This window comes from Lactuca sativa, chromosome 3 (genome assembly GCF_002870075.4).
Source record: "Lactuca sativa cultivar Salinas chromosome 3, Lsat_Salinas_v11, whole genome shotgun sequence".
Classification (NCBI taxonomy): Eukaryota; Viridiplantae; Streptophyta; class Magnoliopsida; order Asterales; family Asteraceae; genus Lactuca; species Lactuca sativa.
Window position 1 is genome coordinate 236,910,483 of NC_056625.2, and position 72,089 is coordinate 236,982,571.

General features: G+C 31.8%; 2 protein-coding genes and 1 long non-coding RNA gene across 4 annotated transcripts; 2 read left to right on the forward strand and 1 right to left on the reverse strand.

Annotated features, from left to right (window-relative positions):
• Positions 1–21,961: 21,961 nt before the first annotated feature.
• LOC128132675 (putative receptor-like protein kinase At5g39000) lies at positions 21,962–41,989 on the forward strand. 2 transcript variants are annotated; one of them, XM_052769526.1, is made up of 4 exons: positions 21,962–22,448; positions 39,778–39,940; positions 40,538–41,482; positions 41,601–41,989. In XM_052769526.1, exons 1-4 carry the CDS (start codon positions 22,432–22,434, stop codon positions 41,610–41,612), a joined length of 1,137 nt encoding a protein of 378 aa, XP_052625486.1. In that variant the 5' UTR covers positions 21,962–22,431; the 3' UTR covers positions 41,613–41,989. The 2 variants fall into 2 exon arrangements, with proteins under 2 accessions (XP_052625486.1, XP_052625485.1); XM_052769525.1 differs by having other exon boundaries at positions 40,538–41,989.
• Positions 22,717–23,756, forward strand: LOC128132676 (uncharacterized). The gene is made up of 2 exons (XR_008231036.1): positions 22,717–23,434; positions 23,524–23,756. It is a non-coding gene; the product is annotated as an uncharacterized LOC128132676 (long non-coding RNA).
• A 12,616-nt stretch (positions 41,990–54,605) lies between the features above and the next one.
• On the reverse strand, positions 54,606–58,167 carry LOC122197192 (protein FAR1-RELATED SEQUENCE 6-like). The gene is made up of 10 exons (XM_052769924.1): positions 58,011–58,167; positions 57,828–57,902; positions 57,663–57,716; positions 57,440–57,550; positions 57,316–57,383; positions 56,761–57,013; positions 56,411–56,670; positions 55,310–55,966; positions 54,954–55,210; positions 54,606–54,846 (listed from the first exon to the last, which is right to left on the reverse strand). The coding sequence occupies exons 1-10, from the start codon at positions 58,165–58,167 to the stop codon at positions 54,606–54,608; spliced, it is 2,133 nt and encodes a 710-aa protein (XP_052625884.1).
• Between the last annotated feature and the right edge of the window lie 13,922 nt (positions 58,168–72,089).

Sequence of the window (72,089 nt, forward strand, 5' to 3'; positions counted from 1 at the left end):
AAATCAAAATGAAAGGTAAGTCTTGAATAAGCTCTATCTTCCTTTCTCCTTGCATCGGTACCTGTCTATGATGACCTGAGGATACAAGTAATTTTGAAAGCGAGTATCAGCTATAAAGCTGGTGAGATCATAAGTATTAATGTGTCTTAATTTGTAAAACTTATAATTTTTAAGACTTGACATTGTTTTGAAAGAAAGCTCATAAAAGTATGAAAAATGTTTGTAGATCAGCTGTAAATGTTTGAAAAACCCTAGAATCCCTATGATTCCTATTAGTAACAAAAGGAGTCTTCTACCAAGACTTAACTGTGCTCTTTGTAGTCTTTTACCAAGACCTAATTGTGTTACTATTATTATCATTATAAAAAGTTTTATCCTTTGGTACTAGGATACCTAAATATAATTTTACCTCATTGGTTATGTGAATGAGTCACAATTATGGGTAATAATATAACTAACCTGAATCATACCCTTTGGTACTGTAAACGTTAACTTTAAGCCATCCGTAGACGTACTCTTACCTCTGTTGCTAACAGCTGAGTATAGGAATAGTTAATCCCTTAATTGTGCACCTGTAAAGGTACCAACCGTTTGACATCCGTAGATGTACTTTTACCTCTGTAGCTAACAGAGATTCTAGGAATGGTCAATCCCCCAACTCGTATCCTCTGGTACTAGGATAATAATCCATTCTATCTCGTCGATTATGTGATCTTATCACAAGGAAAAGGTAAGAACACGGATTTAATAACGGAGTCGATACATATAAAATGTAATAGGACTCCTACTGATATATCTATGCATAAGTACTCCTATAAGTATAACAATGTAAATATTATAGTAGAGTACGGTAAGGTTCTACATGTGCTAGCTGTAATGTGTGTTCTCTCTATCTGGCAAGTATAGTAATGTAAACGTTCTAGTATAGATGTATATGTTCTCGTCCTAGTATAGTTGTACATGTATAGTAATGTTTTAGAAAGTATTAACTCATGAATGAACTGACTCATTGTATGATATCACATTCTAGTAATGGTTCTAGTATCTTCATGAACTACCCACATGGTAGGTTACTAGTAATCTAAGTGGTATGTATGGACGTGGATGTATACCCTTGCTACCCAAGGGCATAGGATGAACTGGAAGGACCTTTTATGACTTTATATGTACACATGATATATAACTAATATTTAAACGACCTTCGGACGAGTATCCAATATCCCACCAGACCACATCTCAAGGCGCGAAAAGGAAATAGGGTGGATAGCCTTCCTAAGTCTTTTAAACATTTCTTATATAACTATACATATAGAGGCATGCAATTTATAATATAAAAGCATAAATAAATTTTGTAAGACATTTGAAACATAAATATTATTTTAAGAAAAGATCGACTTGATGTCGATCTATAAAACAAATTGAAGGCATAAGTATGATAAAACAGTTTTGAGTATAAGGAAACATTTGATTGAAACACAGTTGTAAATAAGTTTGAAAGGTAATGTACCGGGTAAAATGTAAAGAGTAATAAGTAGTTTAAAACATATAAAATGTTTATACAAATCATTTGAAGGAAACTATTTAGTAAAATGGCTAATGAGTAGCCAAATCTCTTAAATGCTATATATTAATCACATGTGATTGACGTAATAACTAGCGTAATTCTACTTATTAATCGCATGCGATTGATATAATACTAGCATGGTTCTACTTGTATCCCCCCCCCCCCATAACGCATTTAAAAGTAGTTTAGAACATTAGTTAAGGGGTATGAACTCACATGAAAGCTTGAAGATAGCGAGATGGAAAACCGGGCAGAGTTTCGTCTCGGGAAACGGATTTTTCTCGGGATTCTCGGGAATCTCGGGAGTAAAATCGACCCTCGGGAATTGAGCAAAAAGACCAGAGCTTCGGGTTTGAACGAGTACGGAAAACGAGGCAAGATTGTGAGAGAGAGGAGAGAAATGAGCCCTTTTCTCGGAAGCCCTCGCATCCTATTTATAGGAAGGCTGAACTGCCTCGGTACGCGGGACGTACGCTCGTACGCAGCGCGTACGCGTACGTCATGCATGACCGAAGCCTCGACTGCCTCGGCTTCGGATGGGACGGGTTGCTGGGGAGGCGGGTCGGACGGGACAGCGGGTCGGACGGGTCGGACGCTTCGGACGGGTCGGATAGGGCGACGTGGACGATCAGAGGCCAAGTCTCTCGGGTACGCAGGGCGTACAGGGGTACGCGGCGCGTACCTCGGATGAGGACGCTGACTCCTCTTCGGATAAGGTCCGAGTTTTGAATTAAATAAATATATAATTTATTTAATAAACTTCAAAAATTCATATCTTCTTCATACGAACTCCGTTTTCGATGGTCTTTATATCCACGCGAAGGTGAGACTAAGATCTACAACTTTCGTTTAGATTCCGATGGCAAATTATGAAATAATTTTTATTATTTATTTATTAAAATGACGTGATTAAGGAATTTCTTTAAAAATTCAAAACATCTTTATCTGACGTCGGTTTTTGCCAGACTTTTTACCGCTGAAATACCATTGACGAGACCATCAATTCCCGTTTAGGTCATTCCGACCAAAAGTCGCTCAATCTCCGATTCGAGTTTTCACGAAATTTCGTATTGCCGTTTTTCTGATGGGAAAACTTAGAATGGTCATAACTTCTTCGTTATAACTCGGATTTTAGTGTTCTTTATATGCTTGGAAACCTTGATACGATTCCTTCTACTTTATTTGACCCAAATAAGTTTTTAGGAAAGTTACATTTTGACCTAAATTTGATTGGTTTTACATTACATTGACTCGAAATATCGGGTTGTCACATTATGGTTCCTTGCAAGATTGGGGATGTCACTTTTATTAGTGCTATGTTGGATCTTGGTGCATCTATCAATGTCATGCCCTATTCGATATATGAATCATTAAATTTGGGTCCTTTAACTGAAACCAGTGTCATAATATCTCTTACGGACAAATCAAGTGTCTTTCCTAGAGGTGTTTTAAAAAGATGTATTGGTGCAAGTGAACCAATTGGTCTTCCCAACGGATTTCACTTGGGAGACCGTTTTTGAAGATGGCTAGGACGAAAATCGATGTGTATGTGTGAAGTTTAACAATGGAGTTAGATGGTGAAACAATATATTTTAATATTTATGATGTCATGAGATATCCAAGTGATGTTTCATCCTTGTATTTTGTTGATGTTGCTGAACCGCTAACCCAAGAATTGTTTGAGTTGTCCAATGTTGATATGTTGGAGATGATCCTAAGAAAGGGGTTTGATTGTGGGAAACTAGCCGAGCAATTGAAGCTTTATTCTTTAGATCTGGAAGTTGAGAAGTTGGTCAATACTTTGGAGGTGATGAAATCCACAAGATTTGATGTTAAGTAAATTGAGTTGCCCCCAACTCATAGTAAATCCCCTCCATCCCTTGTTCAACCACCGGAATTAGAATTGAAAGTCTAACCTCAACACTTGAAGTATGCATACTTGGGAAAGAACGAGACTTTTCCATTCATCATTTCAACTCATTTAACTGAATTTGAATAAGAAAAACTCCTCAAAGTGTTGAAGGAGCACAAAGAAGCCATGGGTTGGACGATTGCGGATTTTAAAGGATTAAGCCCCTCCACTTATATGCACAAGATTTTGATGGAGGATGAATGCAAGCAAAGCCGAGATGCACAAATAAGATTAAATCTGCCTATGATGGAAGTTGTGAAGAAAGAGATATTGAAGCTTCTTGATATAGGGATGATTTATCCAATCTCAGATAGCAAGTGGGTGAGCCCGGTGCAAGTTGTGCCAAAGAATACGGGAATCACGATGGTCAAGAACAACAAATGTATGATGGTCCCCACCCGTGTGCAAAACGGCTGGAGAGTATGTATTGACTACCGCAAACTCAATGCAAACACAAGAAAATATCATTTTCCATTGTCTTTCGTTTATCAAATGTTAGAAAGGTTGGCCAGGAAATCTCACTATTTTTGTCTAGACGGGTATTCTGGTTTTCACATAATCCCGATGGCACCAGAAGACCAAGAAAAGACAACCTTCACATGTCCATTTGGCACTTTTGCATACCGTAGGATGCCATTTGGATTGTGTAACACCCCTACCACTTTCCAAGTTTGTATGGTTAGTATCTTCTCGGAATATGTTGAGAATATAATTGAAGTTTTTATGGTATATGGAAACTCCTTTCAAGAATGTTTGACCAATCTCACAAAAATTTTGAAAAGACGCATTGAAACAAATTTGGTTCTAAATTTTGAAAAATGGTATCTTATGGTGAGTCAATGTCTTATTTTGGGTCACATTGTGTCAAAGAAACGAATCGAGGTTGATAAGGCTAAAATTGATGTTTTGCAAAGCTTACCTTACCCGACTTGTGTTCGGGAAGTTCGTTCTTTTTTATGTCATGTCGGATTCTACCGAAGGTTCATCAAGGAATTCTCAAAGAAAACAAGACCAATGTGCCAACTTTTGCAAAAGGATGTTCATTTCGAGTTCAATGAGGTGTGCAAGGAAGCTATCGATAAGCTCAAAGAGTTGCTTACATCCACTCGTATCATACAAGCTCCAAATCTCCCCTTCGAGATCATGTGTGATGCAAGAAACTATGCTATTGGCTTCGTTTTGGATTAAAAGAATGGAAGAGTCTCACATGTGATCTACTATGCATCAAGGATCCTAAACAATGCTCAAAGCAAGTACTCTACCTCAGAGAATGAGCTATTGGCCATAGTGTTTGCTTTGGAGAAGTTTAGACAATATCTACTAGGTACCAAAGTCATTGTGTCTTCAGATCATGCGACTCTCAAATACTTGATGTCAAAGAAAGATGCAAAGCCAAGACTCATCCAGAGGATCCTAATAGTGCAAGAACTTGATTTGGAAATACGGGACAAGAGTGGATGCGAGAATCTTGTTACCGACCATCTAAGCCGGATCACTTCAAATGAGACTCCTCCCCCATTGCGGGATGAGTTTTCGAATGAGCATCTCTTTTAACTTACTCAATCTATTCCTTGGTATGTCGATATCGTTAACTTTTTGGTCACGAAAAGGTATCCCGACACATTCACTCGTGCTTAAAAAGATAAATTAAAAATGATGCAAAATACTATGTGTGGGATGAGCCTTATTTGTGGAAACATTGTCTCGATCAAATTATTAGGCGATGTGTACCCTAACAAGAGCATCAATCCATTTTACAATTTTGTCATGAATTTGCTTGTGGGGATACTTCGGACCTAACCAAACTTTGAGAAAGGTTCTTGAGTGTGGACTATATATTTTGGCCAACCATGTCACGCGATTGTTATTTGTTTTGTAAAAGTTGTGAATGGTGCCAAAGGACGGGGAACATTTCACATAAGAACCAAATGCCACAAAATCCAATCCTTGTTTGTGAGGCTTTTTACATATGGGCGATTGATTTTATGGGCCCATTTCCCATCTCATTTAGCAACGTTTACATCTTGATCGCGATTGACTATGTCTCCAAATGGCTTGAGGCCAAAGCCACACGATCGGATGATGCCAAAAGGGTTATTGAGTTATTAAAATCTAATATTTTTGTGAGATTTAGTGTGCCTAGGGCATTGATTAGTGATACAGGGATGCATTTTTGCAACAAGATGATGAAGGCTTTATTCAGGAAGTACAACATGACCCACCGCGTCTCTACCGCTTACCACCCTCAAACAAACGGTCAAGCGGAGGTCTCAAATCGTGAAGTGAAGTATATCCTCAAGAAAACAGTGAGCCCAATAAGGAAGGATTGGAGTTTAAGGCTTGATGATACCTTTCGGGCCTATCAGATTGCTTACAAGACCCCGATAGGTATGTCTTCATTTAGGTTGTTCTTTGGAAAACCATGTCATCTTCCCGTTGAATTAGAACACCTTGCATTTTTGGCAGTCAAGCATTGCAATTTCAATATTGATGAGGCGGGAAGGCATAGGAAGCTTCAACTTCAAGAGTTGGAAGAATTGAGAAATGACTCTTATGAAAAGTCAAGAATTTACAAGGAGAAAACAAAGCTCTCCATGTCAAGTCCATCACTCGGAAGCATTTTGAACTAGGAAATAGTCTCTTACTTTAGCATTCACGATTGAAGTTATTTTCAGGCAAGTTAAGATCAAGGTGGATTGGGCCTTTTGTTGCGATCAAAACCTTTGAAAATGGAGCAGTAGAAGTTCAAGGTGAAAAGACGGGACAATTTTTCAAAGTCAATGGACACCGTTTGAAGCCATTCTTTGAAGGTTTCAATGCAAACACTCTTAAAATCATCCATTTGGATGTTTCGATGTGTTGAAGCAAGCTAGGAAGACGTCTCGCCAAAGACGTTAAAGATGGGCATTTTTGGAAAGCAATGTGCTTTCATCTTTTCCCAAATCCAATAAATCATTTTAAAAGCATTTTTAGGATTTTGAAACATCAAATTTTTGAAATGTTTCACCTTCCATTCCCATTTTGGTTCCCAACTTTTGTCAAATTTTCGAAATTGGGCCTTGCGGGAATCATTTTGGCCTAAAAATCAAGTTTTTAGAAAATCTCATTTTTTTGAAGTGAAGGAGGTTCACACGGCCCACATGTATAATTAGCCTGGAGATGATGTGGCCCATGTAAGTACTGATGCGAGTATCATGCGGCCCATTCCCTGCCCATGTAGAAGGAAACTCTCAAATTTGTTCGACACATGCGGCCGACCCACATCCTGCGTCCCATAGGCGCATATCTTCAAAGACTTAGCAAATTTTTCGAGTTCAACAAGCACAGCCTCCATGCGACCTTGGATCGGCCCATGTCTTTCGACCAAAAAACTATCTGTCCGGCAGAAAAAAAGGAAGACTAGAAGCGGCCAGTGTACGACCCGCGCCATGCCCGCATGTATAACCTTCACTGGATTTTAAGTTGTTGACTTAGTTTTGACTTTTGTTGACTAAGGGGTTTAATGATTTGACTAACATGGTCTGGTGTTGACCGAACTTGACGATGGATTAAACACTGCAGCCACTTATCTTCTTCATTCAAACCGTACACAAACTCCACCACTTTCTCTTTTGAGCTCAAGAACACCAACACCTACCTCTAAAAAAATCGATTACTCCGAGTTCTACCAGTAGGAATCCCGTGAGACCACCACCATTCTTCACCATTTCCCCCCTCTACAAACCCTACCCAAAAATCGGTCTGATCTGTGGCCCGAAAAGTGGGCGCCGCCACCAGCCTCCGCCGACTTCTTCCGTGTTTTCCAGCCAACTTCGGCCACCTTTGGTACTTCCGAGCGCGGGCTTTTGTTTCACTTCCTAAGGGCTTTCCAATCATACCAATCTTCACTCAAAAGCTCACTAACACTATTCCCAGCTTTTTGCATGTCGCCACTCTGGTCGCCGAAAAATCTATTAGTAGCACATTTTTTTGGGTCGTTCCAAAAATTCAAACGTAACACACAGAGCAAACTCATAAGCTTTGGGTGTACCTTGGAGAATCCCTTTGGTGGTTCTAATTCCTCTTTGGTGGTTATAAACAAAATGGGTACACTCGTTCCTTTCACTTGAATATTTGCATATTGAATACACGTTTCTTGTTGGAATTATATTGCCATCCATGTGGTATTTAAAGTGATTTGAGAGTCATTCATGTTAAACTTTTTTCCCGAGTCAAATGTCTAAGCGTCCAAAAACGAGTGTCAGACCTAGTTCATTTAAGGGTGGGCCAAAAGGCAAATCCAAGACCCCCCCGCCCCCCCCCCCCCCCCCCCCCATTTCGTTTGCTAGATCGTGAAAACCGCAAGATTTATGAATTCCTCACTTCTAACAAACGAAAAATCGAATCGACAAAATTCCTTCATAGAGAATCTTTTGAAGCTCTTGGAGTGCTCTCAGGAGTTGAATCACTATTTTGACAACATTGTGTGGGATCAATTCCTTCATAATCATGCAACCACTTACATTGAACCAACCCTGGAATTCCTTTCCACATTCAAGCCTTATGAAAAGTCGAGAGTCGTAACTTTCCAAATGTTAGGTGAAATCGGACATTGCCATATCTGGTTTTGAATGCTCTAACGAGTACCCCGATGGACCATACGTATGCCCATCAAGATCCTTGGTCCGAAGCATTTAAGGAACACCACTTTTGGCAACAAATTACCCACGAACCATGGTATTCATCATCTTCATCTAAGGCTTCCTCGATTATTCATCCATACTTGCGTCTAGCCCACCGAGTCCTTGTATGCACCATCTTCACCCGCTCAGAAGTGGGACAGATATCTAAATCTGAATTATTTTTTCTTTGGTGCATGACTAATGAAAACGGTCTCCGTCCGGATTTTGCATCATTCTTCTTCAACAAATATTACAATCTCACCACAATGGACACGGGAGACATTTTTATTGGAGGCTTAATCACACTCTTGGCATCTCGACCTCTACTTGAGCTACGTCTTTCTACCCATCCATTCAAAAAAGCATTTGGACCCTCTTGTCTTGAAATCAACGCACTCCGATGAATGCTAATCATCCGCAAATCGATCGATGGTCACATATGGAATCTTGATGGTCAGCCATACCTCATTCTCCATCATAAGTATATCGAGTCATTCGAACCAACCGACCCCGAGCAATGGGTGTAACAACCTGTTATTTCATGTCAATGTAATGTTTAAAAATCGAGTCTTGTAATCTCTTTGTGAAGTAATAATAATATCATCGAAAATGAAATGTTCAAAAAGCTCTGTTTGAGTACACTTTGTGGTAGATATTGTGATAAGTTTTCCAAAAATATAAAGAACACTAAAATCCGAGTTATAACGAAGGATATATGACCAATCAAAGATTCGTAACACTACCGGTAAAGCGTTGCTAAACATAAAATGAGAAATTTCAATAAAATACTTTTTAGCTTTAGGTATCTAAATGAAAGTTGAAGATATCATTAAACCGCGAACATACATAAAAAGAACGCCCAAATCTGACTTCGTATGAGGAAGTTATGAATTTTCAAAGTTTCTGACCTAGCAGTAGACAGCTAAAAGCTCGAAATAGAGATCGGGCGGTCTTTAGCCAACACAACCTAAACGAAAGTTGAAGACCCCGACAATAGGAGTACAACAGTAAAAAGTCTGACGAAAATAGACAACAGATGAAGGAGTTATGGGATTTAAACGGACCTTTCCAGGCCCGGCCTGTTAAAAATAATATAATAAAAATAAAGTGAAAATTAGCCGACGGAGTCTAAACGAGAGTTGTAGAGCCTTTTCACACCTACGCGTGCATATAAAGAACGTCGAAATCAAAAGTCGTACGCAAAAGTTACGGATTTTACAAGTTCGGGACACAAAACCCGAGGCTGACACAGCCTCACGACGTGAGGGAACCATGCTCATGATGTGAGCTCGTGACTGATGGGTTCCAGAGTGTAAGACACGTCAGCTCGTCGAAGAGGATCATGCTGACTGAGCCTCACGGCGTGAGCAATCCAAAACTCACGACGTGAGACCCCAAATCAACCCCTATAAATAGAATCTTAAGCGTGCCGGGTTTTGTGCTCATCTCTTTCCATCTAAGTGTCGTTACTCTGCGTGATTGCCTCAATAAGCCTTCTCGAAGCCCTGGTTTTTCATACTCGAGTTCTGAAGGAAGTTCTACACTCTCGAGATCCCCGAGAATCCCGAGATTTCAACTCTCTCTAGTCGAAGTTCTGCTCAATTCTTCTCTCGACTACTTCAAAACAACCACTTCAATCAAGTGAGATCGTACCCCTTTTATACTTCTTTAAATACTTTATAATGTACTTTTAATACATTCCGGGGGAGAATACAAGTAAACACCCGGTTAATCCTGAGTGAAAACGTAAAAACTCTTGTTATACTTTGCATGCATTAGATTTATACAAAATGCATAATATCCAGGGTAGCCATCCTTGTTAAACCATTTATGAATTCAAAGAACTTATGATTTATGTTTTCTCAAAACATTGTGAAAAAGGATAAACATTTCATACAAAACTATCATTTTAATATAGACTTAGTCGAGAATCTGTGAGACGATTACATCTTTAATGCTACCTTTTTGTTAAAAGGTACTACCTAAAGTCTTGCCTATTATAACCAGAGTCCCCCGTTCGAAGAGCGTGTCAAATGTGTATAGATCTATACAGGAAGTCATGATCCAGCGCCCTGACTGTTAGCTACAGTCCTTTGGGTGACAATTTGTCATAACGTTTTGACGCCTGAAGACCGTTTCCATAGGCATATTATGTTTAGTATGGTTATAAAACTCACCGGATAGACAACTATTATAGTATTCTTCTTTGATGAACGAGTAGTTATTAAAACTATTCTTCATCTAACAAGTGCGATCTTCTTATAGCTTTATTTTATAAAACTATGCCTCAACCTTTTAAGCATCTCAGTTGCTTTTGATTTTTGGTCTTGGACATTAGAGACTGCCTATTACTTTAGGAAAATAATGGATTTTCCTATATCCAAAACAATAAACTAATGGGAAAATAAGGGATCTTTCTGGTATAACTATTTACATTTCACAACACGAACATTCATATGCATTTCATACTTTTATAAGGAAATAAGGGATTTTCTTGGAAAAATGCACGAACTTTGGAATGGCATACATTTTTCTCAAAACTACTTATGAACTCACCAACTTAATTGTTGACATTTTTTCTTTGAAATAACTTGTATTCTCAGGGAACCGCTAAGCAGGTTTGGAAACCAACTTTTTGGGATTAACGCTCTAACGTTAATTACTTCTTTTGAAAGATGTTTATGTATTTATCTTTTGAACATGTAACAAATACAATTATGTAAACATTTTGAAACCTTTATATGTATGGTGGTGTGTACTTTCCTTACTATGAATTGTTATGATACTGAATATGACGTCCTCCGCCCCCGAAAGTTTCCGCCGTTCTGGTTTGGAGGTGTGACAGTGGGTCATTCCATTCGATTACACTCCACCTATAGATTAAGAAGATGACCATTTTCAGCCTCCTCCAAAACATTTTTACCATCCCCCGTATCCACAGCAGCAACAGGGGGGACATGAGATCCCATAAAATTTCCCCCTACATTCTTTGACCAGTTCTCCATGATGTTCTCCACCGTTCAGCAAATCGACACTTAGACACAGGAGAACACTCACGCCATTCAAGATGTTGTGACCTATGTTGATCGGCTGGAGTAGTCATTCCTACCTACTTCCCGTCAGGTCCAGGACATGTGGGACTACTACTACCGCCACAGACACTTTTCGCCGCCCGACCCTCCGATTTAGGTCATTTCCGCCTTTTCCTTAAGCATTGAGGACAATGCTTGTTCTTAAGCTTGGGGGTGGGGCATTTCCTTTTCTTTTTACTTTTTCATGCATTTTTAGTTAAGTTGCATAACATTTTAGTTTTAAGTTAATTTTCATTCATTTTTTTATTTTATAAAATTCCAGAAAGATTTTATTTTCTTCTTTTGCACTTTTTATTTTTGCATAAAATTTAGCTTAGGGCATTAATATTCATGCGTTTTTGTTGTCTATTTATTCTCGCCCCCCTTGGATGCCATGGAACATGCTCATAGTTATTGTATCATTATTGGTCCAACATCTTGTTGTTATCTCACACATCGAACTGGGACCATTAGCAGCAGTATGGGACTTCATACTTGGGATCAACTACTGGAGCTTAAAGGGGTAAGTGATCATGACCAGTTAGTTTCATGAAGAATTATGCATGCAATACTAACAACTATAGGATATACTATAGCAATGGATGTTCTTAGTCATGCGGTCCATGCCGCCGAGAGGATAACACTTGATCATGTTTGAACCGTTAGGATGAAGCATTGGTTCTTGTCCCCGAGTAGGATCCATATCGGTTCTCTTTACATCACTATATTTTTTTGCGGTTTTCTTAGGATTCTAGAGAGTCTATTAGTCCACTTTTGGAGATTTTCATTATATTTTGGAAAATCACAAGTTTGAAAAGGAGCTAACATCTTTATGCTCCACACATTGTCATTTTTACACTTAGACCATTCAAATTATTATTATTACCCTTTCGGTTCCACTTACATACTTTTGGGAACAAAATTTTGAGTCAAAAAGATTTCTTGATAAGAAGCCAAAATTAAATATGTTAGTGCATTACCTTCAAGTTAAAAAAAATAAAAGAAAAAAAACTCAAGCAAATTCAAATCGGTGATTATCTTAGATGAGCGATCGGTTCAATTATTGAACAAATTTTCCTACATTTTGGTCATCCGTCGTTTGATACTCATTTATTTAGGTATGTTTTATTGTATATAGATTGATTTGTTTTTTGCGAATTGGTGATGTTAGGGAGACCGTCGAGTCAGATATTACGGGAGGTTTGGGCCAACACTAAGTGAACTAATTCCTAAAACGGTGCTCGAGCAATGAAACCTAATCACACTTGAGAGTGGCCGAAAGACGTGAGATCGCGCAACTTTCATGATAAGAGTGTACACTTAAAGAAGAGCTCTACACGAGCCCGTCTAACTGCTTTCTCCTTACTACAGATGTTCTTCATTGTATGCATGTTCCATTAGGGCTGCGACTGACCATCCCTCCTTACTCACCTAGAGGAGTTGTTTAGGCTGTCATTTATGGTTCCATTGTCATCGGATGAAAAAGTTAATAGCAAGATCAGTTATGACCATGTTGACTAACGGTGATCAGGTTCCACGATTCTATCAATTATTTATATTTTTCTTAGGATAGTTCATCCGAAGTTCATTTTAGTATTGTCTTACTTGAGGAAAAGTAAGGTTTAAGCTTGGGGTGATTTGATAGTTTCATTTTATTTACTTCTTTTTATAGTTTATTTTAGCACATTTCATTCACATTTTAGTTAATTTCCATGCATATTTTCCTTTTTTTATTTTATGACCACTTCCGGTAGCTTCGAATTTTGTGAGCATAATTGCAGGTTTTCGGGTCTAGCGGAGTGGGAATGTTCGGGACTTATGGGAAGCGGTTGGATTTGGAGTATAACAAGGATTTTGGGCTTAATAATTATGGAGAAAATGCATGGAGTAGGTTGGTCAATTATTTGAAGGCTTGGAATAATTATACGCGGGAGAATTTTCGAGTATGCAAAGATTGATGATCGGACGATTACGGAATCTATGGATCGTTTAGAAAAGGCTAATTGGGCTTAAAATGAAGAAATGTTGCAGAAAAATAGGCTAGAAGCTAATCAGACTCGAACTGGGCCAAATGGGTTAAGGTGTGGAGGCCTAACAATTAAACAAAGTCCAACCTTCGTCACTCTTACGTGGCCCACATAAGGTTTCCACACAGCCCGCGTTGATTCTTGTAGGGGAATTTTCGGGATTTTAATTGGAGCACTATATGGGGAAGGTTAGTGTGCCACTTTTATCAACTTTTGTACATCCGAACTTGGGAGCATTCTCTAGAGAATTTGGAGCATTTTAAAGACCAAAAACCTTGAAGAACTTCATCTTTTCACCTCTTAATCTTGTTGAATGTTTTGTATAATCTTTACTTATCTTGTTTACTTGAGTTTAGCCATGCTAGGTTAAAATAAACTTGGTTGACTTTGATGAAATCATTTGACTATTTGTTGAATGTTGAAGACTCCATGAACTTGTCCTTAAATCTTTATGAGAATGTTTTTTGTTTTAACTTCTTATTACTACTTGTATGTTTTTATTCATGAGTTTAAATATGTTTGTGGTGATTAGTTGGCTAATTTCTTGATTAAGTAAAGGATCCTCAAATTAGCAAGCAACAAATGATTCTTGTGTTAGTTTTACTTCACATAATCATAAAAATATTTTCTCCAACATGGTAGTGAAAGCATTTGACTCATCCAGGATTTGGTGACTTTTTAGTTCTTAATGCTAGTTGACTTTCACTAATTACATGGTTAATGAAAATTGTGACTTTGATTAAGGAAATTGTTATTAGCTTCTCTAACCATTTTAATAACTGAGAGAAGTCTAGGTAATCTCAAGCTTCGTGGGTTACTATAGCCAAATAAAGGATTTAAAACAAGTATTGCACCATTAGATTCTAATGATATGTTCATCAAAAGTCAAAGTGAGGAAACCTTAAGTCATCCACTTTCCTCTTATTGGTTTTACATCAAACTCTTATTTTTGTTGAATTGTACATTTAAATCGTAGTTTAATTCTAGTTTTATTTCAAGTATTTTAAAAAAAAGACCAAAACACCCATTTTTAATTTAGGAAAATCTTAAAAAAAAAAGTCTCGATATTTACGGAAAAGTTACACTTTAGTCCCAATATTTTTTTTGAACGTAAAAGTCCTGAAGACCGGCAAAATTTTGCATTTTGACCCTTTTTGATCATTTGAAACCGGTACCAAATTAATTTTGCACTATTTCGTAAATAACTAAAAATATTGGGACTTTCTTCTAAACAAAAATATTAGGGCTTTTATGCAAACAAAACTCTTATTATTATTATTATTATTATTATTATTATTATATAAATAAGAAGACTATTTTTTGAACTTATTATTAATATTGTTAATAATACATATAAATGCATTTAGATGAAAAAATAATATTAATGACATTATTTAAGGGTGGAGGTGGAGGAGATGGTGATGCTTTTAGCATTGAAAATCATGCATGTTTGCTTGTATATTTTTACTTTGTGGATGGTCATTTCACATTTGTTATTATTGTTTTCAATTCAGAATATTAATGATAAACAATTTAAAAGAAGTTGCATATTTGTAAAATTGTTTATAATTAGTTTAAGGTAGAAAGATTTCTCACTTTATATATAAAATTGTTTAAGGTAGAATGATTACTTTCCAAGTCCAATAAATTTACTACAAACATGTACATAGGTAACACATATCAAAATTCAAATGTATTAATTAGAATATCTTGTTTAATAAAAAGTAATTAATATTCAAACAAGTGGTCTCACGGTCTCACAAAATTATATGTTTTTATATGCTTTTAGAATATCGTAAAAATATAATATGTACAATAGACTATTATATGTATAATATTCAAACATTATATGCATCCTTTTACCTTAAACAAGATATTGTAATTAATACTTTTGAATTTTGATATATAATACCTATGTAGATGTTTGTAGTGAATCTGTTAGATTTGGAAAGTAATCCTTCTACCTTAAACTATTTATAAACAATTTTACAAATATGCAACTTCTTTTAAATTGTTAAGTATTGATATTCTGAATTGAAAATAATAACAACAAATATGAAATGACCATACACAAAGTAAAAATATACAAGCAGACATTCATGATTTCAATTCTAAAAGCATCACCGTCTCATCCACCTCCACCCTTAAATAATGTCATTAATATTACTTTTTCATTTAAATGCATTTATATGTATTATTAACAATAATAATAATAATAATAATAATAATAATAATAATAATAATAATAATAATAATAATAATAATAATAATAAGGGTTTTGTTTGCAGAAAAGTTATAATAATTTTGTTTACAAAAAAGTATCAATATTGTGGGTAAGTTTACGAAATAGTCCCAAATTAATTTGGTACCGATTTCAACCAGTCAAAAAGTGTTAAAATCCAAATTTTTGTTGTTTTTCAGGACTTTTTCATTCAAAAAAAAATCTTGGGAGTAAAGTGTAACTTTTCCGTAAATATTGAGACTTTTTTGAATGTTTCCCTTCAACTTATTGTCATTCCACAAGTATTTTTACAAAGAGATTTTCATACAGTTATAAAATTGAACCAATGCGGATTCGATCCTTTTACTGCTATACACTATCTTAGTGTAGAAGATTTAGGGTTATTAATTGTGTTGGACTCGACAACTACCACTTAAAAATAAACATTTTGGACATAAGTGATGATATTTTTCCAATTAAAAAATCCAAAAAATAATTTTGGAATTTGAAGATCAATCTCGGAATGGAGCATTTCGGAATGAAACCATTTTTCAAAAAAAAAAATTAAAAGTAGTCAACAATGTGAACAACAGTCTCGAATGAAACATTTAAGAGATTTTTGTATTTTTCAAAAACTGAAAGAAAATGATTATTTTCTTCGAAAAGCTAATTTATATAGGTTAGATTACTCAATTTCCCTTATATCTATATATAATATTATTGGTTTAATATAATGTAGTAATCATTATGAAATAAATATAATTATAACATTCATATCTACATCTACATCTATATCTACATCTCCATTTATATTCTGTATCCCTATATTAATAAAAGAGTAGTTATTTTGTGTGTCACCATATTAGACATCTTAATTAATATGTTGCCACTTGTCAATTTATTAGTTTTCTATTTTAAATTTATTAGACCTCCTAATTAATATGATGTTATTTGTCAATGTATTTATTCTTTATTCTAAATTTTAAATTTTTTATTATTGTTTTCATTAATTCACAAATAAAAAATATTTAATATATATTAAAAAATTAATTTTGCATATTTATTTGAATCAACAATTATAATTTCACATAACTAATAAAAAAGTCTCTTAAATTAATAATTTATTTAAAATAACTGATTAATAATTTTGAATTTTTACTATAAAAGTTTAATTAACTTTATAACCGTGGTTCTCACGGGTTATAAACTAGTTTTCTAATAAATAAACCTAAATTCGTCACTTGTCGCTCTATTAATTTTTTAAATTTCAAATCTCTTAATATTAAGCAATGTCAAATTTGCTAAACTAATTTAAATTCAAATCCTTTTGCATTTGGCTATATCAAATCTTAAATTCCGCAGGCAATGTAATTTCATATCCCTAATATTTAGACAAATATTAATATACCATAAATAAATCAATGCCATTGATTTTTATTCTTCAAAACCAAATTTCAACAATTTAATTATGTAATAATTATTTTCACTTTGAAAATTATTATCCGTGTTTTTATATTTTCACCTATTATACGTGAATAGCTATGTACACTTTGTATAGCCTAAATTTTATAATATTCATTATTTTGGCACCAGATTGAATATTATTTAAAATGTCTATACATTTAAAATATTATTTATCCATAAACATTATCTTTAAATATTATTAAAACAGAAACTTTGTGACATCACTTTCAACCATCAGAGTCATTAATTGTGTTTTATTCATATCTTTTCCACCTTTAGATCGTTATACTGACATCATTATTTGGTCAACCTCTTTTTTTGTCCACCAATTTTATGAAATTTATTAATAACAATTACTTTTAACATTAGGAAATCTATTAATGACAATTAAATCTAACCAAAAATAAAATTATTTTTAAAATTAGGAAAACTATTAATGACAATTAAATCTCACCAAAAATTAAATTACATTTAAAATTAGAAAATCTATTAATGACAATTAAATCTCACCAAAAATAAAATTATTTTTAAAATTAGGAAATTTATTAATGACATCATCATTTGGTCCTCATTACCCGTTTCTTTTGTTCTGGTTTGAAATTCACTAACACAGGCATTATTTTATTTTTAATTTATTGCATGGAAGAAAATATGAAGATCAATGGTGTTGGAAGATACATAAGAAAGATTCTTCCACTAATTTCAATGATGCGTACGTCTTCTTTCACAACGATTCAATCGATTCTCCCTTCTACGACCTCAAATCCAGATACAATTTCTCTTCCCATGTCTTTATGCGCAGACAATCCATAATCTTATTTCTTTGATTCCTCCTTATGTAACCTCGAATCCCTTTCATCTTATCATCACAACCACAAGCACTCATTTATTTCGTCTCTTTCCCTTTCTTCATATTTCTTGCGTTTCACCTTAGGGCTCTCCTTCTTCCAGTCAGTTATTTGTTTCTCCGCACAACAACTTATAATTGATTTGTTATGTTTTCGATTTTTGTGTTTATTTCTCAATTTTGATGAAAAAAACCTAATTTCTACACTTGCTTTCAGGAATTAAGGGAATCGTCGCTCCTTCTCCGCCTCCCTTTTTCTTTCTGTTGCAGAAACTAGAAAGACGACATACACACACAGTTAACGCGTTCGTCTTTTTGATTTATTCATAGGTTTGCTTTCTACACAACTTCAACCTCTTGTTTTGCATTTTGTACGATTTTTGTTACTGTTTTCTTCTTTTCCCTCATTTTTTTCACCATTTTTTGTTTATATATATATATATATATATATATATATATATATATATATATATATATATATATATATATATATATATAGCTTTTGTGTGCTTACTTTTTTCTTTAGGGCTATCTTGATGTTGATTTTGGGTTTTTGTTGAACACAATTATGATATGTGTTCTTGATGTCAATTGGCATTCAGTACCTCAAGAACATATAACACCATCTTGCAAATACCATTTTTTTATGGTATCAACAAATGAAGATAAACACAAAAAGGAATAAAAAAGGAGTCGATTTGCATCAGGTAGCAATTCAATCTTTAAATATGTTTCTTGCTAGATTTTTTTTGTTATTAGTGATGGAACAAGTAATATGATAGTTAAATATATCTTTTTTGTATTTGCTTTTAGTTGTAGATAACGATAGAATAGACAGAGAAGTTGTCGTCAAAAGATATTAGATGAGTTATTAGTTCTAGAATTCAGTTTGATTGAGTAGTTGGTAAAATAATATAAAAAAATGGTCAACATTTATCTGTATGATCATAAAAAATAGAAGTGGTCAAATAATTTTTTAATTTTGTCTCTAAAATAAAATGGAACTTTTCTTTTGGACTAAAAAAGAGTAACAAAAAACTCCCAAAATAAGACGCCCAACACTCAGATGAACACGCTCATTAAAAAAAATATTTTTATTTTTTACTGAATTTTTAATATATTTTTCCTATTTTACGTAGATACTAACCGGTTTCTTTCATGTTGATCCTCATCCTAGAAACCTTGCAATTGGCTCGGATAAATCATGAATAATGAATCATTAATATACTATGTTTTGGTATGATGAGGGAGATTAAATCTTTGACCGGCCACAAAAAGATTGATAGATCTTTTCATGTAATTTATGAAAAAGTTGCAAAAAAGGGTATGAATTTTTTATTTATTTTTCTAATATTGTAAAGCAGGGACACCATAATGTAGTTTTTAAGGTACTCGAATAGAATTTATGTTTGGATTAAGATTAAAAAGTATTATGTTATCATTAAAGATTATGAACAATTTCATAAGTCTTGAAGCGCTTCAACCCATTGGAGACATGTCGTCAATATGTAAAAGTTGAGAGAAGAATATTTGAAGTTCTGGAGCATTTGAGGTTATTAGGTATGTATTGTATGTAGTTCTTTAGTTTATATTCATATCCTTAAGCCATTATTAGATGCTTAAGCTATTGAGACAAAAAAATTTGTAATGACCGTGTACTATCAAAGTTTATCATCCGGAAGATTTGGGATTTTTATGTATAGAAGGTTGATTATCAAAACAAAATATATCCACTTCCAAGAATTTATAAAATTTATATATTTTTCACTATAACCAACGAAAGAATGGTGTTTTGCCATCAAGTTCCATTTGGCCTTAATTCTTACCTTCTTAGATAATATACCATTGAGGTAATGGGATACAATCCCTTTCACTGGAATAAAAAACCAACCGTGGGACACTATACTTGGGAATCTTTGTAGTTGGGTCATTCCTAAGATTCTTACATCTGAAGACCAAACATTTTCTAACCTTATTCCATAATATGCATGCTTTCTAAAAGTGCGATTCTTATTTGATTTATATGGTTGTATAACTTTGTATTTTTAACAGAAACACGAATCGCACATGATAAGAGCCGAAGTATGTGTAAAAGGGAGGATGTTACCCAAAAATGGATGTTGGAAACTCAATTACATATCCTGCACTTTCATTAACCAATACACGTGCTTTCCAAGATCCAATATAGTTAATTTGGATGCATATGTTGTCAAAAAGGATCTCAGGTTTGGCTTATTTATTTATTTTTAATTTCCTATAGGTAAATTGACATTTGCATTATTAAAATAATGTATGTGTGAAGTAAGTATGAAAAAAGAGCGTTTCTTTTTTGCAGTCATCTAAAGTTTGGTAAATAACCCTTTTACACTTTTTTTAGGGTGTTTTATTTTCATTTTCTTTGTAAAATCCTTTAAATTTTGCATTACAGGAGTATTGATTATGGACTGCACATCTATACGAATTATTCTAACTTCTTGACAGCTCAATATGAAGTCACCTCATAAGATTTCGACATTCAAAAAGCTTTTTAACTTGCCATCAAAGGAATTTCTCATCGATGATTTTGTCATGCTCTCCATAGAAAATTAGCCCTTCATGTATACTCGGATGGTTGGATTTGATTACGGACTGCACATCTACACGAACTGTTTACTTATTATAGTTTCCAATTTCATTTTTGAAGAGTAGACTTTTCCTATATTCAAGAACTGTTGAATTTTATGCCAACTAATTGGTACACAAAACAAGGTTTTCATTGCAATTGCTTTTTTATTCTTTTATTTGTTCTTTTAGTGTATGATACAAAATTAGATGAGTTAGGTCAATGTTATGAGCTATCATTTTAGGGTTTTATATGAATTGTAGCCTTGTATTCCGAATTTTTCATTTTCATTTAACGAAATTATGTTGTTTTTCCTTTTGTTTAATCCCAAAAAAGAACTTAAATGAAAATAAAAAATAACAGATAGTTCAACTACAAATACAACTTATAACATTTTAGATTCTAGAGGACATTTAACGATTTTCATATAGGTCGCACTTGCGTTCTCCAGGTTAAAGTTTTTTGCCAACTCAAGAAAAATGAGTAGTTTGCCCATTGATTAAAATTGACTTATATTTGGAGATATGTATAAATTGATGCTAATACCCTTAATAAATGTTATGATAAACATACGACACACAAACACAAGGGTGTTGTCGTAATTTGAGTTAGAAATAGATTTACTTATAGGATTCTTGAAAAAGCATTTATGTTATTTGCTAATATTCATTGATCGTCAACACTAGTCTTTGGTAATTTCATCAGCTTAGAAAAGTTGAACAATAACAACAGAGGGGAAAGGAGTGTAAACATCATATAAGTATGGAACTAAGAAAATCAATGGTTGCAATAAAAAATGCAAAATAGCTTGAAGGAATAATTCTTTTTGAAAGGTTATTTATTTTTATTTTTTTTAAATAACCTGTTGCAATGAGTCAAATGTAATTCTCACAAGTGGTTTAGGACCCTCCTACACCAATCATATTATTATTACAAATCAATAAAACATTAACTCGAAGAAAATATAAAAAGTTGTAATTTTTTTGAAAAAAAACATGAACTTACTGGAAGATCATTAACAAATCAATTAATAACACTAAAAGCTCCAAATGTAGCACCAATTTGTATTGCATTAATTGATATATCAACAAGAAGGGAAAAAGACAACTGACATTGGTTCCCGAACCTAAGAAGAGTATAAATTAAAAAGATATAGTATTGAAGGTACTCATGTGGAACAAGATCGTCCAACTAATAAAACAAAAAACGTTGTTTACAAAGAGGTCCTTCATCGGTTATAGATATTCAAGCATTTCATTGTTTTTTTTCAATGTTACCAATAAAACTAATTCTATTTCTGTTACTTTCTTTTTAATTATTGTGCCAACTTTTTATACTTTTATATGTATTTTTTATATGTTCCCCGCGTTTTATGCGGGTCATAATCTAGTAAGCTTATCAATATACATATTATATATAAAAATTTATAAAATTTCTTTGCAATTTATTATTGAATAAACTGTTTTTTTATTATTTAATCTTTATTATTGTCAACCATATAGCACATAAATTATAACCTTGTAAGCTAATATGTATATATTAGATTCAACGTCCCACATTATATGTTGGTTCCACAGAGCCATTAAAAAAATTAGAGATGGAAGCTAATTAAGTGCCATGAAAAGGTTTTGCAAGTTTTCTGGAAGAATAAAGATAGTACGATGCTATGCTCACCCATTGTAAATAAATTATTGAGCGGTTGTGACTTGTGAGTGGGATAGCCACTCCGTGAAAAAGGATGTTAGCATGTATCAGGTGCCTCCCCCATTGTAACAGAGCCTATATAAACTCTGTATTTTCTCAGTAATGGATATGAACTAAAATCTATTTCTTTTACGCAATATATCTCCACTCCTTGTTCTTTCATACTATTCAGCTCCGTGAATTATCTTAAATTCATTCACCAGGTTAAATAGGAAATTGATTGTTCACTATATTTGTCAACCCCAATTTATTTGTGTTTCATCTCTACACAAACAATGGCGTGTTTTTACTAATTCAAGTGCAGCAACTTCGTGTTCTACAGACTACATTTTTAGTCTAAGTTGACTTCATCGTATAAATGGTTTCTTCGGTTGGGTACTCTCTCTCTCTCCCTCTCTCTCTCTCTCTCTCTTTATATATATATATATATATATATATATATATATATATATATATATATATATATATATATATATATATATATATTGACTTCATCGTATAAATGGTTTCTTCGGTTGGGTACTCTCTCTCTCTCTCTCTCTCTCTCTCTATATATATATATATATATATATATATATATATATATATATATATATACTAGTAGTGTACTCGCGTAAAACAGCGACAACAAATGTAGGCCGGAGGTAAGTAGTCTTTTTCAGTATTTAACTTTCTTTTGATATGTGCCATGTAGTTTTCTTTCAGCAAATAATACATTTCGGAACACATCCAATGGTTTTGTTTTGTCTAGTAATTTCCCTCATGTTTTGGGGTTTTTGGATTTTTGATTTACAAGAAATACATGAATTAATCAAGTTAAATTGCCATAAAACATATGCATATAAAGTATGGGTGAGAAATGAAAGTCAGGTATACACCTTCAGAAAGGGAATCCAGTTAGAACTGTCAATTCCATAAAAATTCCATAAACAGGACCCATGTGAATTGGCCTCTTTGACCATAAAAAATATCATTTGATCAGATCATTGAATCAATTATTTCTCTTGTTTCTATTCCTTTGTTTCTATTTCTATTGAAATATCTTCAATTTTTAGTTCTACACACATGTTTTTTTGGGGTCTACAACCATTATGTGGTATAGGGGTTACATCCGGCATGGGAATTGGTTACTAGATTTACAGAACCTTTACCCGATGGGCACTCGACGAAATTGGGTTTCTTAATGAAAAAGCATTTATAAGTATAAATGAGTGATCTTTTTAAGACCAAAGTTGAAGCTTTTGTAGGTGTTGTGGGACAATAATCACATAAGACTATCATTTCAATCACGAATTAGTTTATCTCAAACAATGAAAATTGTCCCAACCTATTGCGGAACCAGTTAGTGCAACCCGATAAAGGTCGGGTATTCTCTATCAAGTCGGGTATGAAATGTTTAATAAGTTGTTATCCCATTAATTATTAATATTATGATGGTATGAACTTACAGGACAAAATGATGACACGATCTATACCTTGATGACCAACTACATCGAAAGTTCTTATATAGTTATCGAAATCTAAAGTTATCCCACATTAATAGTCAAAACCCAATGTCATGGTCAACACATAAATTTGTTGAATCGACACCGGAAAGCAAAACAATTAGCGTATGTTAATTATTTTAATTTTTAACACAATTATATACAGATTAATTGAATTTATGTATTTTTTCGAAATGAATCTACAATGTAATGAGATTTTGGTAATTCAGTTTATCTTGGTTTTTTTAAAAGCAAAAACAAAGATTTTAGATATTTTAATTTTTAGTTAGGAAAAATAAAACAAATAATGATGGTAAATAAAAGTAGAATTGCACTCCATCAATAGAAATAAGAGCAAGATACACGTGATCCAGGTGGGGATCATTTTGGTATTTTGGCAACAATATAAAATTATCATGCAAGAAGCAACACATCGTGTTTCTTTGTGCAGATTCAAAAGCCATATCCCATGGTTTTAGAACTATATTCCCAATATGTTTCTATAATGTCCATGCCAACATGACACATATGTACATCTTCTGCACCTAGTCTGCACACACCCAAACAAAAGCACAAATATTAAGAAAAAAACTTAGTCCTTAGTCCTTATCAGATCATAAAATGGAAGATAAAAAAAAATAAAATATAAGAATTAAAAGTGAAAATCAACCAATAAATTTTTAATAATTTCATTTAACATAATCAAACCAATAGTAACAAAGCATCCCGGATATGAAAATTTTAAGGGTTCACAGCCCTATACCTGTAAACCACATTCGATAGACATGACCACCCCAAAAATATAAAATAAAAAAGTTAAAACATAAGGATAAGGTTGACAAAACTGTTAATTTATTCACTTTAAACATTTTGACCTATCGGCAAGTCATGGGACTAAATCGTTCATTTTTGCAAAATAATGAGACTTTTATGCAAATTTCGTTAAAAACTTGTATCTAATTTTTAAACATATTTTTTTACATATTTATATTTATTTTACTTATTTACGTATTTTTAAGTTTTTATATGTATATGTTTACGTATTTTATTTGTATTTTAAATATATATAAACATATTTTTTACGTGTATCTATATACATATTTAAGTGTTTTACATATTTTTTTATGTATTACCTATTTATATGTACTTTTAGATATTTATGTATTTGCTAAAGTTTGTTTTTAGATGTTTATGTATTTTTATGTATTTTAAATGTATAAATGTATTTTTTTTACTTATTTATACGTATTTTTAAGTATTTTAAATATTTTTTATGTATTTATTTGTTATTTTGAAGTATTACGTATTTATATGTATTTTTACGTATTTATGTATTTTTAAAGTTTTTTTATATGAATGTTTTTGTATTTTTTTTTATCTATTTTAAATGTATAAACATATTTTTTTTACATATTTATATGTATTTTTAAGTATTTTATATATTTTTATGTATTTTTATATGTTATTTTTTATGTATTACACATTAGATGTATTTTTAAGTATTTATATATTCGTTTAAAGTTTTTTATATAGATTTTTATTTTTATATATTTTAAATGAATAAACATAGTTTTTAGGTACTTTTATGTATTTTTAAGTATTAAACATATTTTTATGTGTTATTTTTTATTTATTAAGTATTTAGATGTATTAAAGTGTAATTATCTATTTATATGTATTTATGTAATTTATATAAAAATACACTTGTACATATAAAATAGATATAATATCTAATAAATAATAAAATAACACATAAAACTATATAAAATACTTATATATATATATATATATATATATATATATATATATATATATATATATATATAATACTTATATTTAAAATACTTAAAAATATGAATTTTAAATGTACTTTTATGTATTTTAAATGTATAAATATATTTTTTACGTAAAAGTACAAATAAATGTGTAATACATAAAAAATAACATATAAAAATTCCTAAAAAAACTATTTTAGGTACTTAATATATATATATATATATATATATATATATATATATATATATATATATATATATATATACATATATATATATATATATATATATGTAAAAAAATAAATTAATACATTTAAAATACAAAAACATTCATTTCAAAAAATACATAATTACGAAGAAAATACATATAAATACGTAATACTTAAAAACTAACACATAAATATATATAAAACTATTTAAAATAGTTTAAAAAAGTAAGCATAAATATGTAAAAATGTACATATATACATTTAAAATACATAAACAATTATATAAAAAAGTTTAAAAAATACATAAATACGTAAAAATACATATAAATACGTAATACATAAAAAAACATAAAAATACATTAAAAATATGTAAAATACTTAAATGTACATATAAATATACAAAAATATGTTTATACATTTAAAATACAAAAAAATGCGTAAACATATACAAATAAAAACTTATAAAATATGTAAATACGTAAAAATACGTTTATAAATTATATATAAGTTTTGATGAAATTTGCAGAAAATTGTCATTATTTTGTAAAAGTTAACAATTTGGTCCTATGATCTGCTGAACATGTCAAAATAGTTAAAGTGAATAAATTAGCCGATTTCTTAGGGTTTTTTTTTTCAAAAAGTTAAATAGTTGAGACTTTTTGTTCAAAATCTTTTTAAGACTTTATTAAACCTTTATTTTTATCAATTATTAAAACTTTATTAAGACTTTATTAAATAGTGAAACCATTTTCAACCAATTATTTACTTTTACCGCAAAATGCTCAGGCGTACCTGGCCGGCGGAGGTTGAGTAATATTCATATATGAATATAAAAATAACATATAAATATGTGGATGTCATCTATTGTGTGGTCGTAAGGACAATTGTGAACCAATAGATAAATAGAATGAATGATCATAATTTGATGGTCTATGATATTAGTATGAGATATCATGTACCATATAATAACATAAATTTTAGTACAAGAGTATTTTAGTCAATTACACTACATTTAAAAAAGGAAATTTCGGATTTTAAGGGGTTAATAATTCTAATAATTTTCAAAATTTGATTTCAATAGGTAATAATTATTTTATTTTTGATCATTCTGATAGAATATGTTTATCAGTATTAACAAAAGTAATGACATTCTTGAAGCATAAAAGAATAAGTATTCTAACATAATACATATTTTTGATAGAATGAACTTCTTGAATAACAAATTCCTGAACCATCAATTGAAGAATAAAAACAAAAATTACGTTAATTCTTATAGAATACGGGTAACACACTACTAGAAAAAAGGCCTTTTACGACACTCATTGCGCGTCGTAAAACGCTCAGACGACGCGCAAATGCGTGTCAAGGAAGGCCTTGTCATAACGAGAGACGACACGCTTTTGCGCGTCGTCTTTAGACGACGCGCATTTATGACACGCAATGCGTATCATTAAAGTTGCTGTCAAGAAAGGTCATGTCATAAATGAAGATGACACACATTTTTGTGTATCGTAATTAAAAAAAATTTAAAAAAAAAATTATTTATAGGTTTACTAATTTTCAAATTAAATTTTCATTTTCATATCTCATAGTAGAAAATAAAATACCATATATAAAAAATACAATCCATTACAAAAAAGTTAATATCATACAAATAATCATTCTCAAGCTTTAAAGCATCAAATGATGAGAAATTGCAGAAATCACAATTTCTTGAATGTAATTACTGATAAACATTGTGTCTACTTGACAAATTAAACCTATATCATCACATTTGCTGCAACCAGGCTTGTTTCATGCTCTGCATCACATCTTTATACACCTAAAGGATGAAAGCAAAAAGATTAGAATTAGCCATAACAATATAACACCATTTATATGCATAAATTCAAAAATATTGTTACAGATTTTCTTCTACTTAACCAATATGATAAATAAGTTTAAAACAAAACAATGAAAATAAATTACTATTTATTTAAGTAACTTGTACTCTAACAGGAGAATGCAACAATGGATAGAGCTAATACATAAGTAACTTGTACTCTAACATTTGACACTATAGAAGACTCAAAAAACATGAAGGGAAAAAAGGTAATCGACACATATTGTTACCTGTTTCTGAGGTTTTGCCATTGTATCTGAGGTAAACAAATTACCCTTTATTTAATTACAGTAATAAAATAAAACTGTACAATATCACAATAAAAAAATAACATGATAATTAATCATAATAATTGGAAAAAAAGTGAAAATTATAAAACAATCTAGATATTCGTTATAGTAAATTAACAAAAATATAAATTAAAAAGAGAGATGTATCTCTGTTATGGGGAAACTGGAAAAGAAAAAGTGAATTGTTTTATGGAATCATCACTTTCCTAACTTAACCCACTAGGACATTTTGTTAACATCAAGTAAAAAAGAAACTGTTAAACCATTAAATTTTTTATAAACATCATATATCCAAACAATAGTTGCTCATGAGAAAAGCTCCTTCACAAAAGCACATGTGAAAAGTTGTAGAGTTGGAATGTTTTGAGGATTTATCAGCATCTGATATGGAGATGCTCATGCTCCCATTAAGACCATTACTTTTAGAGTTGGAATGTTTTGGGACAGGAGTCTCCTTCACAAAATGCATTTATTTCTTCCAAGAGATCTCAATAAAAAGTGCAAGACAATATATATTTTTCAGATTAAGCAATAATATTTTATTATTTTTTTAGATTACCTGTGGAAATGCATAAATTGCACGTAAGATTCTTGCATAATCAGTTCCAAGCATTTGAATAACAATGTCTGCTAGTAATGTTCCCCATAGCCTGCATAAATAAATATAAATACATAAATAAATAAAGTATTATTAGTGGAAGGTAAAAAAGGAATAATACATAGGACCAAGTAACACCATTATGCTCCTAATTAACACCAAGATTTCGCGATGCATCACCTGCTAACCCCTGTTCACAAAATCACCAATCCATAAACAATATTTTCACTAAAAAAATTTCACAACTTAATATTATATTATATTTATATTTAATATCCAAAAATATGCAAATAACAACAAAATAAAGAGATTGTGATAATATAAATATATTATATTTATATCCAAATCCAATCACCTGTTTTGCTGCAAGTAAAGCTGCTCTTGACTCCAAGTTTATAGCTGCCATTCGTCCACCCTGATAACAATCAAAACATTAACATATCATATATATATATATATATATATATATATATATATATATATATACACACACACCTCTTTGAGAAATTCCTTCTTTATTTGATAATTACCAGCTTCCTTCAAAGTATAATATCTTTAAGATTTTTTTTTTGAAATCATAATGATAGAATGAAAGAATAAAATAAAATAAAATAAGCCAAACAGAAGTACGCTACTAATTCTTGGATTTGGATGTGAATATATAGGTTATTCAATATCTACATTCTGGGATAAATTATGTTATAGATCTTTTATCACTTATAAATCAGCTATTAATAAAAGCATATGCAAATTACAAGATTACCAAGTGGAAACAAACTACAACATGATTTATATAAATATAATATCAATCACAAATCATTTGTTATAATACAAATGACATGGAAACTAAGAGTGAAAAGACCACTTACCACAATGACATAAATTCGCCCTTTGCAAGCATGAAATTGGCTTCCTAACAACACCTTTAATTTGTACATCGTGTAGCTGGAATTTTGTTCCTTTTTGCAATTTTTGTACATCATAGGAGATTAGATAGATTTGATCATTTCATTTGTTGTTCATCATCTTATCAAGAACTGTATTAAGATCCACAAAGATTCATTTTCTGTGAGGTTTCTCACAGAAGCTCTTACAAGGTCCCTCCTGAAACCCATTGAGGTGACCTTATCCACTATATCATCTACTGAAACTGTATTACCATTTCCTTCTATAATTAACCTGTCTTCTACATCAACACCAATTGGTAATGCATGAGGCAGTGGTTGGGTTTCAAAAAGAAACCATTATATAATGTAAAATAACTAGAGTTACAGAAAGAAATCATGTAAATGCTTAGTTTTTCAATTTCTTTATGGTTTTTCATTTTTACAAACACCTGGTATATACTATGCAGTTGTACATTTCCCATCAAAATAAAATCAAAAATTCATTCTCTACATACGTAGCTAGAACCAAAAATCTTTTTGACTGCTATAAATAAACACTCTATACTTGTATTATATCTATATATGCTCTCGCCCATCCTCCCACACAATCGCAGGCATGCTCTGGATTGGATATCTCATAGATCTCACACTATCTCAAAATTTATGAGAATGCAGAGAGCCCTAAATTAAAATAAGAAAATGATAAAGTAAGAGAAATAAACCTAGGGCACATATATGGAGAAGAAGAGAATGATATTCAAACCTGGTGCCTCTTCCCTTTTCGTTTCCTAATTTCCGATGCTTCCAATCCGACCATGAACCTCCGACTTTTAATCCCATATCTGACCTTGTGAGGTCCAGAACATAAAATTCCTGTTTTTGAGAATCTCCACTACCGATAAAGTTCCTTCATCGTTCCTGAAAATCAGGTCGAATCCATGAAGTCAAAAAAGATCACATACGATAAAAACCCTAAAGAAGAATTGATAGTAGAGCAGATGAAGGGCAAATAAATTGGAAACCGAAGGAAACAAAGACACAGTAAAACCTTACCAAGAATCAACGGTGGAGTTAATCCATAACAATCAACCACTTCTGTAATTTCGGTGGACCGACTTCCAAAATTAGGGATAAAAGCAACATCCATCGAGGGCAACACAGATGGAACAAAATCCGACAGAGAGGACAAAGGGGGTGTGGAAGAAGAAGAGCAATTGAACAGCAAATGACAAAAATTTGAGACCCAGCCCATTCACAATCGGCATGAGAGACTCAACCGTTGCGCACACAGTAACTTCATCCGACTCCAGCAAATCAGTGACCAAAAACGATAGGGAGGAGGATGACGAAGGGACAAGGGAAAGCAATCAGAGTAGGGACCAATACCCTAGGGCTTCTTTCTTTCTTATTGGAAGAGGCGGGGGGGGGGGGGGGGGGGGTTAAACTTTCAGATAGAATAGGCGGTTGTTTAATTTTTGAGGATTTCATTTTCCCGCTTAAAACACATGTTTCATTAAAGAAATATAAAGTGACACACTTAGATGACACACAGTTTATGATAGGCGCCCTCTGTATTTCCTTTTTTTTTTCTTCTCTGACACTAATTGTAGGGGGCACGCACAAATGCGTGTCCTCTATCCTTCAGATTTTGCAAAACTGACATTATTTTTTAAGGCACGTACAAATGTGTGTCCTCTATCAGCGCGTGTCATTGTTTGCGCGTCATTAAAGGGCTATTTTCTAGTAGTGACAGTTGCTAAGAATTACATTTGTTGTTAAAGAATAAAGTTAAAAACACTTTCAAATCGGGAAAAAAAACATCAAAATCTAACAAAGACACTAATACATTCTAAAAGAATAATGTTGCTAATAATCACTTTCAATTTTATGGTCCGTTCTTCGAGCTTCAACTTCTGTAAAAACCAAATCCAATTGTAGTTTAGAATCCAATAATGCATTAGCAAATGAAAAATAAAAAACTAAATTCCTTTGGAAAAATATATGGACTTGTGAAATGCACCAAAACCAAGAACCAAGAATTGTAGAAAATGCATAAATGAAAATATACATATTCCATTCCACCATAATTGAAATTCGTGATTCCATTCTGACATAATTGGAATTCAAGATTCAATATGGTCGCATTACTCATCACCATTATTATATATCAATGTAAAATGGAACTTTCTAATGTTAAACAAACCAAGAAAATGGAATGTAAGATGTAAGAAAGTAAAAGAAATATAAAAAATGGAAATAACATGTTTTCTAAAAAAAATGAAAGCAACATGGCATTGGTTGTTTCAAAGGACAAATCACCAAAAAAAAATTCCTTTGTATGTGTGCTTGATCATTTAAGAGTTGTAATACTACAGTTCAAAAAGATGTTAATTCCACTGTCCCATTAACAATTTGCATAACTATGTTTTAAAAAATCATGGACCAAGGATATGTGATATAACAATTTTGAAAATGGAATTACCTTAATCCATGATGAATGATTGAAATCGTAAATTTGTGAATTGAATTCACACATCAAGAACCTTAAATTGGAATCCCTAAGAAATCGTCCTAGATCCAGCCTTGATTCAGACTTTCAAGATGTCGTCGTAATATTTCTTTTCCATGGTTACCTCCTGTAGTGAACCCAATGAACATATTATTGTATTGATCAAACTTAATTATTCTAAAATATGATTTAGATCACCGGCGAATAGGATGGCATGAAATGGATCATAACACACACCAAAAACACATACATCAATGAGTTTACTAAAGGAATTATTAATATTCAAAAAAATAAAATAGATAAAGTCTAAAACGAAAACAATCGTAGTAGGCATCGATTTAAAAAGTAAACAAAAGGAATTAATTATATTCATCTTCATCAATAACTCTGTAATAGAAACAATTAAAAGAAATAAAAATTAAAGATTTATGCAAAAAAAGAAGACACGTTCAAATAACAAAAAGTGATACTTACTCGTCTCCAATTTGACATTTTTTGATTTGTGAAATTCCATCAAAGAGCAACTTCTAAGAACGTCATTTTGTGGTAGGCAATTCAAGGTTTTACGGCTGGGGTTGAGGTCGATATTTTTTGTTATAAGTTGAAACTGATACCATAAATTAAGGGATATTACTTAATTTAATACTTTTACTACAATTACTTATAATTAAGATTACCATCATATAGTACATACATCCACACAATAGATGACTATCCACATATGAACCTACCTCTCTCTCCCTCTCTCTCTCTCTCTCTCTCTCTATATATATATATATATATATATATATATATATATATATATATATATATATATATATATATATATATATAATTTGTTTAGTCGATCCGGTACGCTGGAACGCTTAAGTGGAAGATTCGAAATGAGTGGCCCAACTTTATTACCTCGTTCTCAACATTTTTTTCCTCAATTGAACTCTCCTCTCTCTCTCTCTCTCTCTCTCTCTCTCTCTATATATATATATATATATATATATATATATATATATATATATATATATATATATATTTGTGTGTGTGTGTGTGTATAAAATAAGCACCAAAATAATTTAAATACAAATTTGCAAAAATAATCTCAGTAGTTTGTATTTTTTTTTCAAAATTTGGTCCAAACCTTGAAAATTTTGAATACATGATCTTTTTGAGCATCTTTTGTTGCATATTTGTCATTTCGCAAAATGAAGTTAATGTTGTACCATTGATAAATTTAATTTTTATTTTTCCTACATTTTGAATGTTATTATATTTATAAAATATAGAAAATGACTTACATACCTACCCCCTGCTTGCTTTCTCTCTCTCTCTCTCTCTCTCTCTCTCTCTCTCTCTCACACACACACACACACATAAAACTATTACAGACACTACCCCACGTAACTCCTGCCCATATTGTCATTTTCCTCACATATTCACCTACAAGTCAAACAAAAAACCCATACATACAAAAGAATTAAAAAAAACATACATATACACATTAAAGTCATTTTCGATTCACTTTATGTGAAAGAGATGAAGAAGATAATAAGCCAGGTTTTCCTGCATCTATCCCTCTCGTCAAATTGCAAAAGCCCACCGTTAAATCTAATGTTTTTGTTTAGATCTAGCATACCTTGTGTTGTGATCAAGTTAAATGTCCCAAAAATACCAAGTAAAAATTTCATATTTTCCACAACCAAAACCATTTATTCAGTTGTTCAAAAGATAATCAAAGTATGATATATTCTCGCATTGTTAGAGTAAAGTCATAAAATAAAAAGTGTGGATAACTCTAGGGATGCAATGCGATCAAGTCGGGCCCATCTCTTTGGAACTATAAATAAATGAAATAATAAAATTAAAACAATAAACACAAAGCTTAGTGAGTTCCCCAAAATATCACATACCACACATAAAAATTACGAGCCTATTTCAACCCCAAGTGAATGGTATGTGCCAAATCAGAGCCTCACAATCACTTCCTGTCATGGGCTGAATCATGGTCTTTCTTTGCAATGCCAAGGGCTAATTCATAGTCTTATATACAAGTATTAAGGATCGGATCCTAGTTTTTCATACAAGTGTCATGGGCTAGATTGTGGCGTTTTCATGCAAGTGTCACAAAGAGAAACTAGCATCCTACACAGTATAGTGAGAAGACTCGTCTGATCAAAGAGTTGTAATCTACTACTCAAAATCTCAGAGAATCCAATACATGAATCTCCTACATGAATCCCAAACCGGATCTCAGTCTATAACTCAAAATCTTACTAAGTTAACTAAAATTCAAACTAATCAAAAAGTCAACGGTTAACGACCATGCCCTGGCCAACTAATGACCGTGCCACAACAGCTATGCGACAAAATAGTCACGGAGTGAAACTCACCACTGTGTCGCGGCCGGCTCAACTCTATGGAAATTTTCCCAAATCATTTCAATGGATTAATGCCTTAATCCATTAAGCGAGCCACCCAAACTTTCCAAAAGGCTTCCTAGCACCCAAGAGAGTCATCAAAATCACAAATTTACGGGCATATAAACCCTATGCATGTCTTCCACCATTTTAGGTCAAAATAGAGAAAAATGTGATCGTTATTCTTTTCATGGTCCGAAATCACTCCGTAATTCCAAATCTAAAAGATAAAACACTCAATAGACATTCAAAATTCATAAAGTTGCAAGATTTACCTGGAGTTCTTCCATGGTCCGAAATCAATCCGTCTATTACCCACCTACTAGATCAACTCCGTAGTCTTGAGATTCATTGGTCTGAAATCACTCCGTCTATTACCCGCCTACTAGATCAAATCCGTAGTCTTGAGCACTACCTCAGTGCTTCCCGTCACCCACTTCCCATAGAAAAACTCAAAGGGAGGCATACCAATGTTGGCATGACAGTTGTTATGTTAAGATAATTCAACTAAACAAAGGTAGGTATCCCAGCTACCACCAAAATCTAAAACACGCCCTAACCATATCCTCGAGAGTTTAAATGGTCCACTCGCTCTAACCATCAGTCTGTGGATGGTAGGAAATACTACAAAGAGATCTAGTACGTAACTCCTCGTGGAAACTTCCTCTAGAACCTAGAAGATAAACGGACATTATGATATGAAACAACAGAAATTGGCACCCTATAATGTACAACCACCTCGTTAATGTAGATCTCAACTAACTTCTCAACATATGAACTCTCCTAAATTGGGATAAAGTGGGCACTCTTAGTTAACCTATCGACAATGAACTAGATCGAATCAATACCACGTATCGTCCTAGACAACTTCGTGATGAAATCCATAGTGATTTGCTCCGATTTCCACATGGGGATGACCAACTGCTACAACTTTCCATGGGGTCTCTAATCTATGGCCTTGACTTTCCAAAAATTCAAGAACCGCTGCACATACCAACCTATCTCCCTCTTCATATAGGGTCACTAATAACTAAGTCTCAGATCCATGTACATATTTATAGTGCCCAGATGGATTAAAAACTTGGACTTGTGCACTTCAAAAAGGTATATCGAACTCCAATAGAAACAGAAACACACACCTTGCTACATTAAGTCAACAAATCCTGACTATCAATGACGAATGTAGAAATCTAGCCCCTGATCTTCACCTTCTTCCGATTCTCTTCATTTAATCTATCAATATACGCCCCTTTGACCAAATCCAACAGTGGTCAAGTGATAGTCATCCTCACACAGTGGTCTCTGATAGGAGCACTAGTCTCTTTGCGAATCAAGGAATCAGTCACTATATTGGCCTTTGCAGGATGCTGCAGGATCTCAAAATCATAATCCTTTGACACATCCAACCACCTGCATTGCCTCATATTCGGATTCGATTGATCCCTCAAATATCTTAAACTCTTATGGTCTGTATAAATGGTACACCGGGCCCCATATAAGTAGTGCCACCAAATCTTGAGTGTGAAAACCATAACCCCCAACTCCAAATCATGAGTAGGACCATTCGTCTCATGAGGTTTCAATTGCATTGAAGTAGTTAATCTTTGTTCCAACAAGTATTTCAAGCTATAATGGTCTGTTTTTATTAAAAAGTGACGATCCCATACATACGGTTGCCAATGAGCGGCAAATTTAGCGAGACCAATTAACTCTCGCTCATAAGCAGGCAACTTATGGTGGCGATCTGCGAGCTTACAGCTGAAAAACGCTACTGGATGATTATCTTGTTGTAGGATTTCTCCAATTCCACTACCAGACGCGTCACATTCAATGGCAAAAGGGTTTAGAGAAATCCGGTAATGCTAGTATTTGTGAATTAGACAAGGTGTTTTTTAACAAAGAAAATGTTGTTTATGGCTCATCATTCCAACTGAAATTGTTCCTGCAAAGCATTCTTGTTAATGTGGCATCTATAACTCCATAAGTTTTTATAAATTTTCAATAATACGCCACAAGAGCAAGAAAACCTCTTAATGTTCGAGCATTGTGAGGTTGCAGTCACTCTTGTACTACTCCTATCTTTGTCTGATAAGTCGTTCCTTCATTCTTCTTAGGTTGTGGTACCAACCACTTGCTCTTGCCTGTAAGGAAATGGGGGCTTGTCGAACCCATGCCCCCGACGGGGTTTGTGGCTCTTCAAAAAAAGTCATCACATCCTTGTAGCATAATATCGGGTCAGTTTTCCCATCAAACGTTGGGAACTCCATCTTTTTGAATCTTGGAACCTGGTTCCCCTTTTACCTTGTATCCTCAACCTCCTCCCATGTCTTCATGAATAGTTGGTGTTCTTTTCATGAATAGTTGGTGTTCTGGCATCAAAAAATGCCTTGGCGATTGGCCATTTCCTGATTTGACACTGGTAAGGAGACCTGAACCCATTCCGCAAAAAAAAAAAAAAAAAAACCGAAGCTATGGAAGATGATGCATAGAGTTTAAGTCAAATCCAAAATGGATGTTACACTCACAGATTTTAGATAAAATAACATGACATAAATGGTCCTTTTTGAAAGTATGATGGTATTATGAATATGTTTTAAATATATAAGAGTTTGAAACATAATTAATAGAAAATTTGCACGCTGTGTCATGAAAATCATGAACAAAGAATCCTTATAGAAAATTTGTGGTAAGATTTTAGTAAAAAAATAAAAATAAATAAAAAAACATAAATGACCTTTTTTTTGTAATAAAATTGTTATTTTAGTAAAAAAATAATTTATTCTTATTGCTGAGGTAGTTTGGTTTATAATATGCTATCATTAGGTAAATCATGAAAAAAAAAAGAAGAATCCTTACATAAAATGTTACATAAATTGTCCATGTGGCAGATTTTAGTGAAAAAAACATAACATAAATGGTTCGTTTTCGTAATAAAATGGTTATTTTAGTCAAAAAAAAATAAAAATAAAAATTTACCAATCTACAACACAAAACTAATACCAATTAATTGATTATTAACTACGAGGAACATAACTATAATAAACAGAAAAAAAGAAATTAAATTGTTTCATATTTTTTTATTCCTATAAATGTTTCTACCTAATAAAATTATGACAAGTGTAATTATTTTATATTTTTCTAACTAACTCATTAAAATTATATTCGAAATATATCAAATAAAATTAAATTGAATGATGATTTCTTATAATTTTAATGGATATAAATAGTTGTAGTCATAAAAGATAAGAGATAATTTAATTTCTCACAGAAAAAATCTATCTCAAACGGTTAATTAAAAGGAAAAAGAACGACTTTATTCAAAGTTGGCATGGATGTATCATTAATATGAAGTCTAAATCCACGTTTATCTTGACAGCCTCCATTAATATGAAGTCTAAATCCACGTTTATCTTCACAGCCTCCATCTATGTGTTCCAACAAAATCAATATGCCATAAAAAAGAACAATCAAATTTATCAACAAGTTATACCGACAAATTCAAAATACTTTGGTAACATACCCGTTTCTTACGAATTAGGGATTCAGAGGCACAAAGAGTTGTTGCGTGTGAAATCTCAAAACCACAAAATAAATAAATAAAATAAAAATTGTAGGTGTTACCTATGCTAGTGAGAAACTTATATATTCTTGACTTCGTTGAGACATTTTTAAAAAATACATTATAGGCACAATCATAGAACTCGATAGTTGCAGAAAAAAGGAAACAAAGATTAACGTATATATTCAATCCACAAGGTAAATAAAGATTTTTTTTTCAGTTAGGAGTGGAGATAAACTGAAGAAGAAAATCATGTTTGGTGTTTTCTAAAACTGCATCTGTGAATCAACATTTAGAATCTTAGAAAAAAAAAATAGAGAGAACAAAAAATACGTACAAAATATTACTTATATATCCTTGAAAAATCAAAATTACTTCTATATCCTTATAAAATTATAAAATACCCATCCATATCCAGACACATAATTTTATTAGGTTTATATTAATTTAATATAAAAAAAAAGTTGTTAAGAAATCAAAATTCTATATGATTGTATAAAAATACCCTTTTCTAGATTAACATTAAACCTAATTAAATATTATAAAGGTTCCTGCAATTCATTTACTTGCTGCCGCCATTAATTTATTCGTCATCTGAGGTAAGCATGTACCCTTAAACAGGCGTATAAATTTTTTATATCATAACAGCACATCTCCTCCATAATATAATCTGAACCTCAAATAAACCTATAATACACTTGAAAACTGCCATGATTTAATTAAGCAGTAACAACACATCTCCCCCATTAACCAGTATCAGAACCAGTTCAAACAACAAGCAATTAGAGCATCAGACTTTGAGAGCAATCCTTAAAATAACATCCAACTGTCAAACTTATGAAAGAAATGATATTGAATTCTCGAAGAGCAGCAATCGGAATAAACTATACCACCATGACGGAAAGAACATCCCAAAATTTAACCTTGCATCGAAAATACCACAGATGCTAGTTTCTCCCAAAACAGTATCAAGCCACAAAAATACCAACACCATAAATCCAATCGTTGAATACATCTTTGATTTTGTTCTGATCGCTCCTTCATCTCCCGACTTGAACATTGGACCCCCTCATTATCTCTATATGCGTTGAATGCTCGATTCCAAATCGTCACAGTCGAATTTCAGAGTTCCTCGGCACCAACTCAATAGGAATTTGCAAATCTAGAGATCTTAAGACTTTCGCATATTACTCGGTCCCAAATAACAAAAACCCAGATCAATTGCTAATTTCGGGCATGTTTGGGTTAGCTTTTTTTAGCATAAAAGTGATTTTTAAGAAAAATGATTATTAGCTTATAGCTTTTAGGAAAAGCTGGTTTTAAAAAGTGTTTGGATAAAAAAGACATCTTTTTAAGAGTAAAATGGTTAAAAACCTAAAAAGCTAGGATTTTCCAGCTTTTTGAAAACTTTATTTTTTCCTATCTAAAAAGCTGTTTTAAAAAATGCTTTTCAATTACACAAACACTTTTTTAGCTTATTAGCTTTTTGAAAAACTAAAAAGCTAATAAGCTATTTTAAAAAGTTTTGCTAAACACCCGCTTCATGCTAAAAAAAAAACACATATAAGTTCAATAGACACCACGGCATTGAGCTACAAACCGAATTTACAAATGAGAGTGAATGTAGAGATGTTTAGTTTACGACGAAGATGTCAAGATGATATACGGAAATACAAGATACCTAACCTAATCTTTAATTTGGGATTTAGCTTGGGAAGGGTATTCTGGGAAATTCAATAAAATTTAAAAGTTTAAATAAGTTTTTTAATATTAAAATTGATAAAATTCAAATTAAAATTTAAGTTTGGATATAAATATAAATTTTATAATTTGATAAGGATATAAAATAATTTTGATTTTTACAAGGATACATAAATAATATTTAAAATTTAAAAGAATATGAATGAAATTTTTCTTAAAAAATATAATCCGAAGGTATAAAAGTAAATTAACTTTTTATTATAGAGTGAAGGAGGAAACGTTAGGTGGCAAAAAAAAAAAAAAAAAATCTTTTATTACAATAGGAATGTGTGTGTTTTTACTATTGTTTCAAGAATCATTATTACTTATACATATTTTTTTACGGATGCGTTTGTACAGGAATTTAAGGGAAGTGCAGGCAAATCATGATGTTGAAAGAATGAAACGACAGAGATGGAATAACATTATTTTATGGAACAATATTATCCCAATGATACGGCTTGGACTCACTCCTAACCATCCCAAGCTCAACGAGGCGGATGTTATGCCCCTTACCAATCAGGTGAGTTATCTTATTAATACCCTTGCATTCACTCTGAAATTTCCACAAACATTTCGGGAGAGTCATCAAAAAGCAAACCCGCAATAAACATTTTTCACTTAACTCTATTTTTTTTAATCAATGAGTTTAAAGTTATATTTTCATAAACAAAAATGAGACATGGGCTGAACTGGGTTCCCCAACACGTCCCCATCCCTGATTTTTGCCCATACGGGTATCCTGTCTCCATCCCCGGGACTCGGTTTGGTGGGGGAATACCCTGCCTTTATCGCGCCAGGTTAACTTGTTCCCTAGGGGGTTGCGGTAAATTCTGATCTCTATTTTGGACCATGTTTTATTTAACTTTTTGTTAGACTTTATTAAAAAAAAAACGAACTCTTTTCTCAAAACTTTGAAATTGTTAATTGATTATTGGACTTGTTCTTAAAATTCCATAATTCTTTTTGTTTGGAATGCATAATGGAATCCGAATTTTTGGTCTAAAATGTACTTTTTTTTCTTTCAAAAAAACAATTCTTGAAGATTTGGCCATTTCTCAACAAAAAAAAGTAAAATTGGGATGTTTTCATTAATATTAACTTAAAATGTGATTATTAGGTAATTATCCCTGATGATGATGTTCCAATTGAGCAACCAAATAACCTCAAAATACCCCTCCATGTCATAAAAACGTGTACCCAAGACTTCAACGAAAGGAATTTCATCGGTAAGGGTGGTTACGGAAGGGTTTATAAGGGAACCCTTACATGGGCAAATCATATAAACCAACTAGTAGCTGTAAAGCGGCTAGATGTCACTAGATTTCAAGGTAACAAAGAGTTCCAAACAGAGATCACGTTGCTTTCTGAGTATCAACACAAAAACATTATAACACTTATAGGTTTTTGTAACGATAACAAGGAGATGATTCTTGTTTACGAATACGCAACGAATGGAAGCCTTGATGCATATTTATGTGACACTAGCTTGTTCGGTGGACTATCATGGCCACAACTCCTCAAAATATGTATTGGTGTTGTTTCTGCATTGGACTATCTTCATAACCACGTGGCTGAAAAACACAGAATTATACATCGCGATGTAAAAAGTGCAAATATTTTGTTGGATGAGAATTGGAATGCAAAACTTTCCGATTTTGGTTTGGCTAGAATAGGTTTAGCAAATCAACTTAACACCTTTGTGATCACTAACCCTGCTGGCACATATGGTTATACTGACCCACAATACATAAGAACAGGGTTTTTAACAAAAGAGTCGGATGTTTATTCGTTGGGTGTGGTTTTGTTTGAAGTTTTGTGTGGAAGGCTAGCCTATGTTTCCAGTTACCATGATGAGCGGCGTTTCTTACATCATTTGGCTCGAACCTGCTACAAAAATGGAGAGCTAGATAAGATTATTGATCAAAGAATAAAGAAAGATATCAACCCAAGAACATTAAGCAAGTTCTCAACTATTGCATATAAATGCTTGCATAAGACTCGGGAAGAACGACCTACAATTGCTGACATTGCATCCCAACTTAGGGAAGCCTGGAAAAACCAAGTAAGTTTGAATAATGTTTTTATTCAATTACTTTAATAGGGACATTTTTATGGGAAAATAAGGATTTCCATATAATAGTACATGAGTTGCTAACCCAATATTTCTTTTTCATCACCAGTTTACAAGATAATGGAAGTGAAACCTTCTTGATCAGTTGATTCACAAAAAAAAAAAAAAAGAATCATTGGTTAATATTTATTAAACGAAGGGGACAAGGACAAATAAAATCTAAACCAAAAGTCCAGTTCAATTGTTGCATAGAGATATAATTTGACAACACAACGCCATTTGTTGGTCTTCTACAAGGAGGAAAAAGGGTTGAAATATTAACAAATATTTGTCTCTTTCTATATTTAATATGTTCCTACATGAATGTACTATAAGTTTTGTTCTACGAACTTCATTAAGACCACAATCCTCAAAATAATGGTTCACTAGATTACAACAAGTGGAAATCACGGATAAAAGATTTATAAAATTTTATTAGGGAACTGATCTGTACATAACAATTTTTCTCCATACACAACAATTGATGTTTTAAAATGTTGTATTGTATAACTATATAATGCATGAATTGTTGTGTATGGCAAAAAACTATTGTATACGAATCACTTCCCATTTTATTATAATTACCCGTGTACTACATGGGTCTGCAAACTAAAAAGAAAAATTAAATAAAAAAATGAGTAACATAAAAATTTCTAATATGATATTTTTGAATTCGGTCTTACTAGATGAGGAGAAACAAAATGGATTTTATCAATTGAAAAGCATATCTTCCTTGATTAAACGAACGTTTATTTTCATAAAGATCCTTTGTACCTTTAGTGATTTGTTATTAATAACTTCCTTGCATTTTTGGCTATCTTTTAGATCTCATACAATGGAGTAAAAAATTGGTGAGTTAAGATAGATCATCGATAAATATTATTCTCTTATAAATAAAGTATAATTTTAAGGAAAAACAATGGACCTACCCTGTTGATGAGATTTTCGTTTTGACTTGGGGTTTGTCATAATTTGATCAAAGCTACTAAATATTCCATTTTCCCTGTTCACCCCCCCCCCCCCCCCCCTTTTTCCCTTCTTTTGAATATACACTTCCAAATTTGCCCTTGTCCCTATCCAATTCCTAGACTCAAGATTAAATGAGTGTGTATCAAACCTTTGCCTTTAAATGGTTTTTTATTGCCATTGCTAACCAATGAAGATGTTTCTTGTAAGCATGAATAAGGATTAGCTTACAACTGCACACCACATTATTTAACTAACAACATTTGGAATTGCATATTTTGTTTGCTTTTATAAAGAAATGAGTAGGGATTAGAAAAAAAAATGCTTAAGGTGAATTGCACTCACTCCATACATTCTTTCTAACACAGGTACAACTATGCAAAAAGCAATCTTTAATCCAACCTGAACCTCAAATTACACTTAACTAAAAAATCAAATTACTTGAAAGAAAAACAATAACAACCTAAAACCACATCACCAACTCATTTAAGCAAAGGTACATCCATAATTCATGTATAAACACCTTTTAATTTTTAAAATAAAAATCATTAATAACTTCATTTAATTAGCATCATATTACAATGGTGTATTCTTAATAAGGTATAGTAGTTAAAGAATCTACCTGATCACAAATTCGTATTAGTGAAATAGATAAACAGGCTTATAAACTTGCAGAAACCATGTACTTTGTTGTTTTTCCATTTCTCGTTATTCAATCAAGCTAAAAAGAATATTGAGATAATAAGTGCTAAACTTTTAGCATTAGATCGGTGTGCGAATGCAAAACTAGTGTGGTTGATGTACAAATTATTGTCAAACATTACTCTACACTTTGTTATCAGTTTCAATGTCTTTAGCATTTTGTCTCCAGGTTTATAGTTATAGTCAGATAACAAATTCAACGATTCATACATTAGGGGTGGAGTTAAAATCTCCACAAAGAACTGCGGGAGCATTATCCCAAAGTTTTAATGTAGGATTAGCTCTTTAACTCAAGAAGAACCCTAAGTTGGTGAAAAAAAAAGAATTTTTGATATTTGAATATTTGCCATTAAGAAAATAAGTTATATCTTAATACTAACTAGTATAGGAGCCCATGCTTTGCATGGGTTAGAATGGTGTTTATTTTTTTGTTGAATGTGTACTTTCAACTAAAACATACAACAAAATGAAAGCATTACAAAAACTAATAAAGTTGATTACTTGAGATTCTATCAATATCTAGTCAGACCATTATGAAAAAAAAATTACTGTCAGAAGAGGTTCCATTACCCTTTCCAAATCAACATTTACTCTTTTCGTCTGTCTTCTAGAAATCCCACACTTCTCTACAGTTCCAACCAAAGAGCTTTTCACTGCTTGCAAACCTAATGACTATAAGTTTCTCAACAACCAAAACATCAACATACCTTTACTTTACTTTCATTTATAATTTATAGCTTCCTAGTGACCTTTTGTTTCTTAACATACATACCTGAAAAATTGATACCCATGACTGGTTTGATAATCTGTGAGATACTATCGACTCATTTGAAATAAAGGTTGGAAATTCACGTGTAAATTGCATAATCAGTTCACTTGAAGAACTTTCTTCTTTTTGAAGATATATGGATTGTAGTAGAGCCCCAACTTTTCCTATTCACATAAAAATTTAACAGAGTATATTATTTACAGCGATAAAAAATCAAGAGCACAGTCTTGCTTTGATACGTGGTAATATAAAAGGAAGAAAATGAGAAGATGGATATGGCAGAACCTCATTTCAGCAAAGGAAGTAGCTTACATATGTTGTTTTCAGCAATGTCAAACCCTCAAAAAGAGAAGCGACACACAAAATGTTTTTTTTTGTCGAAATAACTTATATTGAATTGACCTAGCTAAACAATATAAAGAGAAAATAGAACGGGTAGTCATATATAACGGATATATTGGCATGTATTTCATAATTTGTATTAATTAAATCAATCGAAAAGCTCTACTACCATCCATGAAATCATTTAAATAAATTATCCATCTCTTTAAACCTTGAGAGAGAACTACATGGCATACCGAAACATGTACATATAATATTAGAACTCTAAAAATGAAAGGAAATCTTATAAATTTCACAAATATTAGCATGTAGTTCATATTTTATATTATATTGAATCGACCAAAAAGCTTTACCACCCTACATAAAGATTCAGGATATAAAAAGTTAAATAATTTAGGTATGTTATTGAATATTATATTGAATCATTAACATACTATTCAGTCAAACTTATTGAATAAAAATAAAAAACAATAAGATGTAACTCACCTTGACATTATATCGAGCACCTGGTAAACCAGAATTGGCATCGGGTTTTAGCAGTCCTCAATCTTTGTGTAGTGATGATGTATACAGGCATAGATGAGACCCAAATAAGTTCATAGGATGTGGTGGTAGTTGGAGCGAACAGGAATGGAAGTCACCAGAAGACTTTGCACTTCATCATATCTCACGACATGTACATCACAAAAACGAAAAAAATTTAAGCCTAACAACGAAAAACAGGAATGCGAGAGTTGAAGAAAAGGCGTAGAGCCCTAATAGAATACAGAAAATGATGGAAGCAAAGATGATGTAAAATCAAGAATTAGTTCATCATGTGAAGTTTTTTAGGAGTGGAAGCAAGAAGGGGGGGACGAAATTCCAAAAATCGCAAAAGGACTGATAATTTACAAATAAGAGTAAGAAGAGTTATACCTGTATATCGAATCAAATATGAAAGTATTGGACAGGACACTGTACACCGGAGGAGGGGTTCGATGGAGAAAAAGGTATTGGACAGGACACCGTAGATTGTAGAAAAGAAGAAGCCGATGAGAGATAAATGAAGCAGATTTTGGCTTAGCTTTTGCCGGATAAAAGTTTTTTTTTTAAAAGAACTTTTTGTAAAAAAGTTTTTTAAAATATGTTTGGATTAGCTTTTTTGATGGGAAAAAGTCAAAAAATAAAGTATTTGGTTTAACTTTTACATGTAAAATGACTAAAAATGACATAGTTTAACTTTTAGATGGGGTTATAAATGTAATTTAATGTTTTAGCTGGTGAAAAGTCAGGAAAAGTCACGATTCCATGACTTTTCAAAAAGCTTGAATTTACTCTATAGCAAAAATTGATTAAAAAGTCATTTTCATTTTACCCAAACATCTTTTTGGATTTTTTCTAAAGGATAAAATAAAAAGTCAGTTTAAAAGCCAATACAAACACTCTCTCAGGGAAAAGCGGTGGGAAATAACCTGATGAACAGTACCCATGGTAAGGTACTATTCATAACGACGTTGAGATTTAATTAGTATATATTAAATGTTAATACAAAGAATTGGAATTAAACCTTACCTCGATCTTCTATTTCCTAAACACTCCATTGCACAATTTGTAGAACCCATCAAAATCATACCCTGTGTTTAAGAATTAGGGATCCGTTTAAGTTTTAAAAATCTTACATCATCACCATCACCACTGATTGATTGTCACTACACATGAAGGCTATCAATTTATTTCTTCTTTGGAGGAGGATAACCTTTTGATTTTGAGGAAGTGATGGACATGGTGCCCCATGGATAGAATATAAGATTAACCCTGGTAATAAATTGAAAATTTATAAAATGAAAAATATAGAAACAAATCAAAATAAAATCGAAAAAATAAAATCGGACAATTAACCGGCAACAATAATCATCGTGGGTAAAGTTTAGGGCTAAATCATTTCCATTAATAGTTGCAATCGTTATTGGTCGAAGAGGTGAAATTGTAATCATGTAAAACCTATGATTTCTCTTTATCAACCGAAGAAATCTTGATAAATAATAGTTATTAAAGACGGAATCGAAGGTTTCCATTTGATAAGAGATTTGAGAATTTTAAATTTTGAATTAATATCTACTTTCCAAAATGTAGGCGAGTCATTTTAGGGAATAAACTTTCATATTGCTGTATGACTTTAAACAAAAAGATGTGCATTTTTTGTATTTCAGTTTGTGTGAAAAGCGATTGAGAAATTACCATGTAGGACATAAGGGATCTTTTTATTAGATAACTAGTTTATAACCCGTGGGAATCACGATTATAAAATTAATCAAACTTTTAAAGTAAAAACTCAAAATTATTAATAAATTATTTTAAACAAATTATTAATTTAAGAGATATTTTTATTAGTTATGTGAAATTATAATCATTGATTCAAATAAATATATAAAATTAATTTTTAATATATATTAGATATTTTTTATTTGTGAATTAATGAAAACAATAATTTAAGTTTTAAAATTTAAAATAGAATCACATTAATGAGGAGGTCTAATAAATTTAAAATGGAAAACTAATAAATTGACAAGTGGCAACACATTAATTAAAATGTCTAATATGATAACACATGGCAAAAGATCTACTCTTCTATTAGTATAGGGAAAAGATTATTGCTTCTTTCCAAGTTAGTTCTCCTCCATTAACTTGATTTATTGGATTTCATAGTATCTTATTTTTCTAAATTATCTTGTAGGTCTATGTTACCCATATTTAGTAGAGTTTTTAATGGTATTGTGGGTCTATTTATTTCTCTTGGTTTGTACGTTTTTATTGTTAAGAATCTACACAAAAAACTTAGAAAAATAAAAGATACTATGAAATCCAATAAAATGTGCCTAATTATACCCTAAATAGTGAGTATATATATATATATATATATATATATATATATATATATATATATATATATATATATATATATATATATATATATATATATATATATATAGATAGAGTTAGGTTCATTTGAGACCACCTATATTATGTGAGACCGTGAGACGTATTTTTTTTTTATTTTTTTTAGTTAATTCAAGTTCCGAAAATAATATTTAAAAAAAAGAATTTTTGGATTTTTTCCATTTATTTTGCATTTTAAAATTATTTTTTAGAATATGTACAGTGTAATATTCTATTAGAATATTTCATGTATTTTTAAAAAAAATGGAATTTATTTTTATTTATTTATTTTATTCTAGTTAATTCAAGTTCCGAAAATAATATTTAAAAAAACAATTTTTAGATTTTTCCGTTTATTCTGCATTTTAAAATTATTTTTTAGAATATGTCAATGTAATATTTTATTAGAATATTTCACGTATTTTTCAAAAAAAAATGGAATTTATTTTTATTTTTTTTAGTTAACTCAAGTTCCGAAAATAATATTTAAAAAAATAATTTTTAGATTTTTTCATTTATTCTGCATTTTAAAATTATTTTTTAGAATATGTCAGTGTAATATTCTATTAGAATATTTCACGTATTTTTCAAAAAAAAAAACGGATTTTTTTTATTTTTTTAGTTAATTCAAGTTCCAAAAATAATATTTAAAAAAAGAATTTTTGGATTTTTCCATTTATTTTGCATTTTAAAATTATTTTTAGATTTGGTATCACGGTCTCACAAAATTAGAATGGTCTCAAATGAACCTGAACATATATATATATATATATATATATATATATATATATATATATATATATATATATAGGGTTAGGTTGTTTTGTTTTTGTTAAGTATTGTGTGCCTATGTAAATGATTCTAAGCCAATCATTTGTGGTAATTTAAGAAAGTGATTTTCTTTTTAAATTAAATAGAAAAAATCAAATAAATGGGCTTTAATCAATTGACCGGTAAATCAAGGGTAGAATGGTTTATTGCCCCGTCATTTAATTAGGAAACGGTGGATAACTATGGAAGTGATCAACCGATAATCCCAAATATCTCGCATACTCACAAAATCAAGAACCCAAATCCTTAGGAGGTTGAAAAACATTTTGATTTATTGTAATCAGTCTTCAAAATCGGAAGATCCTTTGAAGGTTTTTCTTATAAATATCGACATTTAACCCTAGAAGACGGAATCGACATTTGGGGGCTTATAAGAGTACACGATCCAGTTCATTCAAGTCAAGGTTCAAGAACACAGTAGAAACGGCGTTGAATCTTGAAGATGACAATGATGATTTCGTTGCTGAACCTGAAGGTAACAATTTTTTTTTGTGGTATTTAATGTTTATTTAGTTCGAAAAATGTAGTAGAGTTTAGGAAGTGTATTTGGAATCATTTATGCATGTATGATTTGTGGTCTGGAAGAAAAATGTGTCATTTTTTGGTATTTTCTTAAGAATCATTACTGTTAAGCAAAGTATGCATTGAATTTTAAATATTATTGTACAATGAAATTATTGTGTATGTTATTCTTCCAAAATGTTCTGTTTATATGAACCTGACCATGGTTGTTATTCTGCTAGAATAAGTCTACTTGTTTTACTGGTTAAAATTGTAAACTAATTTGTTTTATTTAAGTAGTTAATTGGCATTTTATACAGATTTTAAATTCTAATGGAATCACAGTTTGTAGATGATTAATGACTTAAACTGAAAAAATCATAGTTCTTGTATGTGGAATAAGTTTACATGTTTCATATTCTAATAGAATGTTCTGTGTATGTTTGATGTATTTGTTATTCTGCTAGAATAAGTCTACTTGTTTTACTAGTTAAAATTGTAAACTAAATTTCTATATTTAAGTAGTTAATTAGCATTTTATACAGATTTTAAATTCTAATGGAATCATAGTTTGTAGATGATTAATGACTTAAACTTAAAAAATCATAGTTCTTGTATGTGGAATAAGTTTACATGTTTCATATTCTAATAGAATGTTCTGTGTGTATATGAACCTGAACATGGTTAATATTCTTATAGAATAAGTCTACTTGTTTTACTAGTTAAAATTGTAAGCTAAATTTCTATATTTAAGTAGTTAATTAGCATTTTATACAGATTTTTAATTCTAATGGAATCACAGTTTGTAGATGAGTAATGACTTAAACTGAAAAAATCATAGTTCTTGTATGTGGAATAAGTTTACATGTTTCATATTCTAATAGAATGTAATATTATATATGAGTGTGAATTTCGATTATATGAATCTGATAGAATTCTAAATTAAATGTATTTGATTCTTGTAGAATTAGCCTACATGTTTTATTAGTTAAATCTGTAATGAAAATTTCTCCGTGTAAGTAGTTAATTAGCATAGCATAAAAATGTTAAATTGTAATTGAATTAAAGTTTGTAGATGATTAATGAATTAAACTGAAACAATCAAAATCTTATATATTGAAAAACCTTACATGTGTAATATTCTAAAAGAATGTAATGTTGCATATGAGTGTGAATATCGATTATATGATTCTGATAGAATTCTAAATTAAAAGTATTTGATTCTTGTAGAATAATTTAGTTGAATACTGTAATATGTATGAAAATAAGTATTTCAATATGGAGTGGGTTATGTTTCAAAATAAAATTTATGATGTTTTTTGTAGTGTATTTTTATACTCTGTTAGAATTTATTATATTATAATATATTTGTGTGATGTTTATTTTTTATTCAGTTTGAATTGGAATTTTGCGTGTATGATGGTTTTGTTATAGAAATAAATTTTTAATCTGTTATAATATAAGGAATATCTTATATTATAAAACATTAATATCAAATATCTAATACTAATCATTATACTATTTATTGTGTATTATATCAGAACAATTTCAGGAAGAAGAACATGTGAAACGAGAAAGAAGGTCAAAGAAAAAACTTGATAAATCAGTTGAACGAAAGATAAGTCCTAAACCTTTAAATGCACTACTTTTGGAAAGAGAGATAAGGACAAAGAGGAAAAATGATAGAGTTCAAATTGTAAAAAATTTAAAGAATAAGGGAATTGCTGAATCTGTCAAAGAGGAACAAGAAGATAATGTTAGAAAAACAAATAAGGAATACCCACCTAGTTTAAGATACCTTCCAACCAGAATGAAATGTGATAACATCACTGCAGCTGTTATGGGAATGTCGCCGGAACAGAAACAAGCAATCTTGAGAATGGGTTTTGGATCAATTCTGCAAGTGAATATTACAAGTTATCCGGGACAACTAAGCTACTATCCTTTAGATGTGTATGATGCCAATAGTAAATGACTTGTCCTACAAAACTCTGTTATTGAGATAACAGAACAAACAGTGCATGATATGATGGGGTTGCCATTTGGTGGAGAAGACATCAATGAATTACCATTGTGTGATAAGGGAAATCAAATTCTAGAAGAATGGAGGGGATAATATAGTTGTGATAAGTTCAATGGTGAGGAGTATTTAAGAAGGATTCAGGCTACAACAAAGGATAATTTGATGTTTAGGCTGAATTTTTTGACTCTTTTTTGTTAACAACTTCATAGAGTCAATGTTGATGGGAACAAATCAAATAAAAGTGGTAAGGAAGTTGGTGTTGGTAGAAGAATTTTCAAAGTTAAATTGGTGTAAATATATGCTTGATTGTTTGGGATCTAGAAAAAAACTATGGAAAAGGGATGACAAATCAAGCTACTATAGTGGTCCTATTACACTTCTGATTGTAAGTATGAAATAGTTTTATATGAAAATATATATTTGGTATTGATTTATTATTGATGTATTGATTAAGTTAATGTTTTTTTTTTTTTCAGTTGGTGGCATATAAATGGTGCTAAATTATTAGAGATTCAACGATTGGAAATCAGTTTGGGAGGGTTCGGGAGGCAGTTTCAGGATGAGCATGATGATGTCGATATGGGCGATGAAACAGGAGGTGAAGAACAACAAATGCTAAGCTTTAAGAGGGATTTTGGAGATGAGGAGGTAATATTATGGTAGAATATAAATTACATATTCTGAAACTAATATTTAATTATATATTCTTATAGAATATATAGTACATATTCTTATAATGTTATTATTAATTAATTATATGTATTGCAGGCATACGCTGCTGTTATAGAGCATAGTTATGGGGTAACTCTTACAGAGAAAAATACTATGGAGGTTGCGTTGAAGGATGGTTTGGAAAAATTCCCTCATAGTGTGGTGTTGAATGAGTGGATGGAGAAAATGAATGAACTTTTCAAGGAAGTGTTTGAAGGGGCAGGTAACAAAATAGTGCATGATCCTGACTGCTTTAACGAGATAAATATGAATGATATAGGTGATGGCGGTGAAGGAAATAGTTCACCCATTGGAGGATTGATACTTACTAAAGTTAATACAGAAAAAGAAGTCAATTATACTACACCTGTTGATACGACTTCTTTAACAATGACTCAGTTTCATCGACTTCCAGGGGTGAATGAGGAAATGATTAAGTTGTTGGATGAAACTGAGTTACAGGTGTATAGAAGGAAAAAGCGAATGTCAGTAATCAGTGGGGATAATCTGGTAGGAAGAAATATAGGAGAAGCTGTTGATAATGCTGTAGGATATGATGATAATGACAAAAGGGAAAAACGTATTCCTAAAAAGGCTAATATATTTCATTCTCCCGATATTGAAAGAATTGTTAAGGTTGGGGAAAAACTGACTAAGGATGAAACAGGGATATGCAATTCAGTTTTTGGATCTAAAAGAGATGATGGGTTCATATTTATATATATGTTTATATATGTGTCACCTATTATATTTCTATAATTTTAAAATGAATGTATTTAGATTGATTTTATACATAATTTTTGTCACAGGGATGAGATTTGGGACATTGGAACAGGTCATTTGCTGCACCAGGGTTTTGCATATCAATTCAATCATGGAATGGTTTTGCATTCTAAAATAATTGATTGTTGGGCTGCGTTTTTAAATAAAATGGAGAACTACAAGGATGAATCATCGCTTTCGAGATTTTTCTTCGATACAACTATTGTGGTATGAATTTATTTTGTAAATTAATTTTTAATTCAAATTTATTTTTGTAGAATTATTATTGATGTTGATGTGGGTTTTTTCAGACAGAAGATATATTGAATGAGCTAAAGTCGGAAGATATAAAATGTAGGCTTTTTGCTACTTTATTGCGAATCTACACTAAGAAATTTGATGTGAAGCCAAGTTTTAGAGATGTTTCACTTGTAAGTTTATTTAATAAATGTAATATTTGTGGCATCAATCAATATTAACTTAACTTCTTCTTTTAATGTGTACAAGGTTTTCTTCCCAATAGTTGATAATGGAAAATATTACTTACTCATCTTTGATCTGAGATCAAGTTTGTACTACATAGTAGATCATGTGAAGAGAACAGGAACTTTGGAAAGAAAGTATGGCATGATACCAAACCTGGTGGTAAGATAATCCATAAATTTCTGATCAATATTTTTCCGTTCTAAGGAATATTATAAGAGTATGTTTGATGTATTTGTTGTATTTAATGACAGAAAAAACTGTTTTGCAACTACTTGACATCACAACATCATCCAATGGCAAAAGCTTTAACTTTTAAAGCGGGACGGGTGATGAACATATCTTGGCTAGTCGAAAAAGCTGGAACAGAATGTGGAATATACCTCATGAGGCATATGGAAAGTTACATGGGGGGAAAATGAAGGGCATTGGGAGTGTGGTCTTACAGGTAAAATGCCTGCTGATGTGAGTGCTACAATTAAGTTAAGGACGAAATACATGACAAGATTGTTGACAGCTGAGTTCAATAAGTTCAAGACTATGATAGTTAAAGATTTTGAAGCGTTTTGTAAGCTTGATATTTTGGAACAAGATATGCTTCTAAGAGAGTCAGCTGAAAACAGGAAGAAAAAAAGAAAAACAAATGGTCGTAGGTAAGAATTTGGAGTGGTATTTAATAAGTTGTAAGATAAACTTTGATATGTCATGAGCTGAACTTTTTTTTTTGGGTGTTCAAACATGACTCTGCATTATGTTAGATGTTTGAAAAAGTAGTTTGTCTATCAGAAGTTATGAAGTAATGTTATCAGTATTTAAGCTTATATCTTATAATGGAATATTAATTTTCATATAAAGGGTGTATTGATGCCTTATTTAAATTCTGGGATGATGATGTTGTGCATTGTGAAAATCAAAGGTTGTTATTAGTAATGTAATTTTCATATAATGGAATATTAATTTTCATATAAAGGTTGTGTTTGTCTATCAGAGGTTATGAAGTTTTTTAAAATATACTTCAAGGTTGTTGTTAATACATGTGTTGATGTATTTTTTTGTAATAATGTTGTTAATATAATTCAAGGTTGTGGTTAATAATGTTTTGTGACTAGACTGTTTTTTATAGTTTATATGATGATGATGCAATGTAGTATTTGTTATGATTCTGGTAGAATACGTTATAGTTATTTAATTTTATATTAATTGGATGTAGATGACGATTGGATTTTTTTTCAGTATATTGTACCCTTTTTAAAAGTAAGTATGTGTGTGTACATGTATAACACATAAAAATCCAAAACCTAAAATTCTTTTGGAATGGTTACCTTTAGAAAATATAAAATCAATTTCATCGACTTCATATATTTTGTGGTTGGGCTGTTTTTATAGCTTTTTGATGCATATATAGTAGTTTTATATTGTTATTATTCTATAAGAATATGTTATAATTTTTTATTATCTATTAATTGGATGTAGATGAGAAACGTATATTTTTGGTATGATGTACCCTTTTGGAAATGAAATATGTGTGTGTAAATTTATAATTCGTAAAAGACAAAAAAAATGTTATAAAGAATACTAGTATGTAAATTGGATGTATATGAGGAGTGTATGTTTATATATAAAATTCTATTTGAATGAATATGTTTACGTAATATATAGTCATTTTGAAATAAAATATAATATAATGAATTCTTGTATATAAATTGCAGATATCGTTTGTAAACTACACTAAACAATAAAACATTTTTGTTAAGATTAAAATCAATCTTAAAATGATTGAAAGAAGTTGTATATATTGCTGTAATTTATACAATCAATGGAATTTTTGTATTAACATTTTTGAAAATAATGAATTTATACAATCGATGGAATGAATTTTTGTATTATGTTTTATGATTATTTTTAAGTAATAAGAAAAGATAAATATTGTTATGTTGATTGACAATGTCATCGTCACTAGCAATCAAAGTGAATACTTTATTGAACGACATAAAAGATAACAATGAATGTGAATCGAAAAAATTAAATGAAATGTCATTCTAATAAAACCAATATAAAAAACAAGGAACTTATTTCTGGGCGTTCTTTAGAGGATAATTTCTTTTGTCATGATGAACCATCTGTTCACATGTAGCACATTTTTTCTTAGGTTTCGACCTTTCCTTCTCAATCATCTCTTTGGTAGATTTTAATCTTTTCCCACGACTACCGCAACCTTTGTTACGAATATCTATAGGATTCTGAATGTCATTAACATCAGATTCTACATCAGGACCAACCACGCCTAAAAGCTTCTTGAAAGGATCTGCTCTGGTCAGCAGATCATGATTTGCACAGTCGTGTACGAATTTTTTTTCAACTTATTCTGCTCGTCGAGGTATAACTTTAACTTAGCTGCATCATGGCTCAAAAAATACACACAACGGTCAACAGTTAAAAAAATATCAATAGCAGTCATGTCGGAATTAGAATCGTCAAAAGAATTATTGAAGCGTCTTTTCAGTAATTCTGTTGGAATAACATCCCTATGCCAACGTTTCAAAATGTACTTTTCGGGAATTTGTTCGATGCCATAAAACTTAAACACACAGAATATGTGTCTGCATAAGATACCTACATGTTCAAAATGCATACAAGTACATTTGAACGAACCATCTTTGGTTGAGTGTGTGACCTGGAAAATATAAGATGATTAGTGAGAATGTTTAAGTTGTAAATATTTAGTGTATAAATGCAAATGATAAAATGACAATTAATGTGAAAAAAAATATACCGTGTATTCAGTATCCCTTATAAGACAATCGTAATTGTATTCCTCATCTTTGTCATCAACATCGACATCATTTGTTTGCCTAATAGTTATGTTCTTCGTTTTCTCCAGAACAATAATTGTGTCAACACCGTTGGAAGATATCACATTCTTTTGGAAACAATTATCTTCAGCTCTTGATATCTCTTTCTGAACCTGATAAAAAATCTTTCGTGTATATACATTTGAAGCATGAGGTTCATACGGAGTACGGGTAATGAATTTAGGAAAAGTGGTGGTAATATTAAAATCATTGAGAATTTGGTTATGTCGTTGTCGTTCCATAACTGATTCAAATGTCATCATAAACATGACAAGATAAGAACCGGTTAATGTGGTGGTTTGAAATGACCAATTCTGACTTTCAGACAGTGATGTAGTTCGCATAAGACCAGACATTGGAATGTGCTTGAAAAATGCGGGGATCCAAGATTTTCGCAAAGCATACATTGTATTCATCCAAGTGTTACCAGTAATTTTAAACTCCTCCAACATCTGACGCCACACATTCTCGAATTCATGTGGTTCCAGCTTAGAATTCCAAATTATAGAGTGAAAACGCTTTCGAAATTTTTGATTGGTGGTTGCATCTTCGATTGATAAAATTTGTATAAGTTGATTCTATTAGAATATGATAACATGAAGGTAGAATATGAAAAAATAATTGTAGAACAATAACAAAAAGTAAGAGTTAAACTAATTGATTCTGTTAAAATCAATTGATTCTGTCGGAATATGAGATAATGAAGGTAGAATTTTAAAATCAAAAAGTAAGAGTTAAAGTAATTGATTCTGTTAAAATCAATTGATTCTGTCAGAATATGAGATAAGTGTAGAATCATAACAAAAAGTAATAGTTAAAGTTATTGATTTTGTTTAAATAAATTGATTCTGGTAGAATATGAGATAATGAAGGTAGAATTTTAAAAAATCATTGAAGAATGATAACAAAAATTAAGAGTTAATGCAATTGATTCTGTTAAAGCAAAACATTCTGGTAGAATATGAGAAAATAATTGTAGAATCATAACAAAAATATAAGAATAATATTCGTTTTATGCATACCTTATTTGGCAACTTCTTCGTTATATACCACATACATAACCTATGATGTGCCAATGAGAAAACCTTATCTATAGCTTTTTTCAAAGCTGGATCTTGATCAGATAAAACCAATTGAGGTTGTTTTCTAAAAGCTTTCAAAAAAGCTCTAAGCAACCATTCATAAGAAACTCCATCTTCTTTACTTAAAAGACCAGCACCAAATGTTACACATTTTTTTGTGATTATCGATGCCAGTAAACGGAACAAAAACCATATCATACCTATTTAAAAAATAAAATATTAGTTTACATAACTGAAAATAATGAAATTATTATCGAAAAGTATTAAAGGTTAGAAATACTTATTCATGCTGAATGTGGGATCGAGTGATGCAACGTCTCCGAATGAATTGTAACTATACTTTCCTGTTTCGTCAGCCCAGAATAGAAAATTCAATCTCTTGTTCAACACTTTATACTCAAAAGTAAATGATGGGAAATTTTTCTTCCTATCATTCATCTTGTCAACAAGGAATTTCGCGTCCCTCCCACCTATGTAATAATTAAGATTCCTCCTAGCATTCTTGAAATTAGTAACCAATCCACCTCGAACCGAAGGACTAACCTGAAGAGCACTATACAGTCTATGTACTTTTACAGGACCAATTTTTTGTTTTGACAAATTATGAATGAATTTTTTTTGGGAATAATCAAGTTTTCTTTTTGAACGAGATAAGTGCATATTGCCCTTGCTAAACAAATCATGATTATGTTGCTCTACAAAATCACTCACGACATATCTAAGAGTACCGGGAATTATTTCTAAAACAACTTTCGCTTTACAATTCCTCCTAAATAAATCTTTCATTCTTTGAGTCTTTTTATGCTGAATATCTAGAGTATCTACTTTACTAGTATTCGGATTACCTTCCCGATTGCACACAAGATGTCTATTTGTAATAATCCCATTTTTCGTTTTTTGGACTCTTCCAAGCCTGACATCAAAACCAGATTTTAATGCATATTTTCTATACATTTTTTTCTGCTTCACCATATGAATTAAATTTTGATGAAACTTTTGGTTTGATGTCGTCTAAAACAATCGGAGTCCAATACAAGGTGCCACCAGGAGAAACATAATCATGAGTAACATGTGGTTGTCCTGCTTAAACATAGCAAATACAAAATTATTCTGAAAGAATTATATAAATATTATTCTGACACTATTTTATTTTTTCTGTAAAAATTAAAATATACCGAATTGAATTTAGTACCTTCACTGAAATCAATATTAAACTCCGTATCTTCATGAGTAACATGTGGTTGTCCTGTTTAAAATAGCAAATACATAATCATTCTGAAAGAATTATATAAATACTATTCTCAAAGAATTATATTTTTTCTGTAAAAACTTCAGTATCCTGAATTGAATTTAGTACCTTCACTGTAATCAATATTAACCTCTATATCTTCATCAACGAAGTGATTTTCGTCTTCATCATTATTTGCGTCCTCTGTATGTTCGTCAATGAAAATATTAACATTTAACATTAAACATGCTTGTTACAATATAGAATCTGAAATAGAATGAAAAATTAAACAAAATATTAAAAAAAACTCACCTAAATTAGGATTACCGCTTTCTCCTGTTTGAAATCTGTCATTATATAGTGTATCATTATCAGGAAAATCGAAATCTTCAATTCCATTGTCATCATCACTAGCCAAATAATGTTCCTCATAAATATGATTATTGACATCTGGTTCTTGATCGCCCATTGCTAAAAAATTCCGAGAGTGTTTGTATATGCTTTGTAAGTTGAAAAATTAAAATATTTAAAAATGTCATACAAACTAGATAGGGATGAAAACGGATTCTATGCAAATTAATAGCCTTGATATTAGGGATCATTGATAAAAATAAATGATTCCGATTTGATTTTTTTAAGAACATGATAAAGGAAAAAATATTCATACGGTACTATATTCACATTCCAAATATAAAAAATTCCAACAGTACATTATATTAACTACTTAACAATATTATTATGTATTTTTTTTAAAAAAGTTGCAGAATATTTTATTGACGACATAATTCTATTAGAATGTTATATCAATATGGATTCCAAAACTCTGCATGTTATCGGAATGAAATAATTCTGTCAGAATACTCTAGCAAATATGACTTATAAAACGTATCAAATTTTTGTTAACTCGGATCAATGCACGCATTGAAAATCATTCTGTAAGAATAATAAATATATATAAGTAACATAAATGTTTACAATTCAAAGTTTTGAAAATTATGTGTGTTGATTTTATGAAACATCAAACAAATTAAATGAAGTATAATGAACATTGTTTTTTGACATAATGTTTGAATGAGAACTGTAATGTTCTGCTCTGGTATTTTGTTGTAATGATAAACTGTATGATCATATGAAACATAAATATAGCAGAAAACACGAACATCTTATTAGTTTTAACCATAATAATTAAAGAAAGACACATAGAATTCATCAAACGACAACTTTATTACACTGAACTGAAACTTGATAATACCATATAATTCATCAAAAACATACTTTTATTTTACTGAAATCAAACTAAATAATATCTAAAAACGACCAATTTGATGAAGTTCTTGTAGTTCTATGATTTCTTCAATCCAAAAGGACAATTCCTGCTATCATGACCAGCTCCAAAGCATGTTTTACATCTTCTTATTTCCTTCACAACTTCATTCACCGGATTCTTGGGATCATTGACATTACCTAAATCCTTCCCGGGATTTTAATCATCGTTTTTCTGGAAGATTATCAGATTTAATACATATGTATATGTAAAAATAGTAAAAAGGTGTGTGGGGGACGTTTGAAACAATATCAGGATTATCGTAGACAGATGTTGGTAAATATGTAGCAATATCTGGTTCCGATTTCCAGTATAAACATCCATCGAATGTGTAAAACAAATTGATCAGCAGGTTATGGAATCGACAATTGTGATATGTGTTTGTGGATGGGATGTTAGAATCGATTATATAGAGAAAATTAAATTAAAGATAACTAAATCAATCATAAATCATTGCCTAATATAAAGGGATAAGAATTAGAATAAATAAGGAATTAAAATGAAAGATTACATAATTACCCTCATGGATTAAATAAATTAATTAATAATTTGCTAAATTGTAATTGGTGCATCCATGCACACAATACTTGTTGAAAACATTTGAACCTAACTCTCTCTCTCTCTCTCTCTCTATATATATATATATATATATATATATATAGAGAGAGAGAGAGAGAGAGAGAGAGAAAAAGAGAGAGAGGAGGGTTCAATTGAGAAAAAAAGGTTGAGAATGGGGGAATCATTCTCAGCCAATCATTTAATGAGCTTAAAAAATGCACGGTGACAAACTTGTAAATAATCCAAATACATTAATGAGCGGTGGAAAATTTGTAAATAATCAAAAAACATTAAACCGTCAGGGCACTTGAGTAATTTGATATCACGTCAAATCTCGACAGAAAAGCACCATTTACCTCTATGATACACCATAACTCGAAAACCATTTGAAGAAGAATCGACAAGAAGAAACACATTTGCAGAAGCATCAAATAACATAAACGAAGAAAAAGGTCTTCCGATGAAAACATGAACGAGACCATTTCCTCACTCTTGACAATGAAAGGTAACCATCGGCATTTTTTCTCGAGTTTTTAACGATTTCGAATCATTTCTAAAATTATCACTTGATTACTTGAAATTTCTCGTAATGTTCGAAAATTATTAGTTGACTTAGAACTAAAAACATTGTTTTCACACTGTTCATTCTTCAAAAAAGGTTGTTTACTTCAATTTTACTTGAAATTTATGATACTCGTTCATTCTCGTAACCCTCATTCGTTATTACTTTATTTACTTGAAATTTTTGTAAGAATCATCCATTATTATTTGATATATAAATGATTTTACATCATCTCTTCATTTTTCATCTTTATTCAAAACTATTCTGTCAAAATACAAACGTTACTTAACATTTTGCTTATGTTTTCATAATATTAACTACTTACCCTTACAGAAACGACACCAACAGTGAAGAATACATATAAACGAAAACCAAGAACAAATCAAAAAGGTAAATAAAATATGTTTTGTTCAATTTTGAACACAAGCAAAACTAATATTCATTCGTGAATATGTATAGCTTGCTGCCATACATACATTATTCATATGTGAATACAACAAGAATTACTTACATATGTTCTATTCACATATGAATATAACAAAACATATTCATATGTGAATAAAGAAAATATGCATACATATGTTTTATTCAAATATTCATTCATGAATATGTATGTTATATTCACATAGAACATAACTTGCTGCCATACATACATTATTCATATGTGAATACAACAGGAATGACTTATATATGTTCTATTCACATATGAATATAACAAAACATATTCATATGAGAATAAAAAAATATGAATACATATGTTTTATTCGAATATTCAGTCGTAAATATGTATGTTATATTCACATATGAATAAAACATAACTTGCCGCCATACATACATTATTCAAATGTGAATACAACAAGAATGAATTATATATGTTCTATTCACATATGAATATATCAAAACATATTCATATGTGAATAAAACAATATGAATACATATGTTTTATTCAAATATTCAGTCGTGAATATGTATGTTATATTCACATATGAATAGAACATAGCTTGCTGCCATACATACATTATTCAAATGTGAATACAACAAGAATCACTTACATATGTTCTATTCACATATGAATATAACAAAACATATTCATAGGTGAATAAAACCTTTCAAGTCGGCTGAAAAAGAAAGAAAAAAGGCCCCAACCGGAGGGCGGAAGATCACGAAAGGGAGACATAGTCCTAACTAAATCATAAAACAAGCTACCATTCCATCTATCATATCAGTCGAGTCGATATGAATACATATGTTTTATTCAAATATTCAGTCGTGAATATGTATGTTATATTCACATACGAATAGAACATAGCTTGCTGCCATACATACATTATTCAAATATGAATACAACAAGAATCACTTACATATATTCTATTCACATATGAATATAACAAAACATATTCATATGTGAATAAAAAAATATGAATGCATATGTTTTATTCAAATATTCAGTCGTGAATATGTATGTTATATTCACATATGAATAGAACATAACTTGCTGCCATACATACATTATTCATATGTGAATATAACAAGAATGATTTATATATGTTCTATTCACATATGAATATAACAAAACATATTCATATGTGAATAAAAAAATATGAATACATATGTTTTATTCAAATATCCATTCGTGAATATCAAACTCATTTATCTTCTACTTACTATTGAATGAAGGTAAGAACACTAACATTTCCGGTAAAGATTCACCAACAATGAGAGAAACAAGATCAATGCAGAAGAGGAAAAATGCGAAAGGTACAAAATTCCTATCATATCTAATATATTCATATATAATAAAATTGTATATATTAGTTATATTTTTGAAATAAATAAATATTAATAAATCAACGAGCATATATCATATTCATATATCAATAACTTATTCAAATATTATATGTTTTCATTTCCCAGATAAAAAAGAAACAAAAGTACCAAAGAAAATGAAGCATCAAAGCTGGAAAAGTCCATCAAAAAGGAAAACTCCTGAAAAACAACAACTACAAGATTCCGACTCTGATTTTGAAAGTAGTCATCCATCGAAGAAGGCAAAAAAAAGGAGTCACCAATCAAAAAAGACAAAAAAAAAATCAATGGTAAAAGAATTTTACTCAATGAAAAACAGATGTTCACCAAAGGCATTACTATCTATAATCCTTGGGATGAGTAAAGAACAAAAACAATCTGTAAGATCTATGGGTTTTGGAGCTTTGTTAAAAATGAAAATTACGGATATACCACTGAAGTTGGGATTTTATGTTCTTTCAAAATTTTATTCTGAGAGAATGGTGATAGATATTGAAGGAAAGGAATTGAAAGTAACAGCAGAGTCTGTTCATGACATGTTGGGCATACCAATTGGTGGAACCAAACTTACACAACTGGATCAATGGCCTAAGGATGATACAAGTTATGATGAATGGAAGCAACAATTTAAAAAAGATTCAATCATCCGACTGAGTGCGATCAAAAATGTTATTGTTTCTACCACACAAGCCGATTTCAATTTCAAATTGAACTTCTTAGTTCTTTTTGTCAACACTTTTTGCGAGTCAACATCAATGGGAAGATTCAACCTGTTTCCCTTGAGTTATATTTCAAGAAAAACAGATATCAGCAACATAGACTGGTGCAGCTATGTTTTGGACTGTCTTGTCAGAACAAAAAACTCATACATACCATACTCAGATAACAGCTTCTTTGTTGGACCTTCAACTTTCTTGCTGGTAAGTTATTATAATGTTTATACTCAATTTTTAATAATATTGATTATTCATAAACTAATAGCAAATACTCATATATGAATAAGAAAAATATATTTGTTCACACATAATGCTTTACATTACCTATTCATTTATGAATAAGTAAAAAATAATATTACATGTTCATATATGAATATCAATTAGTTATCATTTATGTGCAATTGTTCTATGCTGATAACATCAACTTAGAAGCTTTAACAGTAACACGTAAACGTCCAACAATTTGTTATTGGAGTTTAGAGAAGATTAGATATCGAGAGACATTTGAACAAGAAAAATGTAGATTTGGAGTTGGAGAATTAAACGAAGAATTTGTTAATGAACAAAATGAAGGAGATATAGATCTCAAAGACAGTGATTCTGATAAAGATGAAGATCATTCTGTTGAGGTAATTAGTTTTAACATGTTAATAATATATGATTACATTAAATTATTATATTAAATTCTAATCATATACTTCTTTTTGTTACATAGGCATATGAATCAAAAATATCAAAAATGCTTAATAGTTTTGAGAGGATGAAGGAAAAGCTGAATTCAAAGCTTAATGTGCGATGACAAAGTTCCCTGAAAAGGAAAGTTTTAGAATTTTCAAAGAATAGATGACAAATATGATTGTTGAAGAAAAAAACTGAAAGCACAACACTTTCTAATTTTCTAATTAATGAAATTGGAGTTGAAGGAATCAATTTGACACCAATAATGGGTCAAAAAATAAATGATCAAACAGAAAATGAAGATAAAGAGGGAAATGGTGAAGAAGACAGTGATAATGGTGCAAGTCAACCAGAAGTAGATTATTTGCTTGATTCAAATGAAGCAGATAAGAATAAAAAAGAAGGTGAAATTGGAGTAAAAGAGAAAGATGGAAAGAGGAATGAAAATCAGAATGATGAAGAAGAAAAAGATGATCATGCTGAGGAAACAAATAATCATGAAGAGACTATTCAACAAACTGAAAATGAAAATTTGTTGGATAAAGTTGTTGACAACATTGTAGACAATGTCCTTGGAATTGGAGTTTCAAGTTTAAATAGTCAAGAAGATGAAATATGGAATTACCCTGAAATGAAAACTATTTTCGATAATATTGATATAGGTAAATTTCGTCTTAATTTTATTTTAAAAAAATATATAAAAATATCAATACACAATAACAATTTTGTTTGTTAAATTTTGATCAGGGTCACCAAGGAGTACAGGTAAAACTAATACTCTTGCAGAAAAGGAAATATCAGAAGGTATACATGAACAAGGAACAAAAGTTGAAAAAACAAAGGGATATGATACAGGTAAATGAATGATTTAAAATATATTACAATATTTATATTGATTTTTTTAATAACATTGTTTATTCATAAATGAATAATAGACTATATAAATTAATAAAAAATAAAAAATATTCATATATGATGTATATGTTTCAGGCAAGGAAAACTCTGAAGATAGCAATGAAGGAGGAACAGAAGCTAAGAACACGAAAGATGGAGGTGAAGAAAAACAAACAGAAATTGAAAAAGGAAATGCAGAAGATAGAGGTAAACAGTTGATTCACTAATAAATGAATATAGTAAGTTTTATTATTAATAAATGAATAACACAATATATGAATAAATAAAAAATATAGTATTACTTATTCATAAATAATGATATGTATTACTTATTCATAAATGAATACATTACTTATTCACATCTGAATTACTTAATCACACATGAACTACTTAATCACAGTTCTTTATCTTTTAGGAAAGAAAAAGTCAGAAAATCAAAACAAGAAAGGAGAAAAAGCTGACAAGACAAAAGGAAATAAAGGAGGTAACAATTTGGATAAACATTTCAAAATATAAACTCAAATATTATAATTAACTTACAACTATTTACATGATAAATCTCCTGGCATGCAGATACTCATCCAAGCTTTAGTCTAGGTCTCAGTCAAGATTCAGATCAAACTTAAAGTAAAAAATCTAATGAATCTTCACCAAAAAAAGCACTTACAAAGAAACAAATCAAAGACGACCATCAGAAGGTTGTTATCAAATTAGCAAAGAAATTTTTTGTCACACCCCGAAAACCAAAGGCGGAAACATTTCCGGGGTTGACTCCACATTGAGTATCAAATCCAATACACATAGTAAAGCAGTAATCACAAAACATTACATTACATAATATTGTTTACATCTGTTTGAAAGTAAAGTTGTACAAGTGTTTTACATATGTAATATGAACAAAAGTAAAGACGAGTCTTCGGAACGCTCCGTCTTCTTCAAAAGGTTGCGATGTACCTGTCTAACGCTGACCTGAGAATACAAGCAGTTTGAAAATTAGCATAAAGCTGGTGAGTTCATAAGCGGTTTAGTTTTGAAAGAACGAGTTTCCTTTGCTTTCTGAAAAAGTTTTTGTTCAAGAAAATCTCATATTTTCTTATAAAAACAGTTTGGTTATCCTTTGTTACAATTTCGAAAACAGTTGGTTATGTCACTCCAGGAAAATCCCATATTTTCCTTATAGTTTAGTTATTCGTTTGTTACTTTATTCGTTTATGAGTTGATGTGCTACCCAGGAAAATCCCATATTTTCCTATGTGTTGAGTTTCCTATTTGTATCTAAGTTCGTTACTGGTTGTTATGTTATCCTAGGAAAATCCCATATTTTCCTATGTGTTGAGTTGCCTATTTGGTTCTTAGGTCTGATTTCGAAGTACTAGTAATTACCATGTGAGTAGTATTAGTTACGTGTTCTAAACTCTTAGTTATTCTACATTCGAATGTCTATCATCTACTAACTTAGTTGTATTTTCGAATATTTGGATTCACTAGAAACGTACATTACAGTATTTTCGATTATTCCGATGATTTCCAAAAGAGTACATTAGTTGTATTTTCGTAGCTCTGGCGACATTCTAAGGCGGATGTATTCGAAACTCAGTAGAGGTCCAGATGCGTACTTTCGTATTAGATTCGAAACTCTAGTGACATTCAAGGCGTACACTAACTGTATATTCGAAGTCTTGGTGTCATCTAAAGGCGTTATTTCGCATTCGTAGTCCTATTTCTATTCGTATTCGTATTCGTTCTATGCTATTAGTTATATTCGTATTCACATTCATATTCATACTATGCTATTGGTTAGATACGTATTCGTATTTGTTCTATCCTATTAGTTATATTCGTATTCGCATTCGTATTCGTACTAACCTAATAGTTATATTCGTATTCGTTCTATCCTATTAGTTATATTTGTATTCGCATTCGTTTAGTATTAATCTTAGTTATGATTAGTATGATTTCTTTTAGAAAAAGTAATATAGATCAAAACACTTTTTAAAGAAATCTGGCTTTAGTCTAACTGTTTAACCTGCAATTTGAACCATTAGTTATCACAGTTTTCATTATTAGAATCATACATGAAATAAAACATTTGAACTGAAAATATGTTTAAGTACAAGATTCCTTGTACTTTTTCTTGTATTCCCCCCTGAAAACGTTGAAAACCATTTGAAAAACACATGAAAAAGGGTAGGGGTATGAACTCACCGGTTGAGAAACGCGTAAGATTGGATCCTAAACGTCAGTTCTGGGTTCGCGAACACACAAGATTCCTATGGATTATGAAATGATACATATTTGTATTTAATTAGGACTTGATTAATTTATTTGCTAAGGACATACACTTCTAGTTGCGGAAACACCCCATTTTGAGTGTTTAGAAGGACCCGGGATGGCGTCTACGGATGTGAAATGGTACTAGGGACTTGGGATTTAAGTTTACTCCCCAAGGGTAAACATTTTAGGGAGTTTACAACCATAAAACACATACATACATGAGTTCACGGCCGTGAACTCATGTTGGTGTGATTTTGAGTGTCTAATGGCTTGATTGGACTTGGGAAATGTTGGAATGGGCTTCTAAAATGCCTTGGATTAATTTAAGGGGACTTATACCATGTTTAAGGGAGTTCACGGCTGTAAACTTGGAGTTTACGGCCGTAAACTCTCCCATGGTCTTGAATAATTGATTTAAGGCACTTAGGACAATCACATGTGATTCTAGTAATTTTTCCAAGCCTTGGGGTGATTTTAGGGCATCATTTAACGCATATTTGGGAGTTTACGGTCTAAGGGTATGAGCTATGGCCGTAAACTCTTATATGTTGCATTTTGATATGTTTAAGACCCCCAAACTATTTTTAGATGGTCCTAGGATTTACCACAAGGCTATTGGTTGAGTTTCAAGGCATTTGGACAAGTTAAAAGGAGTTTACTCTCTATTTTTGAGGGGTTTACGGCCCAAGCATGAGCCTTGGCCGTAAACTCCCTTTTACTCCTCAAAATTAATGTTCATGAGGTTCTAAGGCAAATACCATTATTCTAAAATTCATATCTAAGTCTTGTTTGAGTCTAGGAAGGGTTTAAGGGCTCAAAACCCTTTTAATTTAGTGTTTACGGCCTAGGCACCTTCCTGGGCCGTAAACTCACATATAAGGTCCCATTCCATGATTTAATCTCAAATTTGAATGCCAAATATGATATACAAAGAGTTAAGGAAGGTACCTTGAAGATTAGAAGCCTTAAACTTGTGATTTGGACCCTTAAACTTGGATTTAGGAGAGAGAGGTTAGAGAGAGAGTACAGAGAGGAAGCAAAAGCTTCAAATGGATGCTTAAATGTGTTTATATAGGTCAAAAACTTGGACACGGTGGAATTCTACCCGATACTGACACTAAACGGGGCTTTTGGTCGCACCCGATTAAGTTTCAGTAACTCGGCGGGGACGTTTCTAAAATTTTTGGAATAAGAATTTTGGGCTAATTTTGTGAGTTCCTAACAGATTTGGACACTCATTAGCATCAATTAAACATATAAGCTTAATTAATTTAACCCAAAAACGACATCGGAACGAATTAATATACGACGAGTTATACAGGTAGAATGGGTTTTCGGCGATGAACAACTTCGGGTTGTTGCATTATCCCCCCGTTAGAGGGAATTTCGTCCCGAAATTCAATGATTATGATACAAGACATGAATTTGAATGAGATACGAATGGATTTGCTGCTTCGAGTTTTCATGCTCCTACGTGACATCGGGTCTCCGCTTGACGTCTCAGCGAACCCTCATTATCGGGACGCGTCTTGATTTCGTTAAGTAGATACTTCTCAAAGACCGAGACGTGAAGTATCAAATGGGTGCTACTATGTTCCGAGGGCAATCGAAGTTTGAAGGTTACGAAATCGATTTCACAAGGGTCGCGAAGGGTCTAATGTACCATGAGGGAAGTATTTCGCTTTTCTAAAGCATTCCATGTTTTCCCTAGGATAAGGCTTCCAATAGAAAACAAACTCCAACAAGAAGGTACATCTTCATGTGGTAGAGTAACTAAGGGTTTGATGATCCTGAAAGAGAATTCTGGGACCTGTGGGTTTATAGGCCCACGGGTATGGCTGCTTTGTTTACTACAAGATCAAGGAAAATGATTTGACTGAAGGGTACCACTACGAACTCGTGGTGATCACATCAGGTCCTGGTCGTTGTATTGGATACATCATCTTCCGGAGGTTCGGCTACGAGGTAGCTCCAGGAACTAGATTAGTACGAGACTTGACTAAACATTCGGAAAAGAATTCTCGAGGATTCTTGGAAAGGCATCAGGGAAAAAGTTACAGACTTCCCGTTTTCCCGAATAACATACGGACGGGGAATGGATGGAAAAACTTTCTAAGCTTTGATGCACGAAGAATATGAGAGTTGGGTCAAAGGAAAGATACGAACAGACGACCCTTTCGAAGACAAGACTAACCGCATGAATGAGACTAAGTCATTCCATGCCGAGTTTGCATCAAAGTTTTCCATGGAAAGTTTATCATTAGATCGAATGGAAAGGAATAATTATCCGGATTGAGGATACGATCTATAGGTATGATGTTAACATTCTCTTTCTCACTGGTTGGTCATCTCGACGGTACACGTTTCAATTACTAACGAAGGATTTAGTTTAGAAAGATATTTGAATGAATGGTTAGCAAATTCTTACAGCATTAGAATCGAAAAGGGTTATGGGCACAAGATTTATCGAAAAGAAGTATACTTGTGGCAACGGTGGGATCGGCGGCTGTCCTTTCTTGCCCCATAGTTAGGACTCTCCCGGTGTTGCCAGACGTTACTGTCTTTGGACAGTTTCGCTTATAGTGCCCGACCTCTCCACAGCTGTAGCAGGTTTGACCGATACCAGCTCCGGAAGCTTGACTAGTTGATGGGGTTAGGGTTTTGCAGGTTCATGCGAGGTGACCTTCCTGGCCACAACTTCTACAAAACTTTGCACGACAAGGGCCAGGGATGTGATGGTGGTAATTACATCGGTCACACCACGGGAGGATACCGGCATATCCGGTAACAGGTACTTGAGATGTAGAATTGACAACAGAAACAGCAGCAGGAATAGTGGCAGCGTGGACTGCCACTATTTGCTGTTTCTTCGAGGGTTCTGGGGAAGACTGACTCTTCTTCTTCTTTTTCCAAAATTTTCTTTTCTCACCACTCTTTTCTGTTGGCTCGGGAGTGGTGTATGCTTCTTCTTGGTTACCATTGTGATCGATCAAAGTTTGTGCCAGACACTTGGCGCTGTCATAGGTATCTGGCTTTGCTGCTATAACATTCCCTTTTGTTGGCTGGGTTAATCCCCAGATGAACCTTTCTACCTTTTTGCTCTCCGGGGTAACCATTCCCGGACAGAGAAGTGCCAAGTTGTCAAACCTTGAAGTGTAAGCGGCGATATCGGAACCTTTCATCTTCAGGTTCCATAGCTCATGTTCCAGCTTCTGGATTTCACCCCGAGGGCAATACTCCACACATAGTAGTTCCTTCATAACTTCCCATCCCATAGCATTGGATACAGGTAAAGTCAGGGATTTGACTCGGCCGTTCCACCAAGTCAAAGCCTTATCGGTGAGCGTATAGGCGGCAAATTTCACCTTATCAGATTCTGAACAGGCGCAAATCTCGAAGATAGATTCGATTTTCTCTAACCACCGAGTTAAAGCAATGACACCCCCTGTGCCATCGAAGAATGTTGGTTTTGCGTTCATGAAGTCTTTATAGGAACACTCCTTTCGGTGTCCCTGATTACCTTCTTGGTTTTGTTTTTGGGAACCACATCCTGAACCATTGGGGTTTAGTTGAGGTAGGAGAGCTGATATGGTGGCAGAAATGGTTGCCTGAAGTGTTTCTAGATGGATTTGAAGAGGAGGTGGTGGCGGCGGAGGGTTGTTGGTGCTCTTTGAGTTAGGTCTTTTCTTCGGAGGCATCTTGATCTAAAAAGATCAGGAAAGATAGGATCATAAGTCCTCTGAATTGAATCAAGAGATATGGATCAGGGGATATCTCATCAAGACAGATATAACATTATATTAAGCGATAAAGCAGGAAAGAGTGATCAAGGCAGAAAATTTTATCGCTAGAGGAATGATCAAGGAACAACACGTATACGAGGATTTCTACAAAGGATCGGCTCGAGAAATACTCCCATAGTATTTCATGGTTCGCTGCAGCGACGACTCATTGTTTGGGATATTAGGTAAGTTTTAGGTATGCTGCATACCACAGTCACTCCCAAGCACATGTTGGCCGTGTCTCGAATGAATATAGTTGGCCAAGCTATATTGATCCTAGACACGACTACATAACTGCCCAGGTTTAACCGCAGCGTACAACACCCATTTACTTATATTTTGTTCTACTTGTAGTTACGGATTTCGACGGTCGGTATACTTGTATTCTTTAGAAAATACTTATATTCGTAGAGTATACTTTTAGTTCAGAGCACTTAGGCCCTTTAATATTTATAGTCTTATACCATGTAAGCTTTGGTATACCAGTTCACTATAAACAAGGGCTCTGATACCAATCTGTCACACCCCGAAAACCAAAGGCGGAAACATTTCTGGGGTTGACTCCACATTGAGTATCAAATCCAATGCACATAGTAAAGCAGTAATCACAAAACATTACATTACATAATATTGTTTACATCTGTTTGAAAGTAAAGTTGTACAAGTTTTTTACATATGTAATATGAACAAAAGTAAAGACGAGTCTTCGGAACGCTCCGTCTTCTTCAAAAGGTTGCAATGTACCTGTCTAACGCTGACCTGAGAATACAAGCGATTTGAAAATCAGCATAAAGCTGGTGAGTTCATAAGCAGTTTAGTTTTGAAAGAACGAGTTTCTTTTTGCTTTCTGAAAAAGTTGTTATTCAAGAAAATCCCATATTTTCTTATAAAACAGTTTGGTTATCCTTTGTTACAATTTCGAAAATGGTTGGTTATGTCATTCCAGGAAAATCCCATATTTTCCGTATAGTTTTAGTTATTCGTTTGTTACTTTATCCGTTTATGAGTTGATGTGCTACCCAGGAAAATCCCATATTTTCCTATGTGTTGAGTTGCCTATTTGTATCTAAGTTTGTTACTGGTTGTTATGTTATCCTAGGAAAATCCCATATTTTCCTATGTGTTGAGTTGCCTATTTGGTTCTTAGGTTTGATTTCGAAGTACTAGTAATTACCATTTGAGTAGTATTAGTTACGTGTTCTAAACTCTTAGTTATTCTACATTCGAATGTCTATCATCTACTAACTTAGTTGTATTTTCGAATATTTGGATTCACTAGAAACGTACATTACAGTATTTTCGATTATTCCGATGATTTCCAAAAGAGTACATTAGTTGTATTTTCGTAGCTCTGGCGACATTCTAAGGCGGATGTATTCGAAACTCAGTAGAGGTCCAGATGCGTACTTTCGTATTAGATTCGAAACTCTGGTGACATTCAAGGCGTACACTAACTGTATATTCGAAGTCTTGGTGTCATCCAAAGGCGTTATTTCGCATTCGTAGTCCTATTTCTATTCATATTCGTATTCGTTCTATGCTATTAGTTATATTCATATTCGTACTATGATATTGGTTAGATTCGTATTCGTATTTGTTCTATCCTATTAGTTATATTCATATTCGCATTCGTATTCGTACTAACCTAATAGTTATATTCGTATTCGTTCTATCCTATTAGTTATATTCGTATTCGCATTCATTTAGTATTAATCTTAGTAATGATTAGTATGATTTCTTTTACAAAAAGTAATATAGATCAAAACACTTTTTAAAGAAATCTGGCTTTAGTCTAAC

Excerpts from the sequence above, each read along its gene's own strand:
- LOC128132675 (XM_052769525.1), top strand. Across the intron at positions 39,941-40,537 it reads TTATGCCCCTTACCAATCAG|GTAATTATCCCTGATGATGA; the intron begins GTGAGTTATCTT and ends TGTGATTATTAG.
- LOC122197192 (XM_052769924.1), bottom strand. The coding sequence starts at position 58,167 with ATGGGCGATCAAGAACCAGATGTCAATAATCATATTTATGAGGAACAT. Across the intron at positions 57,551-57,662 it reads TAATATTGATTTCAGTGAAG|GACAACCACATGTTACTCAT; the intron begins GTACTAAATTCA and ends ATGTTTAAGCAG. Across the intron at positions 57,014-57,315 it reads TCTTGTGTGCAATCGGGAAG|GTTAGTCCTTCGGTTCGAGG; the intron begins GTAATCCGAATA and ends AGTGCTCTTCAG.